The sequence below is a fragment of the Ahaetulla prasina genome, chromosome 4, assembly GCF_028640845.1.
Source record: "Ahaetulla prasina isolate Xishuangbanna chromosome 4, ASM2864084v1, whole genome shotgun sequence".
Classification (NCBI taxonomy): domain Eukaryota; kingdom Metazoa; phylum Chordata; class Lepidosauria; order Squamata; family Colubridae; genus Ahaetulla; species Ahaetulla prasina.
This window is the reverse complement of record NC_080542.1, coordinates 90,654,192-90,726,280: the sequence shown is the minus strand read 5'-3', so window position 1 is coordinate 90,726,280 and position 72,089 is coordinate 90,654,192. Positions and strand designations below refer to the sequence as shown.

The 72,089-nt window shown below is 38.0% G+C and overlaps 1 protein-coding gene and 1 long non-coding RNA gene across 3 annotated transcripts; both read right to left on the bottom strand.

The window, feature by feature from the left end:
* Positions 1-33,706: 33,706 nt before the first annotated feature.
* ABHD5 (abhydrolase domain containing 5, lysophosphatidic acid acyltransferase) lies at positions 33,707-52,252 on the bottom strand. Of its 2 annotated transcripts, XM_058180363.1 has the most exons (7): positions 51,968-52,252; positions 43,798-43,883; positions 43,007-43,379; positions 39,167-39,321; positions 38,302-38,413; positions 37,332-37,518; positions 33,707-35,634 (listed from the first exon to the last, which is right to left on the bottom strand). In XM_058180363.1, exons 1-7 carry the CDS (start codon positions 52,102-52,104, stop codon positions 35,545-35,547), a joined length of 1,140 nt encoding a protein of 379 aa, XP_058036346.1. In that variant the 5' UTR covers positions 52,105-52,252; the 3' UTR covers positions 33,707-35,544. The 2 variants fall into 2 exon arrangements, with proteins under 2 accessions (XP_058036346.1, XP_058036347.1); XM_058180364.1 differs by lacking the exon at positions 37,332-37,518 and having other exon boundaries at positions 35,571-35,634.
* A 10,732-nt stretch (positions 52,253-62,984) lies between these two features.
* LOC131196907 (uncharacterized) lies at positions 62,985-65,831 on the bottom strand. The gene is made up of 3 exons (XR_009154844.1): positions 64,357-65,831; positions 63,993-64,106; positions 62,985-63,215 (listed from the first exon to the last, which is right to left on the bottom strand). It is a non-coding gene; the product is annotated as an uncharacterized LOC131196907 (long non-coding RNA).
* Positions 65,832-72,089: the final 6,258 nt, after the last annotated feature.

Sequence of the window (72,089 nt, the reverse complement as noted above, 5' to 3'; positions counted from 1 at the left end):
GATTCCATAACCTTTAAACTCAAAATCTTCCATCATTTCAAAAAAGGATTTTGGCAGTTTTGCATGTATAGGTATCTTCTTAGAAGAGTTTCTCTTATCATTTCTTGTATCAATTACTCCATTCCAGTTTCCTAATAAAATAAACGAACTGTAATCCCAGAGGGTCAACCTCTCGTGTAACATTTTATAAAACTTTTCTTGTTGCTGATTAGGTGCATAAATACCTATCAGTAAAGTCTTTTTTGCATCTATCACCAGTTCAATAGCAATAAATCTTCCTTGAATATCTGCCTCAATTAACTTAGCTGGTATGTCCTTCCTGATATATACAACGATTCCATTTTGCTTCTTATCCAAAGCTGATGCTACAAAATGTTTACCTAATTTTGAGTTTATTAAGTATTTTTGGTCTGATAATTTGATATGTGTCTCTTGCAGGCAAATCACATCATTTTTAAATTGTTTCAAGTAGTGAAATATTTTCCTTCTTTTCTGAGCTGAATTCAAACCATTAACATTCCATGACAAAATTCTATTTGCCATTACTGGCCTCCTGAAGCTTTGAAGCAGACAACAGAAGATCCTCCTCCGGTATCTTCCGTCTAGCTCCTCCCACAGCTTCCATTCTGGGGTCCTGACTTTTACTTTGAAGCTGTTGCTCTTCTTTACGCTTAAGAGCTCCTCTTGTCACCCTTTGCTCTTGTGGCTCCTCTGATGCTGGCAGCAATGAAGCCTCTTGGGTCACCACGCCTTCTTGGATCTCTTGAAGTTTTTCTATCACTTCTATTTCAACTTTCAAAACTGTAGAAAGAAAATCCTTTGCCTTTAAAACACTGTCAATTCTATATCTCCTTCCTTGATAAAATACTGTCAGACCAACTGGCACCTCCCATCTAAATTGAATCTGGTGTTTTTTAAGTTCTTGTGTAAAAAAAACAAATTCCTTCCTATCTCTTAACATCTTGGAAGGAATCTCTTTCAGGACCTTCAGCTCCTGTTCTCCAATTTTCAAAGTTGTCTGATATGCAGCTTGCAAAATCTGATTTCTCATACTTCTTTTCACAAAATAAACCACAATGTCCCAAGGAAACTTTCTCTGTCTTGCGATCCAAGAATCTATATATTTTATCAATTTGATAAGCTACCTCTTGGGGTTCCACTTCAATAAATTCAGCCAATGCTCCCGATATGATTTTTCTTAGGTCCTCTCCCCTTTGTTCCTGCAGACCACGGATTCTAAGAGCTCCTTCCATAAGTTTGTACTGCAATATCACAACCTGATCTTTATTTTCATCCACTTTTTTCTGAACATCTTGTATTTTATCTTCTAAGTGCTTATTTGACTGAGAGATCTGTTGCATCTCTTCTTCCAATCCCTCAACTTTTTTACTCAAACCTTGAAAAGCCAGCATAATATCTTCTCTTATTTTTGCATTAAATTTTTCCATCATCTCTTTTTGCCTCTCTTCAGAAAGTTTTAATTGTTCTTTAAGTATATCCTCAAGATTTGCTTCAGATCCCCTTCTTCCAGAGGGCTTTAAAGGTTTAGCCATCATTCTGTCTTCAAAAGAATCAAGAATTTAAACTTAAAAACTTTCCTTTACTCCTTTCAGTATAGGAGAGCTCCGTTTATAATAATCCACAAATAGCGCTACTTTGTTGTACTAAAGAATTCACTTTCGCTTTCAGACGCCATTTTAAAAGTCAATTAAGCAGAGACAAAGAAAAGTTTCAAATTTCAAAAGGGGAAGTCAGTATACTTGCGTGCTGTTTCTACTTCAAAGATCGAACGCCTGTGAAATCCCCGTCTGCTTAGAAAATCAATCAATTTGACAAGTCCTTTTGAGCAGAAGTGACTCCTACTCCCTTTTCCTGAAAAAACAGGAGCGCGTTTGAAGTCGGAGTACAGTGAGGTTCGGTGGGATCTCAAATCCAGAAAAATTCGTTCTTAAGAGCAAACCCCCTGGAGAGATCTACCACTCCCCCACAGCTCTGCAAACCCCCTTTTGCCCAAGGGGTATGCTAAGGTCAGTGAACAGTGATTTATACTGTTTCACTGACTTTTACTATCTTCTAATGCGGAGCGCCCTGTTAGAGCACCCAACAGGAGCGGTGACATCACTGGAAGCTTTTAAACTCACTTTTTAACAGCCCCCACTTACAAGAGCCCCCACCCATGCCCAGCCAATTCCCCCTCCTCACTTACCTATAATTACTGCTCTTTCGGGCTGGCAACACCATGCTTTCTTCAGCTATTGAAGGAAAAAAAAGCTTGCTTTGACTTCCTGCTTTGCTGGCTGAGGAACTCTGGGAGTTGAAGTCCACAATAAAATAAAATAAAATAAAACAAAACAAAACAAAACAAAACAATAAAATAAAATATTTGTGCAGCTTTCTGAGATTTGATGTGTTTCTGTAGTGTTTCACCCTAACTACACAAACACACAAAATCTCACAAAGCTGTATGTGGCATTGTGTGTGTGTGTGTGTGTGTGTGTGTGTCAGTTGTGTTGTGTGTGTGTGTAAAGTGTGAAAGTGTGAGGTTCCTGCTTGTTGCAGGGGCCATTTTGGGTGAAATGCAGCTGCTTTTACATTGTGTGTGAGTCAGTTGTGTTGTGTTGTGTGTGTGTAAAGTGTGAAAGTTGGTTTTTGGTAACTCTTATTGTTTTGTGTACTTTGTTTATTATTTTTATTATTTATTGTTATTGGCCACACCCACTCAGTCACCTGACCACCAAGCCACGCCCACCAATTAAGCCATGCCCACAGAACTGGTAGGGAAAATTTTTAGATTTCACCTCTGGTTTATACTTATACCTGTTATGTCGTACATGTTTGACAAACTAAATAAATAAAAATAAATAAATAAATAAAATTGTGGCCAGGATAGCTCAGGCAGTAGAGAAGCCTGTTATTAGAACACAGAGCCTGCAATTACTGCAGGTTCGAGCCCGGCCCAAGGTTGACTCAGCCTTCCACCCTTTATAAGGTAGGTAAAATGAGGACCCAGATTGTTGGGGGGGCAATAAGTTGACTTTGTAAAAAAATATACAAATAGAATGAGACTATTGCCTTATACACTGTAAGCCGCCCTGAGTCTTCGGAGAAGGGCGGGGTATAAATGTAAACAAAAAAAAAATTGTCGTTCTTATCTCTTTCAGGTTTTTTGCCTTTGCCCCCTCTCTAATTGCTATTTCCTCCCAATCTCTTTCATCTTTTTGTGGCATATTCCTCTCTTCTGTAATTTCTTCTCATCGTGTGACCTCTTCTTTTCCGCTTATTCTCATTTCATCTTGTGGTCCAAAATATTGTTCATAAAATTGTTCTGCTTTTTCTATAGAATCCAATCCATGTCTTTGCTCCATCCAAGTCACCAATATTCCCTCTGGAATCAGCTATTTAACGTTCATTCCATTTGTCATTAGTTGCCTTATCAGGAATTGGTATTCATTCCTTATTTCTCTTACTCTACTCAGAATCTGGTTTAGTACTACTATTTCCTTCCCTTTATATTTTATAGGCTCATATCTTGCTTTTTGTAGAATCTCTGCCTTTATTGCTTTTTTTGTAATTCTCACATGGACCTCTCTAGGAAGTCTGTGTCTCGCCACATATCTAGTGTTAACTCTGAATATCTCATCAATATCTGCCAAGATTTTTTCTTTGTCCACCTCTAAGGTGTTCCTCAGCAACTTTGCCATCATCTCCACTAGATTTTCTCCTTTTTTTGTCTTCCATGTTCTGGAATCACAGATAATAATCAGCCCTATCCATTTCAAGAGGTATTATTATTCTTTCTTTATTTTTGTCTGCTAGTGTAAGTCTATTATCAACTTCATTCACCTTTTTCTCCATTTGTTCTACTTTTTCTTCTACTGTCTGCATATGTTGTTCATTACTTGCCATCATTTGTTGAAAATTCTCTAATTTATCCTCTACTTTCTCTAGTTTGTCTTTTACTTTCCCTATTTTTTCTTTGAAGTCATCATGCAGTGCTTGGATCAATCCTTTTAATTCTAGCTGCATCGCATTGGCCTTATCTTGTTGTAACAAAGCATCCAAGGTCCTCTACCAGGATAGGCTTGAAGCTGCCAATGATGACACTGAATATGGTGCCAATGGTGTTTTCCTCATTTTGGGTTGTTTTAATATTTGTAATCCATAAGGAGAGGAAATTGTAATTATCCATTATAATCTGAGGATAAAAAAGAAAAAAAACAGAAAAAGAGCAAAGAGCAAAGAGCAAAGAGCAAAAAGAAAAACAAAAATGGCTTATAATCCAAAAATTATCATTTTTTAAATCCCATCCTTCTTATTGCCTTCTTCGGTTTCTTCAGACCATAATTCTTTATTATCCAACAAAAAGATAGGTTTACAAGATAGATTTACAACCTATCAATATCAGTATATTGATAGGTTGTAATCCACATTGGCCTGCCAAACCCCAATTGTTTTATATTTACTATTGGAGAGTTCCCAGGGAAAAAGAAAAAGAAATGAATAAGAAAATGAAGCCTTTTGCTGTGAATAGAATAGAACAGAATAGAATTTTTATTGGCCAAGTATGATTAGACACACAAGGAATTTGTCTTGGTGCATATACTCTCAGTGTACATGTATTTCCCTTTGAGTTTCAAGAGCTAAACTGTTTAGAAATAACAAGTCTCAGTATTACACTCTCTATCTCAGTTATTCAGTCTGATCAGCTTATCACACCAAAGTTGTTTTTTTGGCAGTCATTCCTTATCTCCTGTTACACAACCTCCAAAGGTTATATACTTTGTAGATTCACAACTCCCAGCTTCTACTTTCCTCTTCTTCCAAAAGATGGCACTGTGACTCTGCTACGCTGTCTCTTTTATACAGTATATTCTGTTTTAAATTCCATAGAAATAACATAACAAAAAAGAATCTGTATATCAAACAAAAAAGAATCTGTATATCCAAATATTGTAGCCTTCACAAGGCTTCTGTACTGTCCAATAGTATATTTGAGGTTCCCAGTCCAGCTTTGAACCACAAAATATTCTTTAGGAAGTTTCTAAAAAGTTTGTCAGCTTAATTTCCTGTTCCAACATGGCTCTAAAGTTCTCCTCACTGCTTCCCACCTCCTCTTTTAGATCCCACTTTCACCAGCTATTCTCCAGGAGGTTTCGTTTCTTCATTAATATTAAAAGTTCAAAGTTGGAAAAACTCTCACCTAGTTTGATCACACTGACAGTCAATCTTCAATGCTTCCTTCCTGTGGCTGTCCCAGCTTCAGTCTGGCATGCAATGGCCATTTTTTCCTCACAAACGTGCCTACCGTTCCTGTTCTATTGTTTTTCTTTTCTTCTTTCTATATATATGCTTATACCTCCTTATATTTACCCATATATGTTTATATACTATATAATCTTTTGTATGATTCCTACATATATTGTTGTGACAAATAAATAAATAAAAATAAAAAAATAAAAATCAGGGAGTTTGTGGGCTCCCTGAGATCAGCAGAGTGTGCTCTCTTCGTTCATTGCCCCTTCAAGTTGATTTCAGGTCCCAACGGACCTCCCAGTGGCTTGGATTTTAGTGCTGTCCCCAGAGTCCCAAGGGACACATCATCTCGCCATGATGTCATTCATGCCCCTCTGTATCATATAGCTTTTCATAATAGTCTTTAACTATTCTTTTTATTGACTCACTTTGAAAATGTATGTAGCCCTGATCATCTTGCAATAAATAAATTGCAAGATGATCAGGGATACATACATTTTCAAACATTTTTCTCTTTTTCTTTTTTCAGTTCATATGGCAACCATTTCCCTTATTTATTTGCATTCTCAAAAAAGTTTTGTTTTGCCCTGTTTGTTGAGCTATTTCTTCTGAAACTATTAAGTTCAATTTATGTTTAATTATCTCCATTTGTCTTTTAAGTGTTTTCTTTTGTGGATCTTTTGAAACTCTAACTCCAATTTCTTATACTCTTCTTTTAACACCTTAGTCCATCGCTTTCTCTCTCTCTTTCTTTTAGTTATGTAGGTTAAAGCTTACCCTCTAAAGTATGCTTTGGCTGTGTCCCATACATTCTGGAGTGATGTATCTTCTCTTTTATTGCCTTTGCTGCCAATTCTGTGAATTCTTCATCTCTTAATATAGCTTGGTTCAATGTCCAATTTGAAAAAGACTCAATATACATTTTATTCAGATAGACATAGGACATGGTCTAGAATTGATATGATATGGATGTCCTCAGAACTAAAAACTGATATACTGGAGGTGGAAATAGAACCCAGTGTTTGGACAGACCCAGTGATCAGGATTCAATTTTTTTTTACTACCAGTTCTGTGGACGTTGCTTGGTGGGCGTGGCTTGGTGGTCATGTGACTGGGTGGATGTGGCCAACTTGATGTCACTCATGTTGCCTTGCCTGGCCTCTTGTGACCATGGGGATGCTGCAACAGTTGTAAGTGTGAAAAATAGTCATATCACTTTTTTCAGTACCATTGTAACTTTGAATGGTCACTAAATGAAATGTTATAACGCGAGGATTACCTGTACAAAAATACGAAAAGCTTCTTTGCTTGCAAAAAGCTATCCTAAATACCAATCATTAGATTAGAAATACCAGGCCGAAGTTACAAATCAGGCAGGGTGCCATAGTACCTTGAGGAATTAAAATAATTAAAATGCAGTTAAAACTATCAACAGCCAACTCTTGCTCATAACATGAAATTCTTTAGCAGAGGGGTCATTTAAGGTCTCCAGAAAGAGCACACCAAGGAGAAGCAATCCTTAGATCTATTTGCACCCCTTAAAGATACCAGCTGGTTTCAGTCACCTTGTAACTTATCCTAAGGAAATCATCCAGATTTAAGGAAAGATCACATCCCACCCAGAAAGGCAGTAAAAAAATCAGTGCCAAGCTTGCATCCTGCCTCTTGGAAGTAACCCCAAAATGACAGTCCCAAGAACCACTAAAGGAGTGAAGGAAGACCCCCTCTCCAGAATTTGAGATAAGCCTAAATACAAAGAAAGCAATTAACACTAGAATGAAGCAAAGGAGCAAACACAGTAGCTATTGGTTGTTAAACCAATTAACAGAACACAAATACACAGGAACTAGCCAGATTTCTGAAGCTGCTTCAGGAACAGAGATAACATATTTCTTTCCAAACAAAGCTGGATAGGGAAAATTATCCCATCAAACACAGGATTAAACATCACCAAGCACAGAATTAAATTTCACCAAAAATCGGTTTTAGACCAAAAGTCAGAAAGGATATGTAAACTCATGTTTGAATGTCCATCTTTCTAGCTAGCTAAGAAGCCTTGCTGAATGTCACTCATCTTGGTTCCTTGTCTAAAACCTTCTTTCTGGCATCTCTGCTTCGTTATTCAATTATTTCTTCAAAGTGCTGATTGTTGCATCCCGGCTGGAAGAACTCCAACGGGGGAGTATTTATTTATTTATTTTATTTATTTATTTGTCGTAACAATATATACAAGCATTGCATAAAGGGTTATATAATATATGAACGTATATATGAGGAGAAACGAGGTACTATAAACATATATATACATAGGGGAAGAAACAATAGGACAGGAACGGTAGGCACGTTTGTGCTCTTATGCACGCCCCTTAGAGTCCTCTTAGGAAAGTGGTGAGGTCAACCGTGGACAGTTTTTGAGTAAAGCCTTTGGGGTTATGAGAAGAAACCACAGAGTCAGGTAATGCATTCCAAGCATATACAATTCTGTTACAGAAATCGTGTTTTCTGCAATCTAAACTGGAGCGGTTGACATTGAGTTTAAATCTGTTGGTAGCTCTTGTGATATTGTTATTGAAATTAAAAAAGATATTGTTATTGATATTGTTATTTCCTCCCAACAGCAGTGTAAAAAGATTAAAACAACCCTTCCCCTTTAAGAAAGTCAAGCAAAGTACCAGCAAAGAAAAAAAAGTACCAGAAAAGAAAAAAAAAACCTCCGGAGAAGCTCAGGTGACAATAAATCTAGGTGTACTGTCAAGAATGTAATAAGGGTTAAGGGAGAGGCAGTTTCTATAAGCAGGGCAATAAAGATTAGGCTAGAAACAACACCAGAATGCCTCCCTTACAGGTTAGCCCTTCAAGGTGGAAAACAAAAAACAAAAGAAGATTTCTTCTAACAACTGGTTATCCAAACTGTTTAGAAAATTGAGTGCCGGTTCTAGGGAATAGGTGCAACTAGTAGAATCCCACCTCTGGGCAGACCACAATCCAATAAAATTGATTTGTTTATAAGCTCTTTCAATGGTTCTGACACCAAATGGGGAAATTTGAGTAAGACATTTGTTAAGTGAGTTTTGCCCAATTTTTCTTGCCACAGTTACAGTCAATGCAGTTGTTAACTTAGCAACATTATTCTTAAGTGAGTCTGGCTTCCCCATTGAGTTTGTTTGTCAGAAGATCACAAAAGCTGATCACATGGTTCCAAGACATTGCAACCGTCATAAATATGAACCAGTTGTCAAGCATCTGAATTTTGAACACAGGACCTTGGGCATGCTACAATGGTGCATCCCTCCATAGTTCTGTTTGTACTGGCAAAGGTCTTTTGCAAAGGGCTGCTGAAGTCTACAGGCACACAATCTCCCTGCAGGCTTTGGGAATCCTTTGCAAAAAGCTTTTGCCAATACAGACAGAGCTTCGGAGGGATGTGTGTGCCCCTTAGGGGCTCCGTTTTCAAAAGCAAAGGCCTTCTGAAGCACTTTTCCATCGAAAATCAAGCCTCAGAGAGGCTCATGTATCCTTCCAGGCCTTCTTTCTTGCTGACAAAGTCCTCCTCAAGCACTGCTACTGAAAATGTAGCTCTGAAGGGGCACATGTGTCCCTCTGAAGCTCTATCTGTACCAGCAAAGGCTTTTTGAAAAGGGTTGCAGAAGGCTGCAAGGAGATTACATCCCTGTAGTCTTTGGCAACCCTTTGCAAAACGCCTTTGCTGGCAACAGAGGAATTTGGGGAGGAATGCATCAGCTCTGTTCATGTCGGAAAAGGCTTTTTATAATAGTTTGCCAAAGTGTGGATTTCGCTGTCTAAAAGCGTCCTATTGCTTCCAAATTTTTTGTAGGCTGAGTCTGGAAACTTCTGGGCATTGTGATCTTGTGCAACAGAAAGGCTGGAGAGGAGACAGCTTGCTAGATCTTTGCAAAGTAACTGACCCAGCTGGGCAGAAGCAATTGTGGGGAGCATGAGGTATTTCAGTGGATCAGGGAGACTGTGGGTGGTTTTAAGCAGGTGGCCTGTCCCATCACTAGCCCCCTCATGGCCTTCCCTACCCTGTGATGCCTCATGTGCAGTTAACAACCCACGCATTCAATTAGCGAATGTGTGGGCAAAAGCAGGGAGTGATGGCAGTCAAGTTATGTGATTCACTCTTATGAATTCTTGGGTTACAAATCTTATTGGCAGGCTCCATTACATTCATAGCTCAAGGATTACCTATACTTCTTCTGATTTTAACACACATTTTAGTGATGATTATATAAGGAAGAAGCCAGGTAAAAGCAGAATATTGGTACAATTACCGGTGTCAGTCAGAAGTTACCTCAAAAGACACCTTACATCCCCTCAAGTAATTGATACTGTTTTTAAGTATCTTGCTAAGAATTTCTAAAAAAAAAATCATCCAAAAGCTGCCTTCATGCAAATCAAGCCATCTGATCTAAATGTAATTTCTGCATTTTCAGTTACAATTTTCACTTCAAGAGTAGTAGGTAAATGGGTACGTTGTCCTTCATCATAGGTTTTTTATTTCCAATTCCTGTGATGGGTTTTTTTCACTGATTTTTTTAAAAGATTACAAGAAAATTTATATGACTTTTTATACATGCCCCTCAAAATATACATTTTCCTATTTTTAAAAAAAAATATTTAACTTACATACATGCATTGTGTACATTTTATTATGCATTATCTGCATTTGAAATTACAGACAGTAGAACATTCTGATAAATTCTTTGCATTTTAATTTTTCAAAAGTGTGAAATAAGGCAGTTTCGCATTAAACTGTAGACTAAATGAAAATCATCCATCCCTACTTAGGACGACAGAGGAAATTATATAGCAATACAATTTAATAACAATTTACAATTAAATGCAATTAAATCTCATTAAAAGGAATGAAATTGTAATTAATATTTTACAATGGTTTGAATGGGAGATGATTGTGAAAATAACTTCCTTTACAGTCAAACTAATATTTAAAGAACAAATAAGAGAAAAGTAGAAAAGAAAAAAGAAGGAAGAATTAAATAGATCCTGCATAGTAAGATCTTAGAAATATCAATCATAAGATCTTTTGGCAGATTTACAAAATTAAAAGTATCTCTCCATACTTTGGAGGGGTTGAAGGTGATGTGTTTTAACAATTAATTTGCAATTTTAAAACAAAAAATGACTTAGTCCATGTACTTTCAGATAGATGTATACACAATTAATAGTATTGACTTTTTTCCCCAATAAACTATTTAATGTAACTATCCATACTCTAGAATAAAATAAAATAATGAATAAAGCTATGAATTCCAGATGAGCCAAAACCTTTAAGAAGAAAACAAAGAAAAGTAGGCAGTGGGGGTTTTCTAGCCCAGCCGTCCCCAACTTGGGGTCTTTCAGTGACATCAATTCCAAGTACCTCACTTCCCATCCATCAAGGCCATTGGTTCTGCTGCCCGGGGATGGGAAAAGTGGCCCAATGCAGTGGTGAAATGTAAAATTTGTTACTACCGGTTCTGTGGGTGTGAACCCTTGGTGGGGAGGAAGGTAATGTGACTGGGTGGGCGTGGCCAACTTTTTTTTTTACTTTTAAAATCATTTTTTCTACAACCTCTTCGGCCAAAGAGGTTATTAAAAAATGCTTTTAAAAGGCTCTGACGATGCCAGCTGAGTTGCCTGATCATCAGAGGCTCTTCTTTTCTTTTAAAAGTATTTTTTTTTTTGCCTTTAAAAGAAAAAAAAGCCTCTGATGATCAGGCTCAGCTGGGATTGCCAGAGCCTTTTAAAAGCATTTTTTTCTATAATCTCTTTGGCCAAAGAGGTTGTAGAAAAAATGCTTTTAAAAGGCTCTGACGATCCTAGCTGAGCCGTGTGATCATCAGAGGCTTTTATTTTTACTTTTAAAAGCATTTTTTCGGGGGGAGGGAAGGGATTTTTGTTACCCTTTCTCCGAACAACCTGCTGCCATCGCTACTGGATTGGGCGATCCAATCCAAACCGGGAGCATTTCACCTCTGGTCCAATGAATCTGTACAGAGAAATGATGATGTAGTCTTTGGTGATCTATATATCAATCTTGAGATATACATCTGTATAATTTTTAAATTATGCATAGAATGCATAACATTTGAGATTTAGCACAGAATATAGGGAAGGAGAAGCTCCTGTTTCCTCTGCTTCAATGGTTCATGGAAGCAGATGTAATTAACTGAGAAATGTGATCCATGAGGATGTATAAGGTAATGGACTGAGAAGAAATCTTCCATTCCTATGTTGAGTAAAGGAGCTGGCAAGGCAAAAGTGCTGACCACACTTCCCTGACTCCTTCTTCATTTGCAGTAATGCCCATATATTATTCTGTTTTCCTGCCAGCCCTGAACTAATAGGCCTAATGCTTCCTGAGGAGCAGTCCAAAGCTGCATTAGCTGCAGATGTTTGATTGATTTAAAACAGAGAATCTGACCACCAGGTTGCTTATATGGGTTTCCTCTTTCTGTCACTTTGCCTGTATGGTTAACTCTGAAATGCAATTAAGGTGCTTAAAAGTACATTTTCAGGAAGATGCAGAATTGATGATGATATCGGTGCCAATGGGTGACTCCAAATGGTTAGAGCAGCAAGGGACAAATCCTTCACAGTCCTATGTGAAACTCATCCCCCATACTTGGTTTCTGTAAAAACAGAGGGCAGGGCTCAAAGAACCTCCCTCCTTCCCATTAAGAAAGCTTTGCATTAGACATTTCATGCCACTTAGATGGCTACTGCCTCGTGATCTTTTTGATCATTTATTATTGAAAGTGAAACATTTCTCTAATTTGATGTTGATGCCAGAAGTTAATGGCTGTTGAAATTTCACTCATTGACTCTGTTTTTGACATTTACCCGCCCTGCTTGTATATGCTCTTCCTACAAGGAATTAACTTGTATTTTAACTCTTTAGTCATTTAAGTCATTTAAGAGTCATTTAAGTAATAGGCTTCTGTGTGAATCCAGAATTACTCTATTTGCAGTGAGTAATTGTGGTGAGTAAGCTGTTTGCAGCACTGGCATTAACCTCAGGATTGCCATTATCTTCCCACAAGGAATTTTCTTCTACACCATTAGAATCTACTATGACAGCTATCCCCAGAGGCATCCATGGGATCAAAGGCTTATATTACAACATCAATCAGTGTTTGATATGACATCAATCATATCATACATTATTACAGTGTTATAATCAAAACACAAAAAGGGCAGAACTTCAATTGTGACGGTGTAATATTTTAATTATTTCTTCCCTTGATCTTCCCACAGAAATCTCTTCCTGTCCCTATGTTTAAAGAGAGAGGGAGAGAGGGAGGGAGGGAGAGAGAGAGAGAGAGAGAGAGAGAGAGAGAGAGAGAAGATGGATGATAAATCGTAAGACTGGTAGCTTTATCTTTCATTTTAATCTCCTTTAGTGACTTAAACGATGCCACAGTGCAGGCATTCTGGAAATCAAGATGCCTAGTTAGCTTACTGTAATAGCCTATACTCATTCATTGGCTGCTTCTATAAACTCCTCTGATGAAGACTCTTTGATGAAATGTGAAATTGGACACAATTCAGAGTCAGAATTCAAGTAGCTCATGCTGTTCCAACAAAAATGGAAGAAGCCACATTATTTGTATGGGCTTAATATATGGGATATCATACATGGACTAGTAATATCCAGTATATTAACAGCCATGTTATAGTAGATTGTCTGGCTTCCAGAACTAATTGATGCTTGTTCAATAATTATTTACACAATAAACACTTAATCATAAGCATTAAAAATGACAACCGAAATAAAGCATTCAACTCACATAAAAGTGAAATATCATTGGAAATAAAAGAAATATTGAAAGTTTTCCTTGCAGTTTTTAACTTTGCTTCCTCCATTAAAATATTAATATTAGTAATGTACATTCACATGCAATAAACCATTAACTACTTCTTTTTCAAACTGTTTCAGAAATGTACATAAGACAATCATTTTGTGCCGAAAAATGAGGCTAGAGCTGCTCTAGCAGACTAGAGCTGCTATGCAGATGCTGCTTTTCCTGCAAAGGATTATTTGGTTACTGTTTCATTTTGGTTCCTTCAGAACAGTGTTTCTCGATCTCAGCAACTTTAGAAAGTGTGGACATCAACTCTCAGTATACCTAGCCACCATAAAGTTACTTTAGTATGAGAAAAACTGATCTAAAACTGTAACATCTTCAGCTCCAACTCTAGGATCAGAAATAGGCTTGAAAACCATAAACAATGTCTATCAATGCAACTTCAGGTTACAGAATCATCCTTGATTTGCTACTTTGCCACTTATTGTACCAAGAAAATCCAAAAACAATATGTAGCCAGTAATCTACATGTGTACACTGATATGTGCAGTGTTGTAATAAAAACTCAACCCTTTTATACATACAGTGCTTACATTATAAAAGAGACAAGTCGCTATCATGATGCCATTGTTTCAATCCTAAAGATTTCAAACTGTCTCTGTGGATTCTTTTTTTATTTTATTTTATTTATTTTATTTATTTATTTTGTCACAACAATATATAGAAGTATCATACAAAAAGATTATATAGTATATAAACATATATATGAGTAAATATTAGGAGGTATAAGCATATATGTTTAGACCTAAGATGGCGCCGACGAAGGCTGCCTCGGTGAAATGCTCTCTAATTGTTTCTTTATTTCTAATTGTTCTCTGTGACTCACTACGGATTTCCTACTCACGAGACCATCTGCTAAAAATTAAGGAACATTTCTTTAAGGAGCAGCTTTCTTTAATCTCACCCCCGCCTGTCTTTACAAACACAGAGGAGATTCTAACACAGGAGGAGGCAATTCCCACGGAGCCATAGATTACTAAAAAAACCAAACGACGGAAACGAAGGAAAAGAGGTAAACGATCTGGGATCTTAAACAGATTAAGAAGTCGCATTAAAACTCCTCTGCCTTCAATTTTCCTAACAAATATACGCTCACTTGCAAATAAGATGGATGAAATACTCCTCTTAAACAAATACTATTCTGATTTTCGCAATTCAGCAGTCCTATGCTTCTCTGAAACCTGGTTAAATGAATCAATTGAAAATAGCAGCCTGAACATTCCAGGATTTCAAATTGAACGATCAGACAGGATTCCAGAAACATCTGGTAAAAAGAAAGGAGGAGGCTTATGCCTATATATTAATTCAACCTGGTGTCAAGATTTTAACATAATTTACAAATTCTGTGACAACAATTTAGAGACTCTAATTATCAACTGCAAACCTTACTATTCGCCTCGTGAATTTTCCTCATTTCTTCTAATTGCTGTTTATGTCCCACCACAAGCCTGTGTAAACAAGGCATTACGAACTCTAGCTGACCAAATCATGGAGGCTGAAGCCAAACACCCTGATTCACTGGCCATTGTTTTGGGAGATCTAAACAAGGCAAACTTAAGGAAAGAACTACCAAAATACTTTCAGCATGTCAATTGTCCCACCAGAGGCAAGAATACTCTAGACCACTGCTACACAACACTAAAAGATGCCTATCGGTCTTTACCACGTGCAGCTGTAGGACACTCTGATCATTGCATGATTCACCTTGTACCTGCTTACAGGCAAAGACTTAAAGCCATAAAACCAATAATTAAATCAGTGAAAACCTGGACGGAGGAATCAGAATTAAAGCTACAGGCATGTTTTGACTGCACTGATTGGAATATTTTTAAAGATACCTCTGCAGACCTGGATGAACTCACAGATACTGTAACATCATATGTCAGCTTCTGTGAAGACCTATGTGTACCTACAAGGAACTTGCGAATACACAGTAATAACAAACCTTGGTTTACACCTAAACTTAAGCAGCTACAACATTCCAAAGAGGAAGCCTACAGAAAAGGTGATAAAATGCTGTACAATCAGGCCAGAAATGCACTAACAAGGGAGATAAGAGCAGCAAAAAGAAGCTACTCTGAAAAGCTAAAGAATCAGTTTTCAGCAAATGAACCAGCAAACATGTGGAAAACTCTTAAAAATATCACCGGCTATGGCAAACCTCCTTCCCAGGCTGAAGGTAATCAACAACTGGCAGATGACCTGAATGAGTTTTACTGCAGGTTTGAAAGGAAACTACAGCCACCTATCTCCACAACCCCCATCTCAGACACACCAACAACAGCCAAGCCTCCTACAACTGACCCCATTTCATTGGGTTCACAACCCCTAGTGATCACAGAAAAAGAAGTGCAGGACCTATTTCACAGACAAAAGCCAGGAAAAGCTCCAGGCCCAGACAAGATAACTCCCTCTTGCTTAAAAGTCTGTGCTGACCAATTGCCCCCCATCTTCACCCATATTTTCAATAAATCACTAGAGATGTGTTATGTTCCTTCTTGCTTCAAATGCTCTACCATCATCCCAGTGCCGAAGAAGCCCACCATCAAGGAACTGAATGACTACAGACCAGTTGCTTTAACATCTGTAGTCATGAAAACCTTTGAAAGGCTAGTGCTTTCCTACTTGAAAACCATCACGGATTCGCTGTTAGACCCCTTGCAATTTGCATACCGAGCAAATAGATCAACAGATGATGCTGTTAATATGGCTCTGCACTACATCCTACAACATCTTGAGCCTCCAAAGACCTATGCAAGGGTTCTTTTTGTAGACTTTAGTGCAGCATTCAATACCATCATTCCAGACATTCTTCTAACTAAGCGAAACCAGCTACAGGTACCGGAACAGACTTGTAAGTGGATCACAAGCTTCCTAACAAACAGGAAGCAGCAGGTGAAACTAAGCAAGATCACATCAAATACCTGTACAATTAGCACAGGGCCCTGCTCTCCCCACTTCTCTTCTCTCTGTATACCAATGACTGCATCTCCAACGATCCATCTGTTAAGCTACTGAAGTTCGCAGATGACACAACAGTGATTGGTCTCATTCGAGACAATGACGAATCCGCATATAGACGAGAGGTCGAACGACTAGCCTTGTGGTGCAACCAAAACAATCTGGAACTGAACACACTCAAAACCGTAGAAATGGTGGTAGACTTTAGGAAAAACCCTTCCATACTTCCACCTCTCACAATACTTGACAACACAGTATCAACAGTAGAAACCTTCAAATTTCTGGGTTCTATCATATCGCAAGATCTCAAATGGACAGCTAACATCAAAAACATCATTAAAAAAGGACAACAAAGAATGTTCTTTCTGCGCCAACTCAGTAAGCTCAAACTGCCCAAGGAGCTGCTGATCCAATTCTACAGAGGAATTATTGAGTCTGTCATTTGCACCTCTATAACTGTCTGGTTCGGTTCTGCAACCCAACAAGAAAAACACAGACTTCAGAGGATAATTAGAACTGCAGAAAAATAATTGCTACCAACTTGCCTTCCATTGAGGACCTGTATACTGCACGAATCAAGAAGAGGGCCGTGAAAATATTTGCAGATCACTCGCATCCTGGACATAAACTGTTTCAACTCCTACCCTCAAACGACGCTATAGAGCACTGCTCACCAGAACAACTAGACACAAGAACAGTTTTTCCGAAGGCCATCACTCTGCTAAACAAATAATTCCCTCAACACTGTCAGACTATTTACTGAATCTGCACTACTATTAATCGTTTCATAGTTCCCATCACCAATCTCTTTCCACTTATGACTGTATGACTATAACTTGTTGCTGGCAATCCTTATGATTTATATTGATATATTGATCATCAATTGTGTTGTAAATGTTGTACCTTGATGAACGTATCTTTTCTTTTATGTACACTGAGAGCATATGCACCAAGACAAATTTTTTGTGTGTCCAATCACACTTGGCCAATAAAATTCTATTCTATTCTATTCTATTCTATTCTATTCTATTCTATTCTATTCTATTCTATTCTATTCTATTCTATTCTATTCTATTCTATTCTATTCTCTCTCTCTCTCTCTCTCTCTCTCTATATATATATATATATATATATATATATATATATATATATATATATATATATATATATATATATATATATATATATATGTAGGTCTTTGGTTATTCAGGTTTTCTCCCACATTTTCTGTTTATGCGGGAGAAAACCCGAATAACCAAAGACCTACATACAAACACCCGCGAAAACCTCAGAAAACATATATATATATATATATATATATGTGTGTGTGTGTGTGTGTGTGTGTGTGTGTGTGTGTAGGTCTTTGGTTGTTTGGGTTTTCTCCCGTGTAAAATTGGAAATGTCTTGGCAACGTTTCGACGAAGTCTCATTCGTCATCTTCAGGCTTCAGCTTCGTGCTTCTGGGAGCAATGTGTGATCGCAGCTGTTTCTTCCTTTTAACTGCTAGTGGGGGTTTGAACTGATTGGGTGGGAGCTTGGCTGTGCTCTGATTGGATGGAGGTTTTTTGTGCTCTGATTGGCTGGGGGTGTGTCCTGTTTGGGTGGGGGCTTGGTTGTGCTCAATTTAGTCTGTGTTGCAGGGGGATTTGAGCTGGTGAGCTGCATAGCTGTTGTTTGGCTTTGTGGTGGTGCTACATCTTCATAGTGGGTGTCAGTCTACTGCATGTATGGATTGGAGGGATTTGAAATGGCTAATGTTGCAGCTGCGGTTTGGCTTCTGGTCCTTGGTCGTGCTTCATGATCAGTGTGGGTTTGGGTCTGCTTTCTGGGTGGATGTGCGGTGGTGACATCCTGTGTGGACCTCGTGAGTGTGGGTCTGGTGTCATTCCTCATGTTAGGGACTCGTTTGTCAATAAGGGCGGGTTTCCAAATGGCTGGTAGGCGGGAGGTATCATCTCGTTTGTTCATGCTGTGTGGGCGTTTTTCTATCTCAATGGCTTCTCTGATTATTCTGTTGTTAAAGTGTTCAGTTTTGGCGATAGTTCTGGTCTTTTTAAAGTCAATATCATGTCCTGTGACTTTAAAGTCTTGGACCAGGGAAGAAGTTGGTTCCTCTTTTTTGACTGAGTTCTTGTGTTCTTCAATGCGTGCACTTATTCTTCTGTTGGTTTGTCCGATGTATGTGGTGGGGCAGGCGGTGCATGGGATTTCATATACTCCTTTAGCTGGAAAGTTAGAGTTAGAGTTAGAGTTAAAGTTAGAGTGAGTTAGAAAATCAAGGAGTATGCACGCCCCTTATGGTCCTCTTAGGAATGGGGTCAATATTAGAAAGTTTTTGGTTAAAGCTTTTGGGATTATGGGAAGAGACCACAGAGTCAGGTAAAGTGTTCCAAGCACTGATGATTCTGTTACAGAAGTCATATTTTCTGCAATCTAGATTAAAGCGGTTAACATTAAGTTTAAATTATTGGTTGCTCTTGTATTATTGCAATTAAAGCTGAAGTAGTCTTTAACAGGATGGACATTACAATAGATGATTCTGTTTATCTTGGTTCAGGATGAGCTATGTTTATTTCTGGTCTGAGATGTCTGTTCTTTGAAGTAAAGCAAGAATGAAATTTTTGTAAGTCAATAAAGACCCAGCAATAACAGCTTAAATAATTTTCTGATGTTTTTCATGACATTCTAAAGCAGCTGCCTTGTTTTCCTAGCTGTAGAGCCAGCCATTTAAAAGTTGGCAAGAAGGAATACCTTTCTATATATGTTCAGGTTTTTAAAAAAATGTTATTTTGTTGCTCAAAGAAGGGGAAGAATTGTGAATGATAGGTTTCAATCTCTCCTTTCTAATCTCCACTGCCAACAGAATTTATAAAATGTGTAATACAATTTATATTTCTCCTAAGAACTAGCCATACAAAAAGTAGGGATATCACCAGATTTCTTGTTGTATCTGCATATATAAGAAGCTATGTCCATTTTTTTTAATCAGCAGAAAACATGATTTCTTTCTCCAACTGACAGTCTACTATCTGCCTCTCTGAAGCTGTCTGACTGCATACTTAAAATACAGTCTTTCCCCCCCCCCCTTTTCTTTTCTTTTTTGCTATTGTGACATGCAGGGGAAAAAGTAATCAAGACTGATGTCAAGAGCAGAGAAAGACCAATAATCTGAACTGAATGAAAACAGCTAGCAAACAAGGATCTCGACTTGTGAGAAAAAACTAACAGTATCTTACATAAGCAAACAACCCTGGTAGGGATTTCTTGTTTCTTCATGATTTTTTGTTTTCTCTTTCCTTCTGCTATCCACACAGCAGCAGGCATAATGGGCTTTTGAAGAGTCTTCCTGTAATGGAATAATTGATTAGTCAGTATGTACTCTGATGTCAATAATGGCCATCAGAATTATTTGTAAAAGCCTGCCTGTAATTCAAACAAAGGAATCAGTTCCTGCTTGCTGGAAGAAAGAAGAAAGACTAAGTGCATATAAACAGACATTATGGAACAGAGCAAACTGAGATACCATATCCAGTAGTGAAAGATTATTTCCCTCTGGTGGAAATGTTTGGGAATGCATATCTCCAGCAATCTCCGGTCTCTGGTGCCTCAACAGACTAATGCAGTTGCTTGCAATTACTGCAAGTTCAAGTCCCACCAGGACTTGCAATTACTGCAAGTTCAAGTCCCACCAGGCCCAAGGTTGACTCAGCCTTCCATCCTTTATAAGGTAGGTAAAATGAGGACCCAGATTGTTGGGGGCAATAAAAGTTGACTTTGTATATAATATACAAATGGATGAGACTATTGCTTAACACAATGTAAGCCGCCCTGAGTCTTCGAAGAAGGGCAGGATACAAATTCAAATTAAAAAAAACACAGCCTCATAAAAAGCATATTTCTAAATTAATAGAACTCTGGGGATCATGGCAATAAGTACTGTTAAAATGAACCCAATTTTCCTGAGTGTGTGCATTTGTGATCCAACATTTCAATCTGTCTAATCCATTTTAGGAGAAATCAAAGAGAAAATATAAATATTGCTTATGTTGATTGCTGAAGAACGCAATCTAAGAAACTGAACTATAACTATGCATACAGCACTAATTTCTCCAAGAACTTGGTTGTATTTGTAGAGATAAAATGCATTTTAAAGAGAAAAATTGAGATTTTGATCCACTCTATATTGAATTTTGTTCATCAGTACCATCTGGGCCTTTCAGGTAATCTACCTTAGACAATTGATGGAAAAGTCAAATATCAATAAGAAAAATGCATGGAAAATTAAAATTGGCCACAATTATGTGAAAATAATGAGTCACCTGACAAGACATTATCATCCAAATGGGGCAGACATCATGATGTTACAATGACTGTACAGTTGTGTCATTCCCATTCTCATTCCTATGTTATGATGCAGCTGTTGCCATTTGTCTCTTGCTCCTGCAGCTGGCTATATGTTTTATGCATGTGTCTCTGGGTGCATACCCACAAACCTGATCTTTCAAAAAGTGCATCAGAGTGCACAGGATTGGGAACGTGGAACTTGTCCGCATCATTTAATGCAGTGTTTTTCACACTTGGCACTTTAAGATGTATGCTGGCTGCGATAATCTTGGAGTTGAAGTCTACATATTAAAGTTGCTGAGGTTGAGATACTGACCTAAATAATTATATGTAATGTATTTTGAACTTTGAGAGGGAATTTTGGGCGAGAAAATTGCACGTTGCTGATTGGTTGAAGCCTCAACCAAAAGAGTATTTAAAGAGGGGTTTTTGCCGGTTGTTTTTGGCTGGGTCACAATAAACTAAAGAGCTGTTGTCACTCATTGGTCTCCTGCCTCTTCATTGCCCGAACATAACATTGGCGACGAAGGTGGGATGTTGAGGCAGTGAGATTGAAAGAAAGAGCTGAAGGAACCAGGAATTCAAAAGACCCAGCCAGTTTTCGAAGGCGGAGAATAGCGATGTCCAGCTACACGCCGCCAGCGCCATTCGACCCAGCCAAGGAGAAATGGGGGTCGTTCATGGCTCGCTTCGAGTGTTTCCTCGAAGCAAACGAACTACAGGGAGTCTCGGACAATCGGAAGCGAGCATACTTCCTGAGCCACTGCAGTCCAGAGGTCTTCAATATGGCGGAGTCACTCTCAGACCCAACGCCGGTACAATCGGTACCGTGGCAGACACTACAAACAACACTTCGAGCGCACTACGCACCGGTACCCTCAAAGTTCGTCCAACGTTTCGAATTGAGGCAACGGGTACAGCGAGAAGGCGAATCAATAAGTGTGTACATGGCCGCATTGAAGAAAGCCGCAAACCACTGCGAGTACAGAGATTTGGAGGATTCCTTACTCGAACAATTCATTTGTGGGGTCAGAGACATCAGACTACAAAGGCGGCTGCTGTCTAAAAGCAACCTGACTCTAGCGATAGCCCTGGACGAAGCCAGAGCTCATGAGATGTCCACTAAGGGGGCGGAGACCTTGCAAAAGCCAAACGCACAGGGTGCTGGGACAAAGACTACACCGGTCCACAGTGAGGAAGTCCAGGCCGAATCGGAAGGTGAGGAAGAGGAAGAGGTGTTCCACACCGGGAGGCTGGAGAGAGGTGACCGGGACGAATGTGTGAGTTGTGGGGGGCAACACCAATGGCAAAACTGCAGATTCAAGGACGCGGTTTGTCGGCGGTGTGAAAAAAAAGGACACATAGCTCGGGCCTGCCGAGCCCCCCAACCTTCCCGCCAAAAATTCAAACCGACCAATCAGAGCGCGGGAGCAGCGAAGTGGCCCGGGATTGATCCATTTAAAAAGGGCGCGAAGTTAAACCAGACCACTGTGAGAGTGGGCCACGCATCGACACGACTAGAGAAGAAAATATTTACCCAAGTCTACATTGAAGGGATGCAGTGCCCCATGGAAGTAGACCCTGGGTCGTCAATCACAATTATGTCCTGGGACACGATCGTGAGAGACTTGCCAGTGATCACTAAACATCAGCTACAAACCCAGAAGCTGAGAGTGCAGGACTACCAGGGGAATCGGATCCCTGTTCAAGGAGCCACATCCGTCCAAGTCAAATATGGACAATTCACAAAGTCCCTGCCGATCACCATAGTAAACGGAACTCTACCGAGTTTGCTAGGGTTGGACTGGTTCCGAGCTTTGGGCATGGGAGTGACCGGGGTCCACAGGAGCGACGTCATCCTCAGAGACGAACTACTGAAGGAGTTCGAGGACGTATTCAAGGATTGTCTGGGCAAGTACGTGGGGACCCCTATTTCTTTCAACCTTGACCCCCAAGTCGCCCCCATCCGGTTAAAGGCTAGGAGGGTTCCATTCGCCCTAAAGCCTAAAATTGACCGAGAATTGGACAAGCTAGTAAGCCAGGGAATATTAGTCCCCGTCGACCATGCAAAATGGGAGACACCCATAGTAACCCCAGTCAAACCGGACGGTTCGGTCCAAATTTGCGCTGACTACAAAGCAACACTTAACAAAGCATTGCAGAAAAGTGCATACCCCGTTCCAGTGGTGCAACATTTGCTACACTCATTAGGGCAAGGGCAGGTCTTCGCCAAACTCGATTTGGCCCAAGCCTACCAGCAGCTACCTGTAGATAGCAGCACAGCTGAGGCGCAGACAATTGTCACGCACCGCGGGGCTTTCAAATGTACGCGACTCCAGTTCGGAGTTAGCGTGGCCCCAGGGCTCTTCCAGAACCTAATGGAGCGATTATTACAGGGCCTGCCAGGAGTGGTACCATACTTCGACGATGTATTGGTATCAGCTAAAAACGTAGAGGAACTCGGGGTAAAACTAAGGAAGGTGTTGGGCATTTTTAGGTCTGCAGGGCTTAAAGTTAAGTTCAACAAATGCCACATTGGGGTGAAATCTGTAGAATTCCTAGGATACCGAATAGACAGGGAAGGGATCCACCCCACGGAGAGCAAGGTATGGGCCATTAGAAAGGCCCCAGCCCCCAAAAATAAAACAGAATTACAGGCATTCTTGGGGCTTGTTAATTTTTATGCGGTATTCTTGAAGAATAAAGCAACAGTAGCCGAGCCGCTACATAAGTTGCTAGCAAAGAAAGCTGTGTGGTCCTGGGGCAGAGAAGAGGCTAGGGCATTTGAGGGGGTAAAAAACCTTTTGTCCAGCGATAGCCTCCTCATCCAGTACAATGGCACGTTGCCACTAGTGCTAGTTTGCAACGCTTCACCCTATGGGGTGGGGGCGGTGCTCAGCCATAGGTTACCGAATGGAACAGAAGCCCCTATAGCGTATTATTATGTCCTCTGCGGAAAGGAACTACAGCCAGTTAGATAGGGAAGCGTTGGCCATAGTCTCCGGGGTTAAGAAATTCCACGAATACTTGTTCGGGCGAGATTTCGAGATAGTCACGGACCACAGACCCCTTCTAGGGCTTTTAGCGGGTGACCGCCCAACACCCGTGGCACTTTCTCCCAGGCTGACCCGATGGACTATTTTCCTAGCGGCATACTCCTACAAATTGCTCCACCGCCCAGGAAAAGACTTAGGGCATGCGGACGCTCTGAGCAGATGCCCTTTACCAGAGACAATTGAGGACCCCACCCCGGGGACACCCGTCTTACTAATTGACTCTTTGGACTCTGGCCCAGTCACATCCAAGCAGGTGGCTAGGGCATCTTATAGAGACATTACAATTCGGACGGTAATCGGTTGGGTGCAAAGGGGTTGGCCCGCTGCGCCGGGCAAGCGTTTCAAAGACTTTGCGAAAAAACAATCAGAACTGTCTGTTCAAGGGGGGTGTCTGTTATGGGGAGATAGGGTAGTTATCCCAGAAAAATTACGTGAAAATGTGTTGGAACTGTTGCATATGGGCCACCCAGGGATTGTGCGGATGAAGAGTTTAGCGAGGAGTTATGTATGGTGGCCCTTAATGGATAAGGACATCAGCGACAGGATAGGGAAATGCCAATCCTGCCAAGAGTCGAGGTCGCTACCCCCTACAGCCCCAGTTAGAGAGTGGGAGAAACCCCAGGGGCCTTGGTCCAGGATTCACATAGATTTTGCGGGGCCGTTCCATGGGCAGACCTTTTTAATTGTAGTAGATGCCTACTCAAAATGGTTAGAAATAATCCTCATGAAAAGCACAATGGCCGAAGCAGTAATCACAGTCCTAAGGCATCTATTCGTAACACACGGCCTGCCCGACACCCTAGTCTCTGACAACGGCCCGCAATTCACGGCAAACCAGTTTGAGGGGTATTTAGCGGGAGAGGGCATCAGACATGTCCTCTCGGTGCCTTTCCACCCGGCGACGAACGGACTTGCAGAACGTTTCGTTCGGAGCACCAAGGAAGCGCTATCTAGGATAAGTCCAGACGACTGGCAAACGAAAATAGACACTTTCCTGGCCGTCCAACATAGGACCCCTTGTGTAACAACTGGCCGCAGCCCAGTGGAACTCTTAATGGGCAGGAAACTCAGGTGCCCGCTAGACCGACTAAACCCAACTTATACCCCAGACGGGTACAAGGGTATTCAAGGAAAAACCAGGGAAATGACAGTGGGTGACCCAGTATGGGCACACAACTATAGCGAGGGCCCAACATGGTTAAAGGGGGAAATTCTGGGCATAACCGGACCCAAATCATATGTAGTAGACATGGAGGACGGCCGGGTATGGAAACGCCATATAGACCAGTTAAGAAAACGTATACCAAACAAATTAGAAACCAAACAACCAGGCCCTGACTACCAATCGTTTGAATCTGCAGCTGACTCAAACCCGAGGCGAGCGGAGGACTTATCTGATTCCGATGAAGTCCAGCGACGCCAACCGGTTCCTCCTGAAGGCAACAGGAACGACTCAGCCAATAATCCAGGGCCGGACGGCCTAGAGGAGGAGCTGGGAGGAACAAACAGTCCCTCCGACCAGCTCGACTCTCTCCCAGAGAATGAACTGCGCAGGTCAGAAAGAGTTAGGAGATGCCCTGTCTACCTGCGTGACTACGTAGAGAAATAGCATGTAAATATTATGTAAATAGAGGTACAAAGCGTTCTGGGAGGGAAGGAGTGTAATGTATTTTGAACTTTGAGAGGGAATTTTGGGCGAGAAAATTGCACGTTGCTGATTGGTTGAAGCCTCAACCAAAAGAGTATTTAAAGAGGGGTTTTTGCCGGTTGTTTTTGGCTGGGTCACAATAAACTAAAGAGCTGTTGTCACTCATTGGTCTCCTGCCTCTTCATTGCCCGAACATAACATTATACTTAATATGGGGAAATGTATCAATATTAATAGCACAGGAGAATTAAACAGGTGAAAAATTATCTTGATTAAAAATACATGAAATACTTCATAATTGGAAAACTCCACAAAAATCAGAATTAGTTTGAAATAGGGTAAATGTGGCAATTGAATCTGTATTGCCTAGATATGCAGAAAACGTGTGATATACATACTGCAATATGGATTCTGTGGTTGCTGTTGTTAAATAAAATGGTCACCTGTGGGAAGAAGCTTTAAATTGTCGGTTTTTGCAGATATATTCTTTTTTTAAAAAATTTGTCAAGTATGAATTAGATAATATATATCAGTACAAGCATGAATTGAATACATAAAATGAATACAAATAAAGGAAACATTAGGATAGGGATGGTAGACACACTGGTGCTCTTATGCATGCCCCTTACCAACCTCTTAGGAATGGGGTGAGGTCAACAGTAGACAGTCTTAGATTACAATTTGGGGGTTTGGGGGATGAAACCACAGAATCAGGTAGTGCATTCCAGACCACTGGACCACTTGACCACTCTGTTGCTGAACTCATATTTTCTGCAATCAAATTTGGAGCGGTTCATTTTAAGTTTGTATCTATTGTGTGATGTATTGTTGTGGTTGAAGCTGAAGTAGTCATTGACAGGTAGGACATTGTAGCATATAATTTTATGAGCTACGCTTAGGTCAGACCAAAGGCAGTGTAGTTCTAAATTTTCTAAGCCCAGAATGTCAAGTCTGGTGAAATAAGGTATTCTTTTTTGAGCAGAGGAATGGAGGACTCTTCTTGTGAAATATTTCTCGACATGCTCAATTGTATTAATGTCCAATATGCACTGCAGGTTTCAGACACATGAGCTTTATTTGAGAATTGGTCTAGCAAATGTTTTGTATGCTTTAGTTAGTAGTATATTACCAAAGAAGAAGCTAAGCAAGATTAGGTTTACAACTCTTAATGCCTTTTTGGTGATGTTGATACATTGGGCTTTGGCACTTAGATCATTAGTTATGAGTACTCCAAGGTCCTTGACAGAGTGAGGGTTATCTACAAGGTCATGTCCACTCAGCTTGTATTTTGAATTCTGATTCTTTTTGCCAATGTGCAAGACAGAGCATTTGTTGGTTGAGATTTAGAGTTGCCAATTGTTTGATCATTCCAACACAAAGTCAAGGTCTTTTTGAAGGGTAGCAGCATTGTTGGCAGTGTTAGTTTTACATCATCAGTGAAGAGAACACAGTTGCTTATAATATGATTCCAAACGTCATATATATATAGTATGAAGAGTGTTGGTCCTAGAACACAGCCTTGGGGGACACCGCTATTAATAGGTGCAAGATTTGACAGGGCGCTCTTTATTTTGACCACTTGTCTGTTTGACAGGAACTCGACTATCCAATTATGTAGCGGTCCGGAGATGCCGTAGGATTTTAGTTTTAGAAGTAGTATTTTTGCATGAAGTAGTTTTCCCACCCCTCTTTTAATTATAATTTTAACTGGGCACTCCATTGAGAGAGTTAAAGAATATGCTATGAAGGAACAGTTTTAAATCAAGAATCTTTTGCAATTCTGGCTCAGTTTTAGTGTTTCTTAACAAAGGGTGTAGATTTCAAAAGCACTTGTGAAGTAGATTGGAATTTTAAGAGGCTTTTGGGAAATGAATAAGTATGAAGTAAACAGCTGCAGTTAAGATAAGGTAGTTCAAACAGGTGACAAACAAATGGATTCTAATTTTTTAGACATGATGTGGCAATAATCTAGAATTTCTTCTTCATTTACATCACTTTGAAGCAATTCCCAGATGCTAGGGAATCAAGAACATCCATTGGTAGTCGCTGTCATCTGCATCAGTTTACCATCCATGCTTCTGGGCCTTTCGGCTAAGATCAGGTGTAGTCTACCACAAGACATGCAATTGATTTTTTCCCTTTCTAAGGAAATGAATCAGATGCCTCTCCTTCATAAAACTGCAGCCTATTACTTGCATTTTCATGAATGGATCTTCATATGGGAATAGGGAAAAAGGGAATAGGCATATCCATAAATCATGTGCAACACATAAAAATTGGGCAGAGCTTCAGTTGCTGCCATCCAGACATTTTTTATCATACCCTATGGACACCTTTGAAAAAAAATGTAAGAATTAATTCTTCATGATTCATCACAACCATCAATACAGATAGATATTGTATGAAAGTTGGTAAGTTGGTATGAACATCAAAAAAAGGATATAAAAAAAAGATTAAATTGGGTTTAGGGTTGGATCAAGTATTAAAATCTATCCTTGCCCTTAGAAGCCATCTTCACACCAAAATACTATACACTGTTTAATTAATATAATCACCTTATCATAATAGAAAAGATAAGCTAAATATCCCAAATATGAATCAAATCGCTTTTCAATAGTCATTATATAATGTAATTGTTTCCAGTTGATTGATGAAGCCAAGGTATTTTCTTTATTGCAGGCTTAAGGTACTTGTGGAAATGAGGCCAGCTTGAGAAATTCCTTCTTGGATGTCAATCTGGTATAAACATCTGTGGAAATAATGTTGGGAGACAGGAAGAAGAACCTAGGCAAACATCTTACAAAAGCCACAGGAAGAAAAGAGGTGTGGGAAGCACCCCAGAAGGAACCCTCCCTCATTTTGGGAGGTTGACATCCAAAAAGTGTCATATCTACGGAATATCTTTTATAAGAATGTTTTACAAGATGTTATATTAGAATTAAGATTTGCCCCTGCTGATTTGATAATCCTCCAGATGCTTCATTTAAGTATTTTATATTTTTGTGCTGTATGACTTTTTATCAGTCATAATATTACAGGCTAGGTTATTTCTTTCTGCCTTCCTAGGATTGTCAGTTTTACTTACAAACTGCAAAAAAATCATTTCCCCTATAATTCCACAGCTTTAGCCACAAATAAGAAATGCTGAGATGCCCTGGTAAGGCAGAGGAAGAAACCACTATTCACACAGCTTTCTGAAATGTATTTTCTTCAACAGAAGGAAATAGCATAGCCTGAAATATTGCCAGTAGCAGAAATAGGGAGTTGTCCTCTTGCCAAATCTGAGATATTCAATCTGCTGTACTGAGAAATAAAAGCCTCCAAACCACACACATTTTTTTTTAAATTTACACCTACCTTTTCTGGTAGGCATGGTGGTCTAGAGGTGAAGATGTTCACCTCACATTTGGGAAATTGAGGGTTCCTAGACAGCGACAGATGTTTCTCTATCAAGGGCAGAGAAAGTATCTGCTGCAAACTCTGTATAGACATCAGGAAGGGCATCCAGCCAGTAAACGCTCAGCTCCATTCAGCCGCCCTGACTCCATCCTGATAAAAGGGATTACAGGGTCATAAAAAGAATGTGTGTGTGTGTGTGTGTGTGTGTGTGTGTGTATTCTTCTTCCTATATATATATATATATATATATATATGCTTATACATTTATATACTATACAACCTTTCTGTATGATACTTACATATATTGTTGTGACAAAAATAAATAAATAAAAAATGTACACACAAACACGTCTGCCTGTTTGCATATTTAATTGATTCCCCTTTTATTATTCTATATTTTGTTTATATTTGTAAATATTTATATCACTGTGTTTCCATAAAAGCAATACATAATTCAGCGGGGGAAGGACGCTGCTGCTCTTTGGAATTCAACTGAGTTATCTTTTAATCATCCTGAAGATGTCTTGTTAGAACATGTAGAAATATAGCTTAACACTAGTATCTGTCTTGGCCTCTTTTGCATGTTATCCTAACAAGAACAAAATGTGTCAGAGTTCCTGGGAAAAGAAAATGGCAGTTGACATACACTGCATTCAGAAAGTATTCAGACTCCCTTCACTTTTGTCAATTTTGTTATGCTGCAGTCTGATTCTAGTTGAAATTCTTTTTCCCCCCTCATTAATCTACACTCAGTACCTCATGATGAAATAGAAATTTAGAAATGTCTATACATTTATTAAAAAGAAAAAAACTGAAATATGACATTGGCATAAGTATTCAGACCCTTCACTCAGTACTTTGTTGAAGCATCGTTGGCAGCAATTACAGCCTCAAATCTTTTTGCGTATAATGCCACAAGATTTGCATACCTGGATTGCCGTTCTTCCTTGCAAATCCTCTCAAACTCAGTCAGGTTTGATGATGACCGTCAGTGGACAGCCATTTTTAGTTCCCTCCAGAAATATTCAATAGCATTCATGTCAGGGCTCTGGATGGGCCACTCTAGGACATTCACAGAGTTGTCCCCTAAGCCACTCTCGTTTTGCCTTGGCTGTGTGTTAAGGATCGTTGTCAAGTTGGAAAGTGAACCTTTGACCCAGTTTGAGATTCCGAGCATTGTGGAACAGCTTTTCATTGAGGATATCCCTGTACTTTGCTCCATTTAAGTTTTCCCTCAGATTTGACCAGTCTCCCAGCCCCTGCTGCTGAAAACATCCCCACAGCATGATGATGCCATCACGCTTCACTGTTGGGATGACATTGGGCAGGTTATAAGTGGTGTTTGGTTTCCTCCAGATATAACATTTAGAATTGAGGCCAAACATTTCAATCTTGATTTCACCAAATCAGGAAATTTTGTTCCTCACAGTCTGAGTCCTTCAAGTGCTTTTTTGCAAATTCCAAGCAGGCTTTCATGTGTTTTGCAGAGAAGCTTCCATCTAGCCACTCTGCCATAAAGCCCAGATCAGTGGAGGGCTGCAGTAATGGTTCTCCTTCTGGAACTCTGTTCTATCTCAACACAGGATCCCTAGAGCTCAGTCAGTGACCATCAGGTTCTTGGTCACCTCTCTTACTAATGCCCTTCTCCCAATTATTCCATTTGGCATCCAGTTCTTGGAAGAGTCCTGGTTGTGCCAAACTTCTCCATTTGAGAATTATGGAGGTTATTGTTCTCTTAGGAACCCTCAATCGGGCAGAAATTTTATTGTAGCATTCCCCAGATCTGTGTCTTGCAATAACCCTGTCTCTGCACTCTGCAGGCAGTTTCTTTGACCTCATGGTCTTTACTCTGCTACTGTATGCATTGTCAGCTGTGAGGCCTTCTATAGAGAGGTGTGCGCCTTTCCAAATCATGTCCAATCAATTTAATTTACCACAGGTGGAATCCAAACAAAGGTATAAAAACAGGTCAACAACAATCAAGACAACTGGAAGGCACCCAGTTAGCTAGATTTGAGCTAAATTTCAAGTATTGTTGCAAAGTGCCTGAATACTTAAGCCAATGTGGTATTTCAGTTTTTTCTTTTTATAAATTTACATACATTTCTAAAATTCTGTTTTCACTTTGTCATTATGGGATACTGAGTGTAGATTAATGAGACAAAAATTAATTTCGACAACTGTAGAATCAGGCTGCAGCATACAAAATTGACAAAAGTGAAGGGGGTCTGAATACTTTCTGAATGCACCATAGCTGCCTGTCACTTTGCTACTGCATTTTACATCACAGCAAGTGTGGTGGTGGTAGTGGGGACAACCGTTTCAGAATTTAGAGACAGAGCACAAGATGTAATATCTTGTTCTATAATACTTCAATAGGTTGATTTATTTGTCATGTTTCAGGAAAGAAAAGCACTGGCTGCCCTGAGAATTTAACCTTGGCAGCTAGCTAGAACTGTAAGCAACAAGTACAGTAGTGGCCAAAATTGTGGAAACCTTTTGGGAAAAGTGTATTTTTGAGGGTTTGATGGCTAATAACACTTTTTTTTTGGAGTTTCAGGATAATCATATTCCACTGCTGGAATGGCCTGGGAATAACCAAGACCTTAACCTAATTGAAAATTTATGGAGCTTGTTAATCAGAAGCGACCCAGTAATAAAACCAATGATGGAATTCAAATTTTTTTCCTACTGGTTCTGTGAACCTGGCTTAGTGGGCATGGCAGGGGAAGGATATTGCAAAATCCCCATTCTCTCCCCACTCCTGGGGGAAGGATATTGCAAAATCCCCATTCCCACCCCACTTTGGGGCCAGCCAGAGGTGGTATTTACAGATTCTCCGAACTACTCAAAACATCCGCTACCAGTTCTCCAGAACCTGTCAGAACCTGCTGAATTTCACCCCTGAATAAAACCTAGTTAATAGAAGCCATCATTCAATCTTGGTTTCACATTATAACAGCTGCAGAACTAAAAGACTTGGTTCACTCCATGGGAAGACATTGTAAGGCCATAATTCATGCTAAAGGTTACCCAACTAAGTATTAAGTAATGTGATAATTTTTGCATATCTCATTTTTTCTATGGTGATCATTTTTATATATCTCGTTTTTTCTACATGTTTCACTTTTCTTATTTATACTGTAACTGCTATTCTAATAGCAAATCCTTCATAAAAGTTATTGCATTACATTTCCATTGATATATAATTTTATGGTACTACTCGAAACAAAAAGCGGTGTTATTAGCTAGTTTTAGAAAATACATTTTTCACAACAGATTTCCACAATTTTGGTCACTACTGTAGATACAGCAGATAAAGAAGCTGTTTTCTGTCACCCCATGTCTGAGAAATCATAAACCAAGATAGGGAACAAAGCATAACCTTTCTATTCAGTTGGCAATATTGTATCACAGTCCAAAAAAGGGCAAAGGATTCATCTTGATAAAGCACTAAGGCTCAGAATGCAGGTTTTTCCCTCAGTGATGGAACATCATCATATCTACTCAGTTATATCTGCACAGAGTTCTTCAGGAATCAATGATAAGTCTCCTTTGATATATGGATTAAGACTACCTTTCACAGTGCAATGTTTTCCAGATTATTTGGGGTAAAATTCCCAGAATTCTTAGCCTACCTAACCACATTGCCTGAAAATTATGGTCTCAACATATTGTTAGGATAACAGTTTGAAAAGATGGATTAAAATATTCTCAGCAGCAGCCATTTTTGGCATATATGCTTTTAAATATTGCAGTTAACCTCAGCTATCAAAAACTATTATTACTGGTACTGATCAATAGACCTATTGTTTCTGCTGCCTAAGATTTAATACACAGCACTATTACTCCCTACATTTCCAGAATACATGATATATTGCACTTACTTTGGTGGGGAATATATTGCAAATAGTTGCAGTAATTTGCTTATATAGGATAAGTGAGGACAAATGGTATTCTGTTTGTGTCGGGAATCTATCTATCTATCCACCCACTCACCCACCCACCTATCCGTCCATCTAATTTCAACATCGCCTGCCTCAGCTAAGTGACCTAGAGTAGTTTACAAACTTAATACAATAATATAAAAACATGTCTAAAAGCAGTTAAAAAGAAATTTAAAAAAGAAGTTAGAATTTACAAGTTAAAAAAGAAATCAAAGTTAAAAAATTAACAAGACCAAAAAGTTAACAAGGTGGAATGCTCTCAAGCCACCAGCCATCCCCATAGTTGCGTAAGACTGTTAGACCCCATGCTAATTGCCACTTCTCTTCAGAAGCAGAGTCTCAGCAGCAACTTGTGGAGCAGGTCCTCAAAGATCAATAAAAACTCCTGAATGCTATCTTCCTCTCCTGCCCTAGATTTGGTTGGCGCCATACCCAAAATCCCATTGGGCACATTTCGGAATGAAGAACCTGTCCCCACTCTCAGCCCAACCAGGTCTCAGCTGTACATGCCAGGTCAGTTTGCTCTTCCCTAATAAGGTTACAAATATTTTATTGACCAACTTTCCATTGAGCAGCAGCAGCAAAAGCCATGCCCTCTGTTGACCAGGACATAGAACACAACCTCAGTATTAAACACTGGAGTCATCTCCCCAGAAACAGCCTGGCTTCTGTCTCCCATCAAAACATCGCATATCCATCACTAACCAAATATATTGACTTGCCCAAAGCTACACACCTGAGAGTATGCATCCTCTCCCCGATTTTGGCCTCTTAGCTCCCTTAACTAAGAACCACTCTGTCCTTTTGTATCAGTCAGCAAAGCTCCTACCAACTCAGAGATTGGAGGTGAGCCTCAACGATGCTTTAGCTTTCATTCTCTGCACCATCCTGGTGCCCCAAGATGCCAACCCTATCCATTATTCTCTATCCCATCCAACTGCACCACTTTGACAGGCCTCTCTCATTAACTGGCCAGGTGATACCCAACGCACTTCTCTCCACTCTACTGTTATTTGTGGGAACTTACTGAACCACACTAACACACATGTATCCAAGAGTTACAAAACACACAATTGCCCCCATCTTTCACCCTTGGGAAGCACAGCCCTCCTCCTATACCAGGAAATCTCCAGATTATGCCATGTTAACCAGGTTTCATTGGAATTCAACATGTTGCCCACCTCTGGTATAGATAACTCATAGTCAGAATTATTTTGATTAGTGTGATCAATATATTTATAAAGAAGCTTTACAGTTCTAGTCAAAATGGCACAGTTCAACACATCCTGTGGTTTTGTTATTCTGCTATTACTAGGGTCCGAAACAGATTGTTGTATTTTTTTTTTCACAAAGCAACAGATCCAGGGATTGAGAAGGGACATCAGGTCTATCCTTATAAATATGGGGTTTATAAATAACATAAAAATACTACTGGCATTTTTATGTTATTTACATAACATAAATATTTAAAGCAAATAAGATGTTATTGACAATAGAATATCTGGAAGTTAGTGAGCAGTCTATGCTGTCGTATCTATTGATTTATTTAATGACACATAATGAAACCTGAAAACCGTACAAAGTATATAATTCCAGGGACAGAACATTCAGGAGAATACTATTCTGTTTTTCCTCCATATTCTTCAAATCTAGCTGAAATATGGATCCAGTTTTCCATGCTGGAAAATTGCTGGACCATCTCTGATCTGATAAATTAGAGAGATTCAGATGTAACACAAATAGTTTTCAGAATTGTTTTTAATCATTGTATTCTGCCAATTATCTTGATACAAATATTTCCCAGGGGAAAAAAATCCAATTTGTTAAATCTTATATCACAAATGAAATGATTTAGAGATCTAGTATTTCTAAGCATTTGGACAAAGATCAATATGTTCAAAATGAACTTCTAAATTGATTTCAGTACTTAATTCAACATTAAAAAGTTAACCAATAAGTTACTGTGTAGACTTTTAGTTTATAAACTACTCAATTTGCTTTTAAGTTTATAATTCTGCTTATTTTATTTAACCAGCTTACCTTAGATTTTTTTTAAAAACCCAAACAATTCTGGGCCCAAATAACTCTTTAAAATTCAGCATTAAGACACTTTATTTTAAAAATTCTGAGGTAAAATATCTTTTCCAGATTCATTTCTTTTATTTAATTAAAGATACCTTTTTCCAAGAAACCTTGTTTTGACAAGATTATATTGTTTTACAGTTAGACTGGCTCACAATTCCAAAATACATATTCATCCAACTGGTAATTACTACAGTACTTTATCCATGGTCTGTAGCATGTAAAATTTGAGAATCAGTTCATAAATATATCTTACAATTTTCAGTGTTAAAAATTTCAAATCCATTCTGCAACTTCTCTTTAAAAACAAATGGAACAATATTGGTACTTTAGAATAGGTGTTCTAAGGTATTAGTACCTTAGAATGTAGGGTATTAAGCATTCAATCATTAGCATAGTAAACAACATTTACAAGAGCAAAAAATAATCGGAATTTCTCCCAACTCTTCTTCTTATTTGTGCTCTTTTTCCTGAGTGCTTGTTAATATTATTTTGGCAAATTCCACATAAAATACAATGAAATGACATCCTATGTGCAATCTTCTGAATCAGTAAATTTTTCATCTTTTTAAAAAGTTTAAGATATGAAGAGTGTAGTATATGGGTACTGCAAAAAATAGCCAAACAGTAATTTTGCTATAGAAATTCCTGCATATTAAAGGTTGTAATTTTGCAAAACACCACTTTTAAAATTCCAGTTTTAAAATGTTTTAATACATATTGAAATATAATATGTCCCCTAAACATATAGAGGCAGAATCAAACTAAAATGTACAACTATTTTTTAAATCTGCCTATTATAATAAAAGTCACTGCATAGTTTTAAGTGAGAAAATATCCTAAATGAAAGAGTGCATAGAAAATTGGTTCTTTTTTCAGCTTTTTCTTAACTTTTTAAATAATACATTATAAAGTATTGCTTTGAATTATATTTATAGCCTCTTTTTTCAAAAAGCAGAATCTTTTCAGTCCACGGAATTGCAGATCTCATTTATTTTCTGGTTGAAATCTTCAGGTTGATCTGCATATACATAATGACCTGCACCAAGGATAGCCTGGGAATGGAAGAGGAGGGAAAATAAACTTAACATCCAAATATCAATGTTTTATTGACATTTACAAAAATAATAAGAGCAAATTTGTGTTCCTAGAACAATACACTATGAACTGAATTCCCTATTTTTGTAAGTTCATATTTTTCTTTTTCTCTCAGATTTTTTAAAAACAGAGCTTAAATCTGAAGGCAAGGAAATGTTTTGCTTTTTTATTTCCTGTGTTTTGAAAAAAGGGATAATTTTGATGTATATGGATGTATTTAGAAATAAAACAAAACAAGAATCTAACCAAGAGATTAATACAAAATTTATTTGTTATTTCTTATACATTTAAAGGGTATTCATGCAAAAAGATTTCATATTGACTTTTATTTGCATACATTAAGACACATGGGTAGTCCTCTATTTATTTATTTAGTGACCATTCAAAGTTACAACGGTACTGAAAAAAGTGCCTTGTGACTGTTTTTTTACACTTATGAGCATTGCGGCAAGTCAATGCCATGTGATCAAAATTCAGGTGCTTGACAATTGACTCACATCTATGACGGTTGCAGTGTCCTGGGATCATGTAATCACCTTTTGTAAACTTCTGACAAGCAAAGTCAATGGGGAAGCCAGATTCACTTAATAATCATTTTACTAACTTAACAGTTGCAGTGATTCACTTAGTAACTGTGGCAAGAAAGGTCGCAAAACTTGACATATGTCTCACTTAGCAACATTTTGGGCTCAATTGTGGCTGTAAATCAATGATTACCAGAATAACTGAAAAATCTGGTTTGAATACTTGTGAAATTCAATATATCTAAATCTGAAGGGAGAATCGGTATAGTGGATAAGTCATCAGGCTAGCAACCAGAGATTGAGTTCTAATTCAGCTTCAGGCACAATTCCAGCTTGGGCCAATTACTCTTTCTTAGCCATAAGAAGCAGGCAATAACATAGGGGCCGTGGTAGCTCAGGCTGTAGAAGCCTGTTATTAAAACACAGCAGCCTGCAATTACTGCAGGTTCAAGCCCGGCCCAAGGTTGACTCAGCCTTCCATCCTTTATAAGGTAGGTAAAATGAGGACCCAGATTGTTGGGGGGGCAATAAGTTGACTTTGTAAAAATATACAAATAGAATGAGACTATTGCCTTATACACTGTAAGCCGCTCTGAGTCTTCGGAGAAGGGTGGGATATAAATGTAAATTAAAAAAAAAAATCACTTCCAAAAATTTTTTGCCAAGAAAACTATAGAGACTAACCCAGGTAGTCATCAGCAGTTAACCCTGACTTGAGGCTGCAGGAAAAAAAATCTGGAGGATATATTGAGGATACACCTGTACATAAAACTGAAGTTTTTGTCCATAAGTAACTCTCCAGTCGATTTACAATCTTCTCATCTGTTCTTCAGGGAGGAGTGAGTAAGATCTACTAGTATTAGTGACTGCAGATTTGTAGTTAAAAGAATACATTTGTGCATCAATTCATTTATGCTGAATTGTTTTGTCTTTCATATTTATGCATAGATGATCAGAAAGAAAAATGTACGTCCAAAATATATTTTAAAAGATTGACAGAATAGTAATTTTAACAATTTTAAATGTTCAAATAGCTGTTGCCAAATGTCCGAAGAAGATAAATTAGAATGGTCACTTTACGACAGAATGACTAAAAACAAAATAAATAATGACCAGAATGTCCCACTTACTATTGTTTTCACATAGGAATTTGGTCGCAGGGACTGGATGGTGGCTCCAGAATTGCCATCTATACAGGACCTTGCTCCATAAATCACAGTGATAGGAATGTCTTGATGCATATGAACAATTCTCTGCAGCATTGGCCTTTTTGCCCATCCATAGGGAACTGTCATATTCTTGAAAGCAGTTTCCCCGCTTAAAGACGTCAATGAAAAAAACAAAATGTATTAGCTGAATTCCATATACCTGACTTTTATTATTGGTTAATATAACTTCATCTAATATTGCTAGTCGTGCATATAATTTTAAAATTTTGTCTAGCACCTGTCAAGTCTTAAGTATGTTTAATACAATCACGATAATTTAACATAAATATCTTTATTTCTCTCTAGTTCTATGGAAAGTTAATGGCATAAATCTGATAAGAGTCTTTGCCACACATGACTTTAGGAACAGTGGCACACCTTTTTAAAAGCCATGCTGGCTTTTGTGAATGTTGAAAGAAGAATGAGAGAATGAAAGGAAAAAATATTAAAACAGTTATGAAGTTCCCATTTTCTTAGATATATATCAGATTTCAAAGGAATCTCACACCTGTCAGCTCTTTATTCTTCAGGTAATAACTTAAGATGGATTTTCTAATGAACCTGTCATCATTACAGCTTATTAAACAATAGTGAAGGCTGAAGATTTATGGTGACTTCACATGTTAAGAAAACACCATGCAAGAAAATGATTTAATAGAGAATTTATTTGTCCATTTTATAACGCCCTTTTTGAAAATATCCCATTTCATTCTTCCTCTAATAATCAGCATGGTCATACTTACATGTATTTATTTTTCTTTAAAGACTATAGTTTTGCAAATTATAACATTTCCTATCTTTGATGACTACTGTATATTGTTCTGATTATTTAAAGATCTATGATTTAGAGAATAATTAGTTAATATAAAGACTTTTAAAATCTTACACTTACCTTGGTGATTGCACGTTACAGTGATAGATATATTCAGTGACTGTATCATCATCAAACATAGATGAATACTTTCTCTTAAAGTCTGGCCTTATACGTTGTACCAGGCTCAATCCTATCATATATAAAAAAATCAAGAATTTAATACTTTTAATAGCAGACAAAGGAGGAAAAGTTCAAACTGTGCAGAAGATAACAATTCTATTTTTTCGTGCCCTGAAACACATTACCTGATGCTATTATTATCATGTAGGAATTCAAATGGGAATTAAAGAAACTATTGTTTTATTTAAATACAATTTAAATGACAATTACAATTGCCTAGAATTATAACAATCCTGATTCAACAAAGCTACATTTCTTCTCTCTATTTTGACAAGCCAAGCCCTAAAGAGCATAAATAAAATAAATTATGCTATTATACTAGAATAATATCCAAGATGTTATGACATACTATAGTAATTATTATACCTATAAACATTTTCTGCCACCAGGTATTTTATTTCTATTGGTCCTAAGCATCCAACCAATTTATAAACTCTTTAGTATAAATTTCCATTTGAAGTGTAAAGTAAAATCTCAGGAGAAAGAGAAAATTAATGCTAAACAAGACTTTTTTTGTCTTTTTCATCCTTGCCAATAAATACCTAAAGCCATTTTAGGCATTTATTACTGGACTGCATCTGGCAGAACATCTTAGTGTATCACTCTTCTTCAATCACTTTGCTCAATGGCCTTAATAGGATTCCACATTCTAACCTAACCAGGTAAGTGCTTAAATACATAGATGACCTAAAGTCCATATTACTGCAATTTCAAAATTGATGTCTTTGGCAGTACAATCAAAATAAGTTAGGTTAGCACTCACCAAAAGGTCCAGCTATTCTGAGACCAGCCAATGGATTAAATGGACTCAAAATAGCTCCAAGTGCTTTGATCCATATTGGAATAGTCCTCTCATGTTCAGCATTGGAAGGCCTTTCTGGAAAACCCCATGGCTCCACTAACAGAAGATGCTTTACTCTGCAAAGATAAAAGTTAAGAGATTTTGTCAGTAAGGAAATCATTTGAACAGTGCAAATTTTATTTCAGAATCAGCTTTAATCCCAGGAAATAGATTTATATAGAATAAGAATATACATTTTATGTTTCAAAGTTCAGTTAGAGAATTATTAACCACTTTGAAATGGATACAGGGTGGAAAATGTATGCTGGCCCAGTCCTTTCTCTATCCACATTTGAAAGTGATTTGTCCTCATATTTAATTGGTAGCCGTTCACATGATGTGAGATTTTGCTTTATCAGACACCTGTTGCTTTATCAGACAACCTGTTATTTAATGACTATACTCAATCCAAACAAAAATGGAATTGGGCACAGATTATTTCTTTATGCAGACAGTTGAACCCCTAGAGGGTTTATGATAGTATACAATATAGAGACATAGATAATTACAGTGAATTGAATTTAAACTGCGATGGGCAATTCCATCAGAGGAAGATAATACTTTTTTTAAACCTGTACTCTCTGAGGCTTAGTTTAGTGACAGCAGCATTACTGATGGAAGAGAAATATTTGGCTCATTTCTTTTGCCCTTTTCTTAAGTTTGAGGTACGGTTTAAATATACAAAATAGATACATCGAATCCCATGGAGGCCTATATCATAGTTTTTGTGAGGTTAAAAACTGGGGGAAAGAAGCCCTACTAGCACAAAGTGAAATTTTCTGTTATTTTTAGTGATGCAATCTGGAAATAAATTGGGCCTTGGGGGAAGTAAATGCTGGACAAAGATCATTCATTTATTTAAACCATGCTTCATGTTAACCACAGCCCTCAGTAGAGATAAAATACTATATTGGAATCAGAAATACCCCCAATGCTCCTGCAAAGAATACTGGACATAGAAAAAGAGGAGAGAGGAGATATGGGCCTTTTGCACAATATTATGATTTAACTTTACAAACAAAATGATCATAACTCTATCTCTGGTTTCCTGAATGGCAAAGGTTGCACTAGATGATCTCTATCTTTCAACCCTCACATTTCATGACAATAAATCATAATAAATCATATACTGTTTTGTTCCAACTTTGCTATATAAACTTTGCTAGCTGTATCTACTACAGCTTGCAAATTATGCTTTATGATTTAGATTTAGATGAATGCATGCTGTAACTTTGTTGCCATTATTCCTCTCCAATGTAATTGAGTTACGAATCTAATCTCTATATTTTCATTGAAGCTGAATAACTATCAAGTCATATATCAGTATCATCCATTTAAAAAAACACTGCAAGAAAGTCATTTAGATTCCAAGATATCTCAATAGCTATCTAAACTCTATGGTCTGTAGTATTTCAGCAAAACATGAACTGATATAATGTAGCATTTTAGATGGTGTTGGATTGCAATCCCCATAATATCTTACCATTGATAATTCTGACTAGCACTGAGGAATTCTGAAGTTCAGTAATATCTGGAGAACTGCACTTTGCTCATCCTTGAAATAAAAAAAATATTTTTGTTTTTCTTTAGATATAGGACAGGGTTACCGGTTACCTGGCCTACGGGGCTATCTGGAAACAGCAAAAGACCGGCCCGCAGTGCCTCTGTCAATGAAAACAGAGCTGTGTGCCACACCCCCACACCCCCCGAACTCCGTTTTTGTGGCAGAGGCCTAGCAAAACAAACTAAAAGCAAAACAAAACAAAAGGAAAAATGTTCCCTTTTGCATTTGAGCATCCAAGAAGGGACAGAAAAGGAGAAACGGAAAGACAAAAAAAAAGAAAAAGAAGGAAAGATGGAAAGAGAGCAAGGAAGGAAAAAGAAGGAAAGAAGGAGGGAGGGAGGGAGGAAGGAAGGAAGGAAAGAAGGGAGGGAGGTATATAATGAGAAGGAGGGAAAGTCTGAGGGAAGTCCTGCCTTGGCCATCCCAGGTGCCCCAGACATGACCACCCTGGCCATGCCCACTCCAGCCTCCCAAAGTCAAACACAACTCTGATGTGGCCTTCAGTGAAATTGAATTTGACACCCTTGAGAGAGGACAATCTATTCACCTCTCTTAAGATCGTCTAGCTGCAAAGGTTTCATGGGATTCAACAGTCTTGTTTGTCACCATCCCCCTCACAAATGGAAAAGGGATGAGCCAAGGTTCTCTACCACCTAGTTGCAGTTAAGATTAAGGTAAATTCCAACTCTGAGATTATACAAATAGAGCAAACATCCATCTCAAACTGCAAAATGGACCTATCTTACTTCTGCATTCTCTGGGTTCTGAATTGTCATGTGGAGATGATGAGTAAGCCACCATGCTCTGCCTCATAGTTTCAATTGAAGTAAGCTCTCTGTTCCATGCTTTTGTATCTTTTTTTACAATATTGTATTGAAAAGTATACTGTCCAAAATTAGAATGCTATATTACCTTTAGAGGTTAGGAGGACCTCTTTCCCTAACTTCATACAATTTTTGGGAGATATACAAAGTAGTTAAGAACAAGACCTTGAGTGAAGAAAGGTGCTGGCAATACCAATTGCTTGGTCAATAAGCCAGCAACATTTATCTATTAGATTTCTTTTTCAACAATGCAACTCATTTTATGAGTACCTGTGTATTTCCATACTCCTTTATGATTATCAACATTTGAATGTTTACATGATTGAATAGCTGCATATTTTCTTAAAATATGACAGACATAAAACATTTATCACTTCTCACCTTAATTTCAAAATAATTGCTTATATATTAAATTCAGTATTACTTGGAAATGGAATTTCAATCACACCCAATAATTCTATTCTTTTTTTTAGGTAATAATACCAAACTAAAATTTCTTTTGTGACTCAGTGAAAGAATGCATGGCTTACATACAAAAATTCTAAAATTCAACTTCTTGCATCTCTGGGATAAATACTATATTAAATTACTGGATTTCTACAGTTGATAAAGTATATCTACTACTGTGGCAGATGAATCAATCAACCTTCAAAAAATTTTGAATTGTAACTGAACATTTACCATAATATAACTATTTGCCATAATAGTTATATTAAATTAAAATGAAAACTTTCAATTTTTTCTAAGGCAAATACTGTATAGTTAGCTTTTCACTGAAGTATACCATTTCTTCATTACTCATTATTTTTAGTAATCATTTGCCATTTCTTCCCACATTTCCTCCTCCTTCCAAGGTTTTTCTTCTGTAAATATTCTGAAATCAAGCAAATGTCCTCCATGCATTAGATATTTAAAAGCAACCCAAAAATGATGTTCTAAGCAAATTCACTCAGAAGATAATATGGAAGTCAAGTGCAATAAAGACTGAATTCTATATTTAAAATTATTAAATTGGTTTTTCAATTGTATCTGAAGCTAAGCAGAGAATCTAGCCATTTGACTCCAGATTGCACATATACTATATCATATTATTTTGCCAATGTATCACCTTATAGAAATAAATTTCCTTTATTGCTTGTCAGTTTGGTGCAATGATTAACTTATCAGGCTAGAAACTAAGAGACTATATGTTCTAGATCTGTTTAGACACAAAGCCAGCTGGGTAACTTGAGTAACCATTTTCTCTCAGCCTGAGGAAGGAGGCAATGGCAAACCACTTCTGAAAAATCTTACGAAGAAAACTGCAGGGATTTTTCCAGCTAGTCTATGAGAATCTGATACAATTGAACAAAAGAAAAAAAATCTTTCATATACCTTGATGGGTATTTTAGTGAGTAAGCAGCTGCCAGGAAGCCACCCAAGTTGTGTCCAAGTAAAATCATTCTATCCAATCCTATTTTCCGTCTCCATTCTTCAATAGACTCTACAAATTGATTTTCTGCCACCTCTGCATCAGTGTCAAACTGGGGTCTACTACTGCGACCAAATCCCAAGAAATCAAATGCATATACAGTCCTATTTTCACAAAGATCTTCAAAGTTGAGAGCCCAAAGTCCAACACCACCTCCAAACCCATGAAGAAGAACAATTGGAGTTTTCTGGGAAAGGTTCTGAGAGAATATAAGCGTCCATATTTTATTTCCATTGGATAGGTATACATATTGTTTACTGTAGGTACTTGTAATACCTGAAGGAAGAAATATAAGCCTTATTATTCAGTCTATACTGAAATAATTCTATAAACACAATGAATACATTTTGACATATAATCCACACAAAAAAACCTTACTTTCATTATTGGACCTTAGAAAACAGTCCAAAATGACTTGTGAAATAAGAAAGCAAAGCTTGTTTGAACCTTCCAATCTCTGAAGTACAACAAATTATGATCATGCTATATTCCATTTTGCTTAATATACTAGTTGCCCAATTAAAATCCAATATTCTTTTCTTTGTGGGACCAGTTGTTCAACTGCACCAAAGCCTATTTCTTAATTATTATTGTTCTTCCAATTTTTTTCTCCATTAAAAAAGGGTAGGGGAAAGAGACAATAATAAAACTTGAGATGAATGCTGCTGGAAATTTCTTACCACAAAGTGCTTACATTTCAAAATTTTCTCTTCAGCATCTTTAAGATGTACAAGTGATGTAGGGCACCATGCAGGAAGCCAGCTAGATAGCCATCCTGACCTAGATGGAATACAAGATTTAAATAATATGCTATTATTATAATTATTCAGGGATTAAGCGAATAAACTTCTTTGATTAGACACTGGAGATAATAATTACCTGAAATGAGGTAATCTTGGATTTAATTACTATATTTTGAATCCTATCAACAAAATACGAAATATTTGTCATGCTGTAAAAAAAATGCTCAAAATCACTGTAGTCACCCAAACTTTTATCAATGTAATTTATTTTTAAATATATAAATGTAAATTTGTTACAAAAATAAAGGGATACTCTGAATTATTTCTTTAAAAAAATACAGATCTTTTTCCTACAAAAAAATACAGATCTAATTATTGCAAAATTTAGGGTATTCTATATATTATATACTATAATAATATTTGATTGAGATTCCAAATTTGCTACTGTTAATGCTAACTTTTCAAAAAAGGAAAAATAAAACCACAGGTGCTGTTTTCTACATACACAGTATCTTGTATATGCATTGGAGGCCAGGAAGGACACATTTATGGCTAAGTGGACTTTGTTTTACTGTTCCAACACACTACTTTACTGCATCCAGCATTGCTTTTAATTTTCTTTGTGTGGTTAAGTGTTGTTACATTAAATGATAACATATACCGGTATAACTTAAATAGCATGTAGAAATGTAAACAATACTTTAAGAGTTTAATGATCATTAAGGATTGAATCTTATCATGTGTGCATGATATACTTGATTCTATGCAGAATAATTTTTTAGCAACATACTTTCCAAGTCAGGGCTATACAAAATATATAAAACGAAATCTATTAAAAAATGCAATGTTTTGTTTTTGTTTTAAATAACAGGATCAAACAGGTAGTTGTAATTGAGATTTTACTGTATATTTAATTCAAGGAGATATACTCAAAAAAAATATGGGGTATGGAATTTTCAGGCTAGAGAACTGAAAACATCTGTATTATCCTCCACAAGCTGAAGATTTGTTTGGTCTAAATATCTTACCACTTCCAAACAGAACATCTTGCATTCAAGTTACTTGGCAATGTGAAGACTGCATCCAATATATTTAGAGGGTCCAAGACTACACTGACTAATCTGCATAATATCTATTTCATCAGTGTAGTGTGCCTACAAATTAGTAGAGATCAAAAAAGGACTCTTGACTCTTCCTAATTCACTAAGATACAGCATAATATGTAACTCAAGTAGAAAACTTCTATTATACAGGCACTGGCTAATGTAAACATACATTAAAAAAACTAAAACAACTTTATATAAAATTCTTCAGAGATTTCCAAGAAGCATAGATAGCTTTCAGATTAATTTTTAAAGTATGAATAAATAAAGCAGGATTGAAAAAGACTTTAATGTACTACAAAATATATGTCATTCATTCATATATATTCCAAAAAAGAAAGCAATTAATTTTGCTTAATATTTAAAAAATAAGCATCTATTTTACAAGAAAATTTTACAATTCAGATCCTATAAAAGAAAATAGACAGCCATCTAATCTCTGTGCATCATGCTGAGGTGGCCCAGAGAAAGGCCTCCAAACAGTAACTAATTGATAGATAAGTTCATAATGAACCTGATTACCCTACTTCGAGACTGGATGAGTGATATGAAACTGAAAATCTATCTACACAAGATATAACTACCATTTTTTTTAAAAAAAAGTTTTATTTTAACATTCATATCCAGTAACATATTTAGTGTGCAGTTATATACAATTAATTGGACCTGCCCGGTCACCACCCCCTTCCTTTAACCCTCTTCCCTTCTCTACCTTCTTCTACTTTCCACGACCATCCAGGATAACTACAATTTTTTAGTGATCTACCTGCCCAGCTATATGGACTTCATTTTGTTCTAAAAGGACAGATTTCCTCCCAAAAATAATATTGGAATCTGGATGTACTTTTGAATTTAGCATTGTCATGATTAGTTTAGATGGTATTGGTGGCTCAAGGTGCCATCTTATATTCAAACAGCAATTTGATATTATAAAATTCACATCTAATCTTATTAATATAAAATAGCCTTGCATTAGTTATCCATGTTCTAAAAACCTCCCTTTCAAATTATCCCAATATGTTTTATGTTGGCCTGTGTTTGAAAACAGTCAAATAACTTTTATTAGTCCAAAGAGAGCAGAATAATTTTCTATACAGAATAATTTCTATACAGAATACAATGACTGCCTTGCCAAAGAACAAAATTAATAAATTCATTTTTAAAGCAAACTATGCGTTATTATAAATGGAGACAGTGATTTACAATAAACTGAGGAGATGATAGTAGTAATCTTAACAATTTATGCAAGAAAATCAAGAATTCAAAATGTCTTCTAAATTAAGTATATTATAATCAGTTGCATTAAACCAACAGTCTATAACGGCTACATCATGAGTCTCAGATGTTTTAAATTCCAATTTGATAGTTGTCAGATGCAAAAAACAAGACCACATGCAAAGTTCCAATTAAATTAATTTATTATTACTCATGCCTATACACAAGAATCTACTCAACTAACGGTTAGCACTATTTTGGCTCTATATAAGGATCAATGCATTCAAGAGGATTGGACTTAATCCATTTCCAGTATGTAGAGACTCTAGGCTGATTCCTTTTTTGAATCCACTCTCACATTCTGCCACTTCTTCTACAATAGTATAAGTAACCACATCATAACAAATTGAAAAATATGGTATGTTAGGAAAAGAAAGAATAAGAACGTAAGGAGCCGTGGTGGTGCAGTGGTTAGAATGCAGTACTGCAGGCTATTTCTAATCTCACCAGGTTCAAGGTTGACTCATCCTTCGATCCTTCCGAAGTGGGTAAAATATGGACCCAGATTGTTGGGGGCAATATGCTGACCCTGTAAACCACTTAGAGAGGGCTGTAAAGTACTCTAAAGCGGTATATAAGTCTAAGTATTATTGCTATGTAAGTATATATAGTACTTACAATAATTGGGACCGGAATTTCAATCCCTAAGAAATGTGATCATTAAGGGAGTCATTATATGACTGGACCTGATGTTACAACCATTGGTAATTAAGTGAATCACGCAATAATAAGTGAACTCAGCTTCTTCAATTGATTTTGCTTGTCAAAAACTCAATTTTTTGACAAAACGTGAGACAAGACAATTGTCAAGCAGCCAAATTGTAATCAGACAACCACAAGGTTTTGCAATGGTTGACAATTTGAGGACACATCATAAGTCATTTTTCCAAGGCCATTGGAACTTTGAACTATCATTAAATGAATGGTCGTAAGTCGAGGACTACAGTACTCCATTAGTAGTATGCATTATTGTATCATTAAATACAATACTGTATTAAATGTTATTGCTAAACTTTTTTAAAAAAATATTAAGTATATAATCTTGTATTTTTAAAAAACATGGGCAACAAGCCTAAAATTCTGAGGAATACAAAAATACTGTAAATATTCTGTAAAGTACATTCCCAAGGGGGACAGAACTCCTGGCCATAGAACCTTGTATCTTTTGAACCAATATGGGGTTATTTCTAATTTCAGATTAAAAGTACAAATGAGACATACTGCAGGACAATTTAAACTGTTTTCACAATGTGTTAATTATTCAGTCACAGATGGTATATACATTTAGAATCATAACAACAGTTATTCGCTGCAAGGTAATTTTTCTGAAGATCTCTCAGAATAGTTTTCTTTTTTTATTTTCATGCACTTTCCTTTTTTAAATGTAAAACTATCTCTAAAATAAAGTAGTGGGTTATAGTTCCCTGTATTAGAGAGGAATATTTAGGAAAGGAAGAAAAATTCCTGCACAGTATTTCTAGGAAGCCTACTGTACATCTGTTCCAAGAGGCCTTGGCATTACTACAATTTGTTGCTACATTAGGTTAGAGGGAAAATAACAAATTCCTCATATAATTATTATTAACTTCAAAGTTTTCCTTCTTTTTAACAAAGAATATATTAAGGACCTCAACAGACAGCTAATAAAAGTTCCATAAAAATCTCCTAACAGAGAAATACGCAAAAGTATCTTAGTTATAAAAATCAGTGTGAAATTATTTGAGAAATGATTTTCTTTTCTTAATAGGTAAGATATCTAGCTGTGTACTGCATAGATGTACTGTATGCATCTACAATTTAATTTCCTTAAGCTTGCTTAAAAATATTTAACTATTTTGATGTCACTGTCTAATGCACTTAAAACTTCTAAATGATTTTTCATGAATTTCATTTCATACAACATTCTGCAAAATTCTGTAAACAAAGATGCCAACGTGAACCCCTTTGAGTCTGAAATGGACTTTGTTAATTTCACAAAAAATAGTAAAATCATAATCCAAAAAGAAACTGCTTTAAACTTCAGCTAATAGCTCTTAGAAATGTTTGATCTGAAAGAACAAATGAACATCCTCCTATGAAATATCAGTTAGTAGGAGTACAGGTATTCCTTGATTTATGATCAAAATTCGGCCCAAAATTTAGGTGGCTAAGTGAGACATTTGTTAAGTGAGTTTTGTCCCATTTTATGAACTTTCTTGCGACAGTTGTTAAGTGAATCACTGCAGTGGTTAAGTTAGTAACACAGTTTTTAACGGAATCTGACTTCCCTATTGACTTTGCTTGTGCACACAAAAAGTGATCATATGACCCCAGGATACTGCATCTGTCATACATGTCAGTTGCCAAGTGTCTGAATTTTCATCATGTGACTGCGGGATGGTGCAATAGTTGCAAATGTGAAAAATGGTCATGTCAGTTTTTTCAGTGTCACTGTAACTTTGAATGGTCACTAAACAAACGGTTGTAAGTCAAGGACTACCCGTAGTTAGCAATAGTCTAGAGTATTCCCTAGAAAAATAATTCTACGTATGTCATCTCTACCTAATCTGCTTCACTGATGGAGTGAGAGCAATATATATAGCAAAGTAAGGTGTACTGTGAACATGATTAGGAAAAAGTGGACCCCACAGGAGTGCTGCATCTATTTGTTAATTTTTCAAGGCCCAACCTTTGTCTGATTTCTGTGCCATCTTTTTTTGTTAAAGCCATTTAAGTAATAAATTCATTAAGAAACCAAGAGCAGTAATATCATTTTTTCAGGCTTTCATAAAGTCTAATATTTTTCTTCTAAATATTTTTTGAAACATATACATTATTTTCCACCAAAAGAAGCCTAAACATGTAGTAGTAGTAGTAGTAGTAGTAGTAGTAGTAGTAGTAGTAGTAGTAATAGCAGCAGTAGTAGTAAGTAGTAGATTTTTCAGTTCAATGCAGTCAAATGCAGCAACAATCCTCTTGCCATTCTGCTGTAAGAGAACTGCAATCTTTATAATAAAAAAGGAGGGAAATTTTCTTAAGAAAACTAGTAGGCCTAGAAGGCTATATTAAAAACATCTCTTACTCAAAGAGGTCAAAAAAAGAAATATGTCTTCTAAACAAATATCAAGAACACAAAAGAAACTTCAGAAAAGTAACAAGAATGGCAAAGTCCAATCCAGGGTCAGAAACAGCAGGAGTTGAATCACTATCAAGAATAGCATAAACGTCTGATTAAGAAAAATTGATCCCATCTGATATGATCATGTCATTATCTCATATCCTTTTGCCATGCTAAGTAGATTTGTGGAAAATCTTTAAATATTAAGCATATTAAGATGATATTGAATTACTATATACACTAAAGCTTCAAAATCTGTTTTTTTTAATCAGAAAATATGGTTATATTGAAGCATGAGAGTCACTAAAAGAATTAGGTTAAGAAAAGACTTTCAGAAATGTGTGACATTAAATATCACCTTTAATATTGTTAAAGGCAATATTTATTAATAAACAAAAAAGGAATACATTACATACTATTATGGAAGAGATTTTGTAATAACGTATAATAATATTTTGTAACAATCAGATTATACTTATGGTACATTAATAAATCAGTGACTACATTAGTATAATATATATATATGTTTTGACTTCTCTCCTGTTTCTTTCTTTTTTGGAGGATTATAACTGTCTTTTCATTTCTATTTTTTTTAAGTTTAAATAAAGTTAATCATGTGTGGGATTTTTTTTAGTGTATTTAGGTGTTTTGTCAATTTTTTTTATAATTTATAAATAAAATGTATTAAAAGTAAAAAAAATAAAATTTTACTTGAGTTTGAGCAATCCCATATAAAGAAAGATTATAAATGATGTTGTCTTTAACATTTAATTGTCTTTGCCCAAGGCTTTTATGCAAAGGTAGCAGTGGACTCCACCCAACTTCAGTTGACATTCATTAAGCTTCAGGGAGCAAGGTCTAATCTGGAGAAATTCCTGATTCATGAATAAGCCTTTATTCCTGAACTTCTGCATTGGTTTGGAGTTGTTCTATCACTCAGTGGCCTGTGAGTTATGGGGCATTTTCAGAACAGATGCTGGGGGTGAAAGTTCTAAATGTGAATAAATAGTGAAAGGAATAAAGTTCTGTCCCATTATCATTGGCAGACTTTGAGATTTCATCAACTGTAGGACAATAGATACTTCCCCTAGCCTTACTGTCTCTTCTTTCTTTAATGAGAATACATCAAAGATAGGGGTCTCAAACACATGGCCCGTGGGCTGGGTATGGCCCATGCAGGCAACGGCCACCTTGCTCCGCAAGGGCAAAAACAATCCTAATATGTCACGATACAGCCGCAATGCGATTAGATTTGATACCCCTGATCTAAGCAGATCATAATAAAACTTCATTGAGATTATAAAGAAGTGTACATATAGATTGGGATAGCTATTATTTAATTACCTTCCGTATCCAGACTATCTTTATAACGATATAAGACTATCAGCTAGGAATATCTACCACTTCTTCCCCTATTCTACTTAGGACCCTCTCCTATTAATAGTTCTTGTCATCTGACATTGACCTAAACCACCCATGTGAACTACATAAAGTCTAACTCCGGCCTGGAATTTTGGGAATTGCATTCCCCACACATTTGGGACCAAAGCTACACTTTGCTATGACCGTCTCTGTGACCCATCACTTTGGAAATACTATTATTTTTATTGTAGCACTGTGACAAAAACAGTTACCTTGCACTTGTCACTGAAATCTAATTCAGATCAGGTTACAAAGAGGATACAAAGGCCAATCTACAGAATTTTAAAAATTAAAAATACTTTGCCAAAATGGAATTACGTGACTATGGCTGACCGACACAATGACATAAATGGCCTAAAAACTATATCACAACAACAAATGTGTCTACTATGCAGGTATTTCCCTGATTCCATTTCACATAAAAATAATGCACTCTATATAAGTAAGTGCCATTCCATTCTTTCACAAAGGACAAAAACAACAGCAAATAAAAAATGAAAAAGGCGCAAGTAGATATACAAATGGCAAACACCTGTACTGTTAAAGTCATGTCGAATTTCTGTGTTTGAGAGTATTGTTTACATACGGAAAATGGATTTAAAAAAAAAAAGATATTAGGGGTGGGAATGGAGGCAATGATTACTAAAATGAATCCTAAAATTGGCTGCCTTTAGCTGTTTCTTCTTGGGTGAATGCTCAAACACTGAAAAGTTTAAAAAAAACAAATTGAAGAGCTGCTACTTCGGGGCAAAATAATAATAATACAAGCATGAGAATACATTCTCCTATTCTTAAAATTCTTAAAATGCTTTAAATCGCACATCTCTATCATAGCTGTCTATTAATTTGTACCCAAACAATCGAATTTGTTTTGTTGCCTTTAGTTTAGGATGGAGCACAAGCGCAGACTAGGTTTGTCATTGTAATATTTGTAATTTACTACTGATAATACACAGAGAAGCAGCATTTGAATAAAGTGGAGAGCTCCAACAAGAAAATCCTGGGGACTGTGAGGTAATATTAGAATTACGCATCCTAGAGAAGGCTACACGTGCCGTTGACGGAAGCAGGCAAGTTTCCATTTCTAGGACAACAAGCCAGGCCAGCGAGCATCTGGGATCACTGGTGCGTCAGTCGGGGCCGACGAGGGAGGGCCTCTCAACAGCGCGCTGGGTGACACCGCCGGCCAACCGGCTTACAGCCTCAATTCCCCCCTCAACTCACCGTTCGTTGGCGGACTCGATGGACTTGTCGTCAGCCATGGTAGCGTTGCTGCAGCGACCGAGAACGGCTCCTGAAGCAGTCGCCGGCAGCCCAGCGAGCGATAGAGCAACCGCGGCAGCGACGCCACCGCCAGCCATCACGGGACCCGCCCGATGGCAATCGCGTCAACGCGTCACTCTTCAGTCCCGCCTCACTATAGAGTGACCGGCCGGCTGCCTAGAGAGGCTTCACCTCTGAAAACACCGAAAAATGCGTGGCGTGACTTCGGCATTCTTCATTGGACGGTGGCAGTTAGTTTTTGTCCGTTGGGGGTGGAGCTGACGCTTGTTCTACTCTTTTCCTCTGGTTACGTAATCTCTTCTTACACAATTCGAGCAGGCGCTGAGAGTTCCTTTGCTAATTTGCACAAAGGGAAACTTTCCAACTCTGGTATAGAGTTTTCTCTAAATCATGTTTTCTCTGTAGATGTTTAAATATATGGTCGTTCTAGCGTCGCCAACTGTTAATCGATCTATTTAGGTTTGCCAATAACGATAATACGGAATCCGCTTTTCTGTGTTTACATGTTTTTACATTTCTGCCCTGGCCAAGGATCAATGTACAAAGGTCGAATGAGTTCACATTAGACCGCGGCTTCTGCACACATAAGGTCGCTGGCTGGTACTCCATCCGTTTGATATAGCGCTCGTCGGTTTTTTTGCAGCTCATTTGGGATCAACGTAAAATACCAGTAATGCACTAAAAGTGCACCTTTGTCCTAGGCTGCACCATCCTGCACCAGTAACGAGATCAGATCAGTTCAAAAGCCATTCACTTTTTTCAGACTAATCTGCTTTACAAGGAGTTATAAATACAATTAGAAAAAACGGATTGAAAATCCATGCATTCGTGACCATATGTGTATTTTTCTTATTTATGCTAGTTTAGGCTGATCTCTAATCCCTATTTTGGCCACCTAATGAGAAGGAAGGACTCCCTGGAAAAGAGCCTAATGCTGAGAAAGCTACTTCTTGCCCATATCCTCTCATCTTCCTGGGTGATCTCAATCTACCTCTTATTAACTGGATAACAAACGAATGTACAACTGAACCCAACCATAGGACCCTGTACAATGCTGTTACAAATCTAGGTCTTGATCAACTAGTAACTAACAATACAAGACACAGCAACTGCCTTGACCTCATCTTCTGCAACAACGCAAACTCAATTTATGGACTACAAATAAAAGAACCCCTTTCCAACAGTGACCACAGCATGATAGACTTTTGTCTCAATATACGCCCTTACAAAAATCTTCATAATAATGGTATTCTAAACTACAATTTCAAAAAAGCCAACTATGAATTTATAAACACCGACCTCTCATATCTTGACTGGCAAAATCTATTCTCAACCTGTTTCACTGCTGAAGACCACTATAGAGTTTTCCTACTTGAAGTCAATAGAGTCATTAAACTATAAATTCCACAAACCACCACCAAAATCAGGAAAAACAAATTACCCATATCAATAAAAAAGCTCCAATCCAAAAAGAAATCCCTCTGGCAAAGAAACAAAACTGACTATGTAACCAACTTCAGATACCGCTACAAAAATATATGCAACCAAATAAAAATTGAATGCACCAATTACCACACCAAACAAGAAGACCTTCTGAGCACAAAAGCCAATCGTGCTTTTTATAATTTTGTGAACAACAAACTTAAAGACTCGAGATCCATCCCACCACTAAAAGGATCTAATGGCAAAGAATATAATGATGAAACAGTTAAAGGAAACCTTTTTAACACATTCTTCGGCTCAGTCTTTGTTAACAGTAATGGCTCATACCCATCATTCCCCAGTCATACCAACAATGAGTACAATGACCTAACAAAATTAGATTTCACAGAAGATAATGTTGAAAAGGCCCTTCGCAAACTGAAACCATCTCTATCTATTGGACCTGATGGTCTATGTGCATACTTCTTAAAAAAGCTTTCCACTAACTTAGCAGAACTCCTAAGCATAATCTTTGAAAAAGCTTTCATGACCAGCTCCCTTCCCAAACTTTGGTCACTAGTCACGGTCATCCCTATCTTCAAAAAAGGAGACCCCAGCCTAGTTGAAAATTAAAGACCAATCTCTTTATGCTGCGTCACCTGCAAAGTAATGGAATCTATCATCAACCAATCCATTACCCTCCATCTAGAAACAAACAACCTACTCTCTAATATACAATTTGGTCTCAGAAAAAAATTATCCTGTAATTTACAACTTCTACACTGCAAAAACATATGGACTACAAATCTTGATCAAGACAAAGCAATAGATGCAATTTACATAGACTTCTGTAAAGCTTTTGACTCAGTGGTACATGACAAACTTCTAAAACTAAAATCCTATGGCATCTCCGGACTGCTCCACAATTGGATAACTGTGTTCCTGTCAAACAGACAACAAGTGGTCAAAATAGGCAGTGCCCTATCAAATCCTATTCCTGTCAATAGCGGCATTCCCCAAGGCAGCGTTCTTGGACCAACACTCTTCATATTATACATTAATGATCTCTGTGACCATATTATGAGCAATTGTGTTCTCTTCGCTGACAATATCAAACTATTTAACACTACCAACAATACAGCTACCCTTCAAAAAGACCTTGACTTTGTTTCGGAATGGTCAAAAACTTGGCAACTCCAAATCTCAACCAACAAATCCTCTGTCTTACAGATTGGAAAAAAGAATCCAAACACTAAATACAAACTCAATGGACACTACCTTATAGATGACCCCCACCCCATTAAAGACCTTGGAGTTTTCATATCAAATGATCTAAGTGCCAAAGCCCACTGCAACTACATCGCAAAAAAGGCTTTAAGGGTTATAAACTTAATCTTGCGTAGCTTCTTCTCCAGAAACACTCCACTACTAACCAGAGCATATAAAACATTTGCTAGACCAATTCTTGAATACAGCTCGCCTGTCTGGAACCTATATCTCATTTTGGACATTAATACAATTGAGCGTGTCCAGAAATATTTTATAAGAAGGGTTCTCCACTCCTCTGATTACAACAAAGTACCTTATGCCACCAGACTTGAAATCCTGGGTTTAAAAAATTTAGAACTCCACTGCCTTCGACATGACCTGAGCTTAACTCATAGAATCATCTGTTACAATGTCCTTCCTGTTGAAGACTACTTCAGCTTCAATCACAACAATACACGAGTACACAATAAATTTAAGCTTAATGTGAACCGCTCCAATCTTGATTGCAGAAAATATAACTTCAGAAACAGAGTTGTTAATGCCTGTAATGCACTACCAAACTCTGTGGTCTCTTCCCAAAATCCCCAAAGCTTTAACCTAAGACTGTCTACTGTTGATCTCACCCCATTCCTAAGAGGTCTGTAAGGGGCGTGCATAAGAGCACCAATGTGCCTACTATTCCTGTCCTAATGTTCCTTTTGATTGTATACAATTTCATATAGTTTTTACATACTTATAATTATATATATGCTTATATATCATATAGTTATTTCATGCTTATGCTTATATATAATGTTGTGACAAAAAATTAAATAAATAAATAAATAAGATATGAAAGCCAAATCTAGCTCTAGGTTCTACCTCAGTTTACCTTTCCAATAAGCAACTGAGTTGAAAGATCATTTAAATTCAGTTTATTAGGGTACCCTGATAAAGTGGGTCTCTCCATGAAAAAGGAAGAGAGAGAACCTCAAGCCCCATGTTTCCCTTCTTTTTATAGTTAACAAAGAAAATGCAGGAGGAAAATTGATTGGACAGCATAAAAGTAACCTCCCCTTTGCATAATAAATCAGTTACATGTAGTCAAACATGTTACATATTTGAATCCCATAATATCACACATGTTCATTAAAATGAGGCCTGACATCAGAAGGGGCATAATTGTAAGGAAAAAGGTTGTTTAGAGTTCACAAAAGAGATAAGCCAGACCCCAAATTGTACTAACAAATATTTCTTATCAGGAGCTAGTCTCCAGCTTGTTTATCAGTTTAGGAATATTAAAAGCTAATAAATCTTGAACATCACTTTAAAAGAAAGAATATAAATCAGATTAAAATGCAAAGTATGTTAGTTAACAAATAACAAAACCCATGTTATTTGCCCCTTATAATCCCCCCTTTGATGCTAAAGGGCAAATAAAAGATGCTCTTTCAGCATCACCAAAAAGAAGAAAGTTTTGACCAACAGGATCAGGGACCAAATGCACAGAAGAGTCCATTCGGGGTGGGAGACGAATAGAAGTCTGATAGAAACCAACGGGCAAAAATCACGTTGTACTGGGCAGGCACCCTGAGGAAAAAGAAATAAAATTTTATAGGATTATTCCTTTGACAAAATGCCCTCCAATGCATTATTTAGGATAAATCCAAACTAAAATGCAAAGGAAAATCACTGAAATTTTATACACACTCACACACACATACCAAAAACAAAATATCAGAGTTGGATGAGACCTTAAAGTTCTTTTGGTCCATTCTCCTTCTGAAAAATTGTTGTTCAATTTCCTCTTAAAAACCTCCAGTAATGAAGCACCCACAGCTTCTGGAGACAATTATCCCATTAATTAGTCTCACAATCAGGAAATCTTCCTTAGTTCTAGATTTGTTTTCTCCCTGATTAATTTCCAGCCATTGCCCATTGTTCTGTCTTTAGTACTATTTTTTAATTTAATTTTATTTTTTTGGTGAAGGAAAGAAGAGATAGGATGCCACTGTGCTCCTCTCTTGTCAGGCAGAAGTGGTAAGCAGAAAAAATGGTTAAAAGGAACAGAAGAAACACGCCCCCCTTTCTTACTCTGATACAGTTTCATAGTATGAGATTTGCATTACCTTGAACACACTATCCAGCAGTTAATATTAAATACATCCCTTGGGTCATTGACAGAAAGAAAGGAATCACACTCAGACTTTACCAAGAAAGAAAGAAATCACATTCAGACATTACCAAGGGTAGAAAAGAAAATCTCTAAAGCCATCACCCACAAACATAATGCAGATGTTTCTTAATTTAAGAAAGGAAGAATAGAAAATAATTCCTTCAGAAAAGATCTCAAATACTATTGTAAAGTCCATTTATTAATATGTCTAAGCTCATAACTGCCAATCAAGAGACTTAAACAGAGGCTTGAGTAAAATAGCATTTAATCTTGATCAAGCTTAAATGGTTAGTTGTTCCAAACACATAATGGTGCATACATACATGCAAGGAAGAACTACGAACTTATGACAGAAAGCAATGTCTCTTATACCCAAAAAGTCATAAATCCTCAACTCTGGCATCTGCGTATTCTGGAATCTGGTTTGCATGTTCCCATAGTATAAGTCAGTGAATGTAAACTAACTTCTGGATTTACATCGGGTCACACAATAGTAAGGGTCAGTGTATATAATCTGACTTCTTTCTGTGGTGTTATCTTTTCCATTTGTCTTCTTAATTACCACTTGATTTCCTGGAGGATGACATACACGTTCTCAGCCAGAGTGGGGTGGGGAGAGATCAAATGATGGACTATCCTGACAATTGCCAGAGATGAGGTCTTAATAACAATTCAGGAATTTACTCTGTGACTTTAGCATGTTTGTCTTACAGCTTCAAAGGCACAATACATATATCAGTGTGGCATGTTTGTTCTATGTCAGTGCCACAGGAAACATATATTTACATCATGCAGGTATATCTCTTCCCTTACATTCCTAATTCTAGTATTTCAGTATATATGCTCCCTTCACTATGTAACCAGTAAGTTAGCAAAATAAATTTCAACATAGAAAATTTTCAAAACAAAGTTTTGCACTAATAGATTTGTTACATACACTTTCATTCCTCCCTCTTTATCTCACACATTCCGGTTAGAAAAGGTTGGGGGCAGTGAATTCATTTCTGCCAGGAAAGTGGTAAGATAAAAAAAAAAAAAATCCTCTCCAAATTTTTGGTACTTAGAGGAATACATAATTTTCTATAAGTTTTCTATAGATCAACTTTCAACGTAACTCATTAAGTCTTCTCACATAAAATAAAAGATCAAAGTTCACACCTTTCATCCTGGCCAGGCATAAAACATTCACTCTCTCTCCCTCCCCCCACCCCATTCCACTTACATATACCAACAACATTTCCATCCTATGGGATCATCCCGTTTAACACATTCTTTTGTCCTTCTAATCACCCCCATTTTGTTTAACACATTCCATTGTCCTTCTAATTACTAAGAAAAGGCTAACTAGCCTTCTTCCCCCAGGTCTTAGACTCATACAAACACGCACGATTAAACATCATTTCCAGACCTATGGAGGTTTTTGGCCCTTTCAATTTCCACTTTTCTTTCCTGTGGCAACTTGTGTTTGTTCTCCAGACAGTGAGGAAAATTCAGGAAGCGGTTCCAATAAAAATGTTGTTAAGCCCTAACTATTGCCTATCAATTTTCCTCACTGCTTTAAGCCAAGCTGAGAAAGTCACTCTTTTTTTTTAAAAGCAGAATCAAAAGTACCTTCAGATGCCCATACATATGCACACAATTTAAACAAGTCCTGTCTCTTTTCTATTCAATTCAGTTTAATTCAATTCCAATACAGCTAGCTTCAAGAAAATTATAGAGACATATCAACAGAACAGAAGTCACATCCAAATTACCCGAGTATGCAATATTCTTGTCAGCGTTCCAGAAAAACGTCCATACTCTGGACAATCCCAATTTCCCATTCAGACAGGTTAACTTATCTGCGAAATCTCAGGTGGGAAGGACAACAATCTTTTTCTTTCCTCATGGCTTTTCATGCCATGTGGACCCCAAATTGTTTTACATCCAGGAGATTTCTCTCTCTCCAGGATCAACTAATGATCTTACTTCACACTGTTGGAGGAAATATCCATCTGGGTTCAGTTCCAAGTGGGGACAAAGACACTGGAAACATGGAGGCTGCTTGGAAAGATGGTTTAATGGTGGTCAGGATCACATGGCTTGAGTTCCTGAACAGAAAGGGGCTGAGATCCTGTGTGCTCCCTGGCTTTATGATTTTTCTGAGCTTTGACCTTTCTGGGGCACAGGAAGAGTATCCCGATTGGTTGTCAGACTCCCAGGGGGTGGGGGTCTTAGCTAGCCTTGCTGGCTGTCTCTCAAGCTTGCTTGAGCCTTGCCATGTGGTGAGTTTCAGTTGTATTGTGTTGCAAATCATGGGGGGATTGAGTGAGCTTGGTTGAAGCCTTAATGGCCCATTGACAAAGGTGGGAGGGGGAGTCAGGAAGTTGCAGGGAGCTCCTTTGTCTTTAAAACATGTTTCTCCATTTCTCATCCAGGAAGGTTTAATATTTTGCTTTTTAAAATATTTCCTAGAATATTTCATCCTTCTAGGAGGGGGGTGGGTGCTAAATTCCTACAATCCCTACTTTTTTTTTTTTTCAAAACGTGAGTTTTGAAACATGCTCTTGGCAAAATTAAAATTGATCAAATCAGTGGGTGCTTTTAATTTTCCTGATGCAAAGGAAGCCATTGATAGAGACAACAGAAAAAGATTCCTTCAGTGGCTCCCAAAAGCTTTCAACCATGAAGGTCTAGCAGCCAGGGGAAAAGTTCTGGTAAGAATTTTACAGTATCCAATTTTCTATGCCAATTAATTTCAGCTGTTAGATATCACTTTCTGAGAGCTTCCAGTCAGGTCAAGCAAGCACACATCCCAAAATTTTCACAGCCATGGTTTTCCTTTAAATTACAGGCTGCCCATTTCCAAGGGTTGGTTACTGAACCTGCCTTAGCTCTTACTTTAGTCTATCCAAGATTTTTTTCAGTCCAAATTGAGATTAATCAGTGTGCAATCCAGGCTTTTCTTTTCTTTTTCTTTTTTAAATTACCACACAATGAGCCCTGGGACTTCTACTCATGAGACCACCAGTGCAACATATCTTGCTTTACTGGGCAACTGGGCAGCATCATTTGTGAGTCATAGTCAGGGCTTGGGTTTTGGATATCACTTTTTCTGCTATCTCTTCAAGTGAGGAATTGCCTGAGGGGGATGCCCCATGGAATTAGCAGGGAGATCTGACTCCTTGGGCTTTTAGTGCCACAGAGCAAAATCAACCTAAAAGTCTTGTGTGGAGGTAAGTGAAGGAATAGACTAATTCTGAATGGTGTGTCTCTCTGTGTGTGCCTGTGTATGCAGCTACTTTTACAATACAGGCAATACAAACATTTTGGACATATTTCCTCCCACCAGACAAAAATCTAACGTGTTCAGAACTTGCTGTGGTAGCCACTCAAATACAATCCTTACATGAGTACTTTAGACTGATTACAATGGAAATGAGACAAGACAGAAAACCTTACAAAGAATTTCCACCCTCCCCAAAGTCTTTCCAGTTGTCTTCTGGGAATTGAAAAGAGTCTTTTAGTCTTTACTTATACATCTCAGGGTCCTTTCTTTCATATCTTTTGGGTGGCATGCTTGTTGGTCAGTCAGGTTTGGAAAGGTCTGCTCCAATCTGGTTGCTGTGATGACTTTCAGTGGGGGCTGGATTCAAACTCAATTCCTGGCTCCAACAAATGGAAGGTCTCCTCTGGGGGCAGCATCTGGAACCATGTGCTCTGCTTCCACAGTTGCAGAGTCATCTTTTCAGGGCTGAAAGACATTAGAACAGGATCTCCTCCCCACTTTTGTGGGTAATCTTCTCAGGAAAGGCATTGTAACAGGATTAAAAAGGGGGGGGTAGATATCTTGCAGGCAGAGTTTGAAAAGAAACAACACATCAATATTGCAGTTACTAAAAGATAATGCAGTTTCAACAAAATGCAGTTTCAACAACTGATGAGAAAGAAAAAACTGGATTCACATGCTTCAGGAACAGGTAAAATCATTTAAACACACAGTAAATGCAAGACTGAATTTTTTTTTTTCCTCTTGTAAGTGAACTTAAAACGTTTCCTCATAAACTTATCTTGTAAGTGAACTTAAAATGTTTCCTTATAAACTTGAGTTGTTACTTTAAGATAAAGAGGAGGAGAAAAAAGCAGAAATGAAAAGTTCTGTACCCTATTGTGGCCACACGAAAATAGGGCAAAGGCTTTCTTTCTTTTCTCTCTCTCTCTTTTCCTATTTTATTGCTTCAACCTTTTGTTTTTGTTTTCCCTAACAATTTAAAATTCTTGTCTCTAGAGATCAGATACATTTTACAGTTACAATTACTTCAAGGGCCCACAAAGACAGACCTACACACATACAAACAAGGAGGACAGAGAGGAAAACAAAACTGCGAGATTTACACACACACTGATCATTCCGCCATAAATCTCAGTTAAATTAGGAAGGCACAAATCTTAACAGACAGACCACGTGGTTCCATAGAAGACAGAAAGAGACAAACAAACAAACAAACAAAACCCAAACATTCCTATTTATATATTTCCCTTTTCTTTTAAGTACCTTTATTTAGCCAAATTTGTTTCCTATTCTCATCTTTATTACACAATTTCCTCAATTTCTTTTCCGCATACCAGGTAAAACTGGCAGCCTCCGGGCACTCCAGGCCCCAGCAGGTTTTCAGGGATTTCCCTCCACCCTCGAGCTACTGCTTCCCATGTTTCCCTCTCCGATGTGAGGTTTTATTTTCACTTTGGCCTAGCCGGGTGGATCCTCCTACAATTTTCAGAAAAAAGTTCTGGGAAGGACTTGACTCCTTCTGTCAGTATGGGCACCTTCCTGTTAAGGGAGCTTCAGTTTGGATCAAAAAGGTGATCCCAGAGGACCTACTGCCCTGCCAGTAGGTGAGCACCTCTTCAACACTGCTTCCTGCTTCCTTTTAGCATACCAGGCAGTACTGGCAGCCTCCGGGCATCCAGGGCCCCAAGCAGATCTCCTGCTTCCTTTTTCTCCTTTTTCTTTTTTACTCTCTTAATTGCTTCATTCACACTTACTTTCCTCTCGCTCGGCTTCCGTTCCAATAAACACAAAGTTCCACGTTTGGCTTCCCCTTGCTTTCTCTATCCTACCGGTCACGGCTCGGTGGAGCTAGCAGTAGGCAGAGGTGCGGCTAGAGGTTGCTCAAAGAGGTGGAATCAGACTGTTTCCTCAGGTGGAATCCCACACACACTTCTTCCTTCCCTAACAGAAGGTCCTGTGCTCTGGCAAAACCCCATGCTCTCCAGACTTTTGGTCTTTCTGCGGTTAGGAAATGCACAGAGGATGCAAGATCCAGCTGTGATTGGGAGAAGGGCTCTCTCATTCACACACATGCAGGCATACACATATTTCCCATACTTTTCCATGCTTAAAATTAAAATTTAGAGGTACTCACCTTCTTTCCAAGCAGTCTTTGAGCTCAACACTCAAAACCCCTTTAAAACCTAGTTCCAAATGGCCAAGGTCCAGGAAAACTTACCCACAGACTCAATGGGTCTGTTGCTAGCAAGGAGGCTTACCTGGGCCAGGTCCATTGGTTAGGTTAACAGAGTCCCATCTGTGGGTCGCCAATTGTTGGAAGAAATATCCATCTGGGTTCAGTTCCAAGTGGGGACAAAGACACTGGAAACATGGAGGCTGCTTGGAAAGATGGTTTAATGGTGGTCAGGATCACATGGCTTGAGTTCCTGAACAGAAAGGGCTGAGATCCTGTGTGCTCCCTGGCTTTATGATTTTTCTGAGCTTTGACCTTTCTGGGGCACAGGAAGAGTATCCCGATTGGTTGTCAGACTCCCAGGGGGTGGGGGTCTTAGCTAGCCTTGCTGGCTGTCTCTCAAGCTTGCTTGAGCCTTGCCATGTGGTGAGTTTCAGTTGTATTGTGTTGCAAATCATGGGGGGATTGAGTGAGCTTGGTTGAAGCCTTAATTGCCCATTGACAAAGGTGGGGGGGAGTCAGGAAGTTGCAGGGAGCTCCTTTGTCTTTAAAATATGTTTCTCCATTTCTCATCCAGGAAGGTATAATATTCTGCTTTTTAAAATATTTCCTAGAATATTTCATTCTTCTAGGAGGGGGGTGGGTGCTAAATTCCTACAAGACATTAGAATTTTAATTAGTTTTACAACTCAGAAGATTTACTTCTTTTCAGAGTCAACTAGTGCCACATACTAGAAACTGAAAGAAAAGTTAACTCACCAAATTTCTCAACACTCACTAATCTTCTTTTGAATAAACTTCATCTGGATGGACGTCTGCTTGATCTTTTAATGCCTCTTTGTAATTCATGATCTTCCTTAACAATGTCTTTTGCATCTCTGACAGCAGTACTCTAAACCTCAGATAAAAATCCATGTCAAAAGAAAGTCTTTTGAAGCACACTTTTCCATTGATAATCATCTGTAGCCCAAAAAGAACTGACAGAAATGGACGTCCCATTTGGATTGCTTTTTGAAAGCCAAATCTGGCTCTAGGTTTTGCCTCAGTTTACCTTCCAATAAGCAACTGAGTCGGAAGATCATTTAAATTCAGTTTATTAGGGTACCCTGATAAAGTGGGTCTCTCTATGAAAAAGGAAGAGAGAGAACCTCAAGCCCCATGTTTCCCTTCTTTTTATAGTTAACAAAGAAAATGCAGGAGGAAAGTTGATTGGACAGCATAAAAGTAACCTCCCCTTTGCATAGTAAATCAGTTACATGTAGTCAAACATGTTACATATTTGAATCCCATAATATCACACATGTTCATTAAAATGAGGTCTGACATCAGAAGGGGCATAATTGTAAGGAAAAAGATTGTTTAGAGTTCACAAAAGAGATAAGCCAGACCCCAAATTGTACTAACAAATATTTCTTATCAGGAGCTAGTCTCTAGCTTGTTTATCAGTTTAGGAATGTTAAAAGCTAATAAATCTTGAACATCACTTTAAAAGAAAGAATATAAATCAGATTAAAATGCAAAGTATGCTAGTTAACAAATAACAAAACCCATGTTATTTGCCCTCATAATATGGAGAAAAAAGCTACTGACTTACAGTCATAAAGGTATGAAAGAAAAAGAACAGGTGAGTATGAAAAGGGAAAAGCAATCTAAGATATAATTTTTAAACAATTACCCTGTAAAGATCAGCTGGATACAGAACGACAGACTAACGGAGCTGGCCCTTCAGCAGGAGAGATGGAACTATCCAGCTTTCTATTTTTTTCCTTCTGAACACCCTGATAAAATTCTGAAACATAATAGTTGTTATATGAGTTGTTGTTATATATAGTTGTTATACTCCACATGATAGTTGTTATAAGACAGGTGTTGGGGAAAGAATTTGGTGACAAGTTCACAATCTCATATCTTCCAGAATTTTTTTTAATATTTCATTTTCATAAAATCTCAGCCGTGAATCTGACTTTTAGTTGAGCAATGAACATTCTGATAACTTTCATTTGACATTGTAGTATAATGTGCTTGGGAGAATATTGTACCTTTTTTCTTTTTTAATTGTCTGCTCCCTGTAGCCAGAAGCCTTGCAAAAAGAAGCAGCAACATTTCAGCCTCAGACAATTGACTAGGAAAGCAGAGAAAGACCTTAAAAGTGAACCCTTTATCTGTTGCACTAAAGCAGTACTGAACAGACTAATAAAATGAAAGCCAAAACTAAATTTCTAGAGGGTAATACACTACTTCTTTTAATTGTGACACACCTATTCTAAAAAAAAGATGATAACGTGGAAGGATCCATCAAATCACAATGGTGGGATGAATATTTTCCGGTCTGACTATCAAATTTCACCACTGCCAAATTCTAGGATTTTTTAAATTTTTATTTCCATTGCTTTTTAATTAATAACAAAAAAGGAAAAAAGGAAAACATAAAGATAATAGTGATACTGATGTATACATTGTCAGAGAGAAAAAAAGAATCTATAAAAATTTAAAATGAAATCCAAAAAAGAAAAAAGATATGTCATAACAATAGTTTCTATATATACTTTTTTAATGCAAATATTTAAGCATGTATGTATATCTATACATCTTTTTTAACCCTCTGTATAATTGACACCAATATTTCTTTATGCTTACCTGTACAAAGTTGGTTTCTGTAAGCCAGGGGTGTCAAACTCAAGGCTCGGGGGATGAATCCAGCCTGCGGGATGCTTAGATCTGGTCCGCGGGGCTATCCTGGAAACAGCGAAGGACTGGCTCACAGTGCCTCTACAACAAAGGCCTCTGCCTTTTTGCTGGCAGAGAATTGCAGGAAGCCATCACAGCTGAAAATGGAACTGGTGAGGGCTGTGTGTAGCCCTCCCGGGCTCCATTTTCACCGGAAGATGGTTGCAGGAGGCCGTTGCAGCCAGAAATGGAGCTTGGTAGCCCGTTTGACCTGGCAGAGCACTCGGGCTACCAAAGGTGCCTCTAAAATGAGTGATGTCAGTTGGCCACGCCCACCCTGGCCATGCCCACCAGGCCCACAGAGGTCAAACACAACCCTGATGTAGCCCTCAGTGAAATTGAATTTGTCACCCCTGCTGTAGGCAATCCACTCATTTGGGGCAACTGCAGTAACGTCTTCAATCCATTGAATAAATGGAACCATACATTATCTTTCCAATACAATACAATACAATACTACTGCTACTATTACTACTAGTAGTAATTACTGAACCATACAGTACAGCTGTACTGTACAGCTGGTACAGTAGTATATTGCAAGCTAACTGCCCACTGCCAGGAGTTTAATCCTGATTGGCTCAAAATTAACTCAACTTTCCACCCTTCTGTGGTTGTAAAATGAGGACCCAGATTGTTGGTGGCAATATGCTGACACTTTAAGCCACTTAGAGTGCTTTAAAGCACTATGAAGTGATAAGTGCTATTGCTATACTTGTTTCCAATATGTATTAGTCTTTTAGCCATTGTAGTGGCACAAAGGACCCATTTATACGTTATCCGATTTTTAAATTCTATGTATAAAGTATATAATCTTCTGAAAATGCACAATGATATTTATTGTATATCTTTCTCCCAAAATTTAGTAAATATAGGATATTATAAGACATATGTTTTAAAGAAGCATTAGCATTATTTCCAATAAAATGCTGTTTTTGATAGTACCTTTCTCTACAAATATAATGAAGTCCAATAAATTTTAGATATTTTTTTTGTTTTGTATGCCATATTTTGAGGTCCTTTGACACTCTTGCTATAGAGACCCATTATCTAAGCAATATGTTTCTTAAATTCTAGGCTATATGAATTCCATAACAGTGTGACTTTAATTATAGAGTCCTTGGTGCTCTCTGACTTTGGGTGTTTCCTTCCTTGGGTGTTTTATTATCCAATTAGGTACTATCACCAGTGCACTGCTCCACAGTTCAAACCTGAGTACATACATTCTCTTCTGTTGTGACTCTAATCAAATACCAGCAAAGGTGATATCAGCATCTGGCATCTATCACCACTGCTGATGCCCTCCCGGCTTCCCTCTTACATTTTATATATTTCTACAATCTAAGCATTGTGCTTGCTTACTATTGCCACTGTATCCACCCACTCAGATATAGGCATATCATGGTGTGGGAGGCATGATTATGTGATTCATAATTTGGTTCAACTCTATGTGACAATAAAGGATTGTTAGTAGGTGAACTTGCCAATTTCCACTGTACTGTTTCCTACTAGATTTTAGAGACTTCAATAAAATAAATTCTGTTTCTTTTTGAATGAATATTTTCACTGTAATGCCAATCAATATAGTGCTATTTCTATGGCGGTTCACTGAAGCTGGTGAAAACCAGCTTCAGTAGTTTATTGTTAGCACTGTCAAAACAGGGGTTATTATCCATTTCCATCACCTGATTTTTCTTAACTCCTAGATAGTCACCACCGTGAGGCAGGAAGCGAAAAATAGGTTAAAAACAGACTGTCCCTTAAGATAACAAAGAGCAATGGACAAGGGCAAACCACGATTTCACATATTATGTCAGTATCGAAGTAACCACATGAGTTATGCTGCAAAGTAAGAAACAAAACAGGAAATGCTAGCATCCTGTCAGAAGAGGGGGGGCAAGATGTTAAACTGCTTTTTTTAAACATGTAAGCCAATAATTGATCAATGCTGATATTATGCTGTTGTGATGTATGTTTCCGTGTTTTTCCAAGTATAAGAATGTTTGTTTGTTCATAAGGAAGTCGTCCAGATTTGGCTTTGGCTATATCATTCTGGACCTATTTTGTTTGCACAGATAAAATACAGCTACCTTTGATTCTGAGATTTGGGTCTCGTTATTTCCTGCAACATTTCTGGTGTTTTGGCCGGGAACAGAGCAATTTGTTGCTGAGGGCAGCATGGACTAGCCAGTGCCCAGTTGGTGCCGTCTTGCTGAACCTTCAGGCACCACGGATGATTTATCCAGAAGGAGGCAGACGGCCCCGAAGGGGTATTTGTTGGACATCCTGCTGATCCAAGAACCTATCCGTAATCAAAGGAAACCACAAAACCACGCCGGCTGAAAAGAAAAATGCCTGCAGGCAAGTATTGTGTTATTTTAGCCCCACTCATTTGAGAGTGGAAGAGGGGGCCGACCACCCCCCTGGGTTCGGGAATGGCATATTCTAAGGAAACCCAAGAATTGTGTGGGATGGTTAAGCTACTGCAATTCCTGTTAGTGACTGTTGGAACATCCAGGACTGCAGGTCAGTGGCAGTGTCTTAGAAATGAGTAGGGGAGGAAGTGTACCCAGGACACCTCTTCAGTGTATTTTGAATAATTTCAAGAGAGCTTTTAGTGGAAATTATGGAGAGGAGGAGTGCTTCAGCCATATGGATCCCAGAGGGGGGCGAGGCCAATTTCAAGAACAAATAGAAGCCATAGGTCTGACAGCAGCAGAACCATGGTCTGAGGACTGAAGGGGACCAGGTTCAAGTCAAGCCCCCCTGAACCCTTGGTCCAAATGAATATAGGGGTCAATAAGGTGACCTTTTTAGTGGATACAGGAGTCTCTAGGTCTGTAAGTACTCAGTTATTGGCTCCCTGTTCTAAAGATGTTATAAATGTGCAAGGAGTTGATCCCTCTGTGAACAGCCACCCTTTCTTAAAGCCCCTGAGATGCTCCATAAATGGGAGCAACCTTATCCTTTTGTGAGAACAGCATGGCACTAATAATGAAACACCCCCCGGATGAGATGTGGGGGTATAATGGTAGCCCACACGGTTCAAGTCCTCGATACCTGGCAGGAATTATGGTCAGAAGATAATCCCTCAGGCCATGCAGCCTACCATGCACCCTTAGTCATTTAAGTAACGCTTCTGGGAAAGCCTATTTGTCTCAAGCAGAGGAATTATTCTCGCCCCATTGCACAAACAATTGAAGCTTATAAGACATACACTCCAATTGATCCCTTGAGTCCTGAAAATGCCCGTATGTTAGCAATGCCCTTCATATCACAAAGTGCCCCTGATATTAAAAAGAAGCTTCAGAAACAGGAAGGAGCATTGGGCATGATTATGGGTCAATTGATGGAAATTACATGAAAAGTCTACATGAATAGGGAGAAGGTGGAAGAAAAGAAGAAAGATGATAGGATGCAACGAAAGGCTGAATTGCTGGCAGGTGCACTGTCAAGTAGCTCCAGAGCTTTGGAAAAGAAACCAGTATTAGTTTGAAAAATCATATGGGGGACTTAAGCCAGATAGGGACCACGTAGCTGTACCAAATGGTGGGGGAACTGAAAAAGCAAATACAAGAAATCCAACAATATTGTCTGTCCCTCAGTCCACCTTTTTTTACCACCCCCAGTCATAATATCTGAGTAGGAGACAGAATATTTTACCCATATTCTGTCTCCACTTTAGGCCAAAGATGTTGGTTGTGTTTATCTGCCTCCCCATCCGCTTATAATGCAGTCCCAGTCTCACCAGGCCTTTGGGCAGAAACTAAAGCCACCATGGCTTTTGAAAAAGATGCCGGGTGGAGAATTAATACGGTAGAGGCAAAGTTACATGGTGATTTCTATAACACTCCAGAAGATAGGCTCAAGATACAGAAGGATCTTGACAGACTTGAACATTGGGCTCTATCTAACAAAATGAAATTCAATAGTGAACTGTGAGAGGGATTTTGGAGTCCTAGTGGACAACCATTTAGATATGAGGCAGCAGTGTGCAGCAGCTGCCAAAGAAAAAGTCAACACAATTCTGGGCTGCATAAACAGAGGGATAGAATCAAGAACTGTCAGGAAATTTCTCCTTAGTTCTAAGTTGCTTCTCTCCTTGACCAGTTTCCACCCATTGCTTCTTGTTCTACCCTCAGGTGCTTTGGTGAAGAGGGAGTCAGGCTGTTCACCAAAGCACCTGAGGGTAGAACAAGAAGCAATGGGTGGAAACTGGTCAAGGAGAGAAGCAACTTAGAACTAAGGAGAAATTTCCTGACAGTTAGAACAATTAATAAGTGGAACGACTTGCCTTCAGAAGTTGTGAATGCTCCAATACTGGAAATTTTTAAGAAAATGTTGGATAACCATCTGACTGAGATGGTGTAGGGTTTCCTGCCTGGGCAGGGGGTTGGACTAGAAGGCCTCCAAGGTCCCTTCCAACTCTGATGTTATGTTATGTTATGTTATGTTATGTTATGTTATGTTATGTTATGTTATGTTATGTTATGTTATGTTATGTTATGTTATGTTATGTTATGTTATGTTATGTTATGTTATGTTATGATCACGTGAAGTGTTAATACCACTTTATAATGCTTTGATAGGACCATCCTGGGGATACTACATTCAGTTTGGTCAACACGATGTAAAAAGGTTGTGGAGACTCTAGAAAGAGTGCAGAGAAGAGCAACAAAGATGATTAGGGGACTGGAAGTTAAAACATTAAAAAAAATGGTTCCTGAAACTGGGTGTGTCTAGTCTGATGAAAAGAAGGACTAGGGGAGACATGATAGCAGTCTTCCAATATCCCACTGCTGCCACGGAGAAGAGGGGGTCAAGCTATGCTCCAAAGCACCTGAGGGCAGAACAAGAAGCAATGGGTGGAAACTAATCAAGGAGAGAAGCAACTTAGAACTAAGGAGAAATTTCCTGACAGTTAGAACAATTAATAAGTGGAACAACTTGCCTGCAGAAGTTGTGAATGCTCCAACACTGGAAATTCTTAAAAAAAAATACATTTGTCTGAAATGGTGTAGGGTTTCATACCTGGGCAGGGGGTTGGACTGGAGGGCCTCCAAGGTCCCTTCCAACTCTGTTACGACTGTGCAGCCCCCTTTCCTGTTGCAGAGCAGAAAAAAAGAACAAGCAGTTTTGTCTCAAGGCAGCAACCCCACTCCCCCACGACACACACACCCCGCTTCTTTCTGCAGTGAGAGAAGACAGGAAATAGCAGAGTTCTTAATTGTATGTTATAAGCTAAAGAAATGAAGACAAAGAGAAAAAGTTTTATCAGAATTCATATTCCTCATTCTCATGTCCATAGCTCTACATCAGGGATGTCCAAACTTGGCGACTTCAAGGCTTGTGGACTTCAACTCCCAGAATTCCTCAGCCAGCAGTTGGCTGAGGAATTCTGGGAGTTGAAGTCCACAAGTCTTGAAGTTGCCAAGTTTGGACACCCCTGCTCTACATGAAAGGATTTTGTTTCCCATTCCCCTCTGGGAATGAAAGCTCCCACTATCTCCTTGAATACTTAAGAAAAAAACAGAGAGACCCTTGACAAGTGCTTCCACTGCAACCATTGACTGGTATGTTTATAGCAGGGACTTTGGTGGTCTGGAGTAATGAGGGGAACCATCGAGTCCATGCCTTTCCCCTGAACATGGTAGTGTGGTTAAGAGAAAATGGGGTATTTTTCTTATCTGGGAGAAATGTGTATGTGTGCTTACCTACAAACTGAACAGAATATGCACCTTGGTACATCTCTTCCCGAAGATTTTATTTATTTTATTTATTTGTCACAACAATATATATAAGCATAAGTATGAAATAACTATATGATATATAAGCATATCCTCTTCATGGATTACTGCCTTGTCGTGGCGAAGGGGCTGGTGTAGCTCAATGAAGCTATAAGCTATGCCGTGCAGGGACATCCAAGACGGACAGGTCATAGTGGAGAGTTCTGACAAAACATGATCCACTGGAGAAGGAAATGGCAATCCACTCCAGTATCTTTGCCATGAAAACCCCACAGACAGTACAAAAAGGAAAAAAGATATGATGCCAGAAGATGAGCCCCTCAGGTTGGAAGGTGTCCAATATGCTACTGGGGAAGAGTGGAGGGCTAGTATTATAGCGCCAGAAAGAATGAAGAGACTGGGCCGAAGCCAAAAGGACGCTCAGATGTGGATGTATCTGATGGTGAAAGGAAAGTCCGATGCTGTAAAGATTTTTTCCCCATAGGAACTTGGAATGTAAGATCTATGAATCAAGGCAACCTGGATGTGGTCAAACAAGAGATGACAAGACTGAACATCGACATCTTAGTAATCAGCGAACTAAAGTGGACAGGAATGGGCAAATTTAATTTAATTCAGATGACCATCAGGTATACTACTGTGGGCAAGAATCCCTTAGAAGAAATGGAGTAGCCTTCATAATCAATAAAAGAGTAGGAAAAGCAATACTGGGATACAATCCCCAAAATGACAGAATGATATCAGTTCGAATCCAAGGCAAACCATTCAATATCACAGTAGTTCAAGTTATGCCCCAACCACTGGTGCTAAAAAGGTGAAGAGCAATGGAAAAGGGCAAACCACGATTTCACACATTATATCAGTATCGAAGTAACCACACCAGTTATGCTGCAAAGTAAGAAACAAAGCAGGAAATGCTAGCATCCTGTCAGAAGAGGGGGGCAAGATGTTAAACTGTTTTTTTTTAAACATGTAAGCCAATAACTGATCAATGCTATATGATGCTGTTGTGATGTTTTTTTCCGTGTTTTTCAAGTATAAGAATGTTTGTTTGTCCATAAGGAAGTTGTCCAGATTTGGATTTGGCTATATCATTCTGTTCTAGAAAGTCAGTTTTCATAATCATAAAGAGTTGGTCACAGTGTTGCATGATATATTTTTATGTTAGCTAGTGTTGGATAACTCATTTTCCCTTGCTCTTTATTGCATAGTATTTAATAATTTAAAATATTGGCATGTTATTATTCATTACACATAATAATAGTTCCTTGAAAAGACTTGGAGAATGAATGAAAACAGGA

Coding starts and splice junctions, on each gene's coding strand:
- ABHD5 (XM_058180363.1), bottom strand. CDS start 52,104: ATGGCTGGCGGTGGCGTCGCTGCCGCGGTTGCTCTATCGCTCGCTGGG. Junction 38,414..39,166: donor CAGAATAGCTGGACCTTTTG/GTGAGTGCTAAC, acceptor TATATATGATAG/GATTGAGCCTGGTACAACGT. Junction 35,635..37,331: donor ATTCCTATGTGAAAACAATA/GTAAGTGGGACA, acceptor TTCCATTCCCAG/GCTATCCTTGGTGCAGGTCA.